We start from the raw sequence: 56,294 nt of genomic DNA, 5'->3' as shown, positions 1-56,294 counted from the left end.
TCCACTTATTATTATTATTATTATTATTGTTGTTGTTGTTGTTGTTGTTGTTGTTGTTTCGATTTCTATACCGCCCTTCTCCCAAAGGACTCAGGGCGGTTTACAGTCAAAGTAAAATCAATTAATACAAAGGAAAATTTAGAGTTGGTTGAAGAACTTAAAACCAATAAAACCCCTTATTAAAACCCCACTAGGCCAGTCCTGCATGGTGAAACAGAAATGTTTTCAGCTCGCGTCGAAAGGTCCGAAGATCAGGGAGTTGACGGATACCTGGTGGTAGCGTGTTCCAGAGGATTGGTGCCCCCACAGAGAAGGCCCTCCCCTGGGTGTCGCCAGCCGACATTGACTGGCCGACGGTACCCCAAGGAGAACCTCCCTATGGGAGCGCACTGGTCGATGGGAGATCGCCGGTAGCAGCAGGCGGTCCCGTAAGTAACCCGGTCCTATGCCATGGAGCACTTTAAAGGTGGTAACTAACATCTTGAATTGCACCCAAAAGACCACCGGAAGCCAGTGCAGCCTGCGCAGGAGAGGTGTTGTATGGGAGCAACGAGTCGCTCCCTCTATTACCCGCGCGGCCGCATTCTGAACTAATTGAAGTCTTCGGGTGTTCTTCAAGGGAAGCCCCATGTAGACAGCATTGCAGTAGTCCAGACGGGAAGTGACGAGGGCGTGAGTGACTGTGCCCAAGGAATCTCGGTGTAAGAAGGGACGCAACTGGCGTATTATTGACCTGTGTGTTCAACAAATGCACTAGGAAGAGCAGGGATGATTGGTCATTACGTGAGGCAGTTCTTTTAATATTTGTCCTGACTTCTGAAACTAATGGACAAGCTCCAATGTGGTTGTAACTTAAGGACTATCTGTACTCCACAGAGTATTTCCAGGTGTTGCTATTCCCTGGCAATGCTAATCAAGAACAGTTTGCTATTATCATTTGATCCTTCTGTGTCACCTTATATCCTTCCCCCAAACCTGGTCAAGGATTTAGCAAAATTTCAAAATTGCTTTAGGCTCCTGTTTAAAAATAATCACAGGAGGTTCAGAGTCAGACACATAGGACTGGTTGTGTCAAACAGAAAGGCAGCTCTTTCCTTTATCATTTCATACTTCTCTGTACTTACAACTGTTAGTTCAGCAACTCGATAGATGACTAAACTTAAAATCTATCCTTGATTATATTCATCTATTCCTACTTGTCCACATGTGAAAGAAAGTGATTATTTTTTCAACAATGATGTTGAATAGGACTGGAAACAAACTACAAGAATCATCACTTTCCTGAACCTGTCCTAGGGAACATAGGAAAGTCACTATTATGACATACTAGCCTCATTGCAATTAAAAGTATTCCACTTTTCTGCTGCATCATGAACTGAAGGTAAGCATTTAAATAAAGTCCTTCTATGCATCCACTTTTTCTACAGTGACTAACCAAATACATGTGGAAAGCCCACAGACAAGGTATTACCATCCAGCTATTTCTAGAAATTGTCATTTATAAAACAATACTATAGTATTGGTTTCATGATTTAGACTCACAGGGTTGGAAAGGAACTCTGTGGTCTTCTCCAACTTCCTGAATTTGAGCTGGGATCCTCGAATCACAGTCCTGTAATATTTCTTTCCAGAGATGGATCATGCTCAAACTCTAGGAAACTTTAACAACTGTCAGAGTATTCCTCATTTCAAGTTTGGATCGCCTTTGGTAAAGCTTCTGCTGCACCTGCTGGTTCCCGTCCTACCTTCTTAGAATAAAGCTACACCTTTCCCCCCACCCCCCAGGTGACAGCCCTTTAAATATTTGAGGAACTGCTCCCTGGTTTTCTCTCTAAGATTAAACATGCCCACTTTTAAACGGTTCTTATTGGATTTCATCTTCATCTTCTTCGGAATAACGCTAGTCCTCATTTAAAGCTTATAAAATGATAGCTATCATCTCCACATTTTACAGCGGAGGATTCCACAAGTTAATGACGAACTATACAAAACCCACCGGTAAAGCTGAGTTCTGTCTTGTTCTGCATTTACGCCTAAATTAAGCTCTGTGCTTTATTGGATCTTCAGACATTCTTTTCCTCATAATTTTTATAGCAGGAACAATTGCCGTTAAAGGACCGTTATTATTTCCCAGTTCTTCGTTGAAGTGCGACTGACCGCCTCAATTTCCTGACGGCGGGGGACTACAATTCCCAACGTGCATTTCGCTTCCCTCTTTGTGATGCTCCTCTTCCCCCCCCCCCCGCCGCCGCCGCTATCCTTTGAGGAAGGGGAAGAGCAGAAAAAACTAAGTCTCGCGAGAGTCTTGAGAGCAAAGGGGAAGGGTGGTGTTGCGTGTACAAGTTTGGGGTCTGACTGGGCCATCGCGCCACTTGGAAAAGACACCGAAAGTGAGCGGTACGCTTGTGGGCGGGCCAGCCCGGGGCGTTTTCTTCTGCGTCTGCGGCCCAGTTAGCGCTGAGTAACTCCTATGGCGGCTTCTGCGGCTGAAGAGAAGGCGGAGACCCCGAGCGACCTCTCCCCGAAAGAGGAAGGGGAACTAGAGGACGGAGAAATCAGCGACGACGACAATAACGATGCACCCCCTGAACCCAGCGGCAGAGACCGGAGCGGCGCCCGGGGCCCTTACGCCCGACGCAGGCCGCCTCCCGATCTGCGGAACAGCCTCTCGTCCTCCTCTCGCCGCTTCCCTCACTTGCGCCACCAGCCTCCCCCGGAACTCGGACACGTCCATGGGCACGGCGGAGGTGGCGGGTACCGGCTCAAGGAGCCTTTCCGTCCCCAGCCGCCTCCTTCCTCGTCGTGCTCGCGGCTGCCACCCGGTCCTCATCCCGATGCCGGCCCCAGACTCTCCTTCTGGGAACGCAGCCACAACGCGCTGGACCGGTTTCGTTTTCGAGGCAGGGCCTACCGGGGCGGAGGCCGCTGGGGCAGGAGCCGAGGTGGCAATTCCCCTGGAAAGCCCTCGGGAGGAGGTGGCGGATACAGCGGCAGCCAAGGCTGGAGGGAGCCTTCGCCTCGGAAATGTATCCTTGTCGTAACAGTTGCCTCTTTCTGCCGCTGCCGTTTTATCTCCAGAGGGAAGGGGTGCTGTGCATGAGGCGACTTAAATTTGCTATCTTGGTTCGTTTAAGTCTGATTATAGGGGTCGCTTAGCTGATACAAAGTGATAATTGGGGAGAAATCCTTCGGATGTCTCGGCTTGCTCAAGGTTGGGTGGAGACTACGGTGACGGCATCGTAAAGGGCCAAGAGCTGTTTTAGTCCGGAGGGTGATAAAAGGGCTGAATGCAGAGTTGTTGAGTTTTGCCAAAAATAATGGGAATTGTGCTCTCAACAGATCTCTAGAGGTCACCAGGTTGGGAAAGCTGTTTTAGAAACGGAGGAAATGTTGGTTGCAAACATGAATGCTTAAAAAGAATATTTGCAGAAGGGGGACATGCAGATGTTGACCTGCTTGGAAAGCTGCTGAAGAATTGAACATTGAGATTGGAAAGATTCACTGCTGTCAGTTGGGCTCAATTTGGTTATTGAGCTTTGAAACATTTAGAACTTAATTTCACATTTATGCGGATTATGAGCTATTCCGTTTTGGAAGAGTTCAGTGGGTGATCTTCATTCCATTAGTGCTAGGGAAGTCTTGTCAGATACTGTACATTAATCATTTTTTAAAAAAAATGTCAGTTGGCTGTGTTTTATTTCTAATATGATTAGGATGGTATTTAATGTGTTGTTTATAAATTTCAAGTGTTTGGGGGGAATAATTCAGGAAGATTTAGTATGCAACTTTGTATACTATATTGATATTAGTATAATGATTTCTAAACAGTCAAAAGGATTATATTGCAAGTTACATAGCTAAGCCTGGGTTACTAAGAACATATTGGGTATGTAACCTGCATTGACCCAATTAGGGTCAGATATTAACACAGAATAGATTTTTGCTGCTTTTGACTGGAGACTTATATCTTCCTTTTCCTTGAATGTGTATTTAATGAGTTTGAGCTGATGTTGAATATCATTGCCAAACATTGCTACAACCACTTATATCTTAAATATATACCACTTAAGTAATATTTTTGTTTGGATTGGTTTTAATTACGTAGAGCTATTCATGCTATCTAGGATGTAGTTTTGGACTGTATTTTTGCATTTCAAATATATAAAGATGCATGAAGATGCATTCAGAACTTTTGAGAGCTGTTCTTGACCTGCCATTAGGTATTGGGTTGATAATGTAATTTTTTTTTATTTGCATTGCACGTTGCCCTTTCAAATATTCAAAACATCTGACTTGTACTGTCTTGCTATAAGCAAGAGAGTACCATTTGTCTAGTGGTCTAGAGCTAGTTTGGTGGTGTGGTTAAGGGTTCAGGTTAAAAAGCATGAGACCATAAGTCTTAGCCATAAAAACTAGCTGCGTGTATTTCGACAAGTCACATTCTCAGCCTGACTCACCTCACAGGGTTGTTGTGAGGAGAGGAGGAGAAGGAGGAAGTTGTGTTGGCTATGTTCGACATATTGAGTTATTTTTAAAAATAATAAAAGCAGGATACAGATAGATAAAAACTTTAGCAATAAAAAGTACTTTAATATTAAGATAAATATTGAAGATCTTATACACTTTTAATCTTATCAAATAGCTAAGTTAGACTCTTGTAAGTTTAAAATTTCCAATTTTTATCAGTTCAATTATTCCTGTAAAAAATCATCTGGTTTATAGTTCTTCAGTCTTCTAACATAGTTTAAAATGCCTTGTAATTAAATATAAGGAAAATCACTGAAATGTGAGCCATTAAGAAGTATAAATAACATCAGAAATGAAAGTAAGTAGAAAATATCTATCAATATCAAAAACCTAAATTTGCCTTAGCAAAATTTGGATTATTGTGTTGTAGAATTATTTTGTAGCCTCATATCTTGACACTATGTCCAGTTGTACTTTTTAGATTTGATTACTTGACCAAATTCCAAGCAGACTTCAAGAAAATATCACTTGGGATGTATACTAAGGCTAGGCATATTTCAGATAAGAAATGATCAAGCTTGATTGTGGCATTATCTTCAGGGGATATATCTAAAGTGCCAGAGAAGAATCAGGTGGAATGACAAGCCACTCAAAATTTTACTGATGGTGAATAAATTCAGAAGTACAATATATGTTTTCTTTATTAAATTCTGAAAATATTTTAAAATATATAATGGTGTGAGCATGGAGTAAAATCTCTTAATGCCAAACATTGCATTTCAATATTTGCATATCTTCATTGTAATGATATCGATAAATGTATGCTAGATAAATTCTTTAATTAATGCATCAGCCAAAACATTTGGAAAGTCCCCATCTCGCAAGCAGAACTATTCTTCTAAAAATGATAATTCAGTTGAAGAGAGTTTTGAGGATCTTTTGTTGAAATACAAACAGATTCAACTAGAACTTGAATGTATTAATAAAGATGAGAAACTGGCTCTAAATAATAAAGAAGACAGTGCCCAACAAAGCAACAGTGAAGTGGCCAGTCCACAGGACCAAATAATTGAAAATGTCAGTATTACAAAAGATGCTGTAAATGAAGTGTCTCCTGAGGAGAATAAAGTATTAACTTTTCAGGCATTTGAACTGAAACCTCTTAGGCAAAAACTGCCCACACTAGCTGAGAGGAGCAAATTGAAAAAAGCAAAAGATGGAATAAAAGAACATTCACAGAAAAACGACCTGGATATCAATGAAGGTAATTTTTTTTAAAAAGTTGATTATATGTAACCTTTTTGAAATGAAATTTGATTCCTTCAGTTTTTAAAAATGTTTTCAATGAAAAGTTTTAAAATTTCCAATTTTTATCAGTTCAATTATTCCTGTAAAAAATCATCTGGTTTATAGTTCTTCAGTCTTCTAACATAGTTTAAAATGCCTTGTAATTAAATATAAGGAAAATCACTGAAATGTGAGCCATTAAGAAGTATAAATAACATCAGAAATGAAAGTAAGTAGAAAATATCTATCAATATCAAAAACCTAAATTTGCCTTAGCAAAATTTGGATTATTGTGTTGTAGAATTATTTTGTAGCCTCATATCTTGACACTATGTCCAGTTGTACTTTTTAGATTTGATTACTTGACCAAATTCCAAGCAGACTTCAAGAAAATATCACTTGGGATGTATACTAAGGCTAGGCATATTTCAGATAAGAAATGATCAAGCTTGATTGTGGCATTATCTTCAGGGGATATATCTAAAGTGCCAGAGAAGAATCAGGTGGAATGACAAGCCACTCAAAATTTTACTGATGGTGAATAAATTCAGAAGTACAATATATGTTTTCTTTATTAAATTCTGAAAATATTTTAAAATATATAATGGTGTGAGCATGGAGTAAAATCTCTTAATGCCAAACATTGCATTTCAATATTTGCATATCTTCATTGTAATGATATCGATAAATGTATGCTAGATAAATTCTTTAATTAATGCATCAGCCAAAACATTTGGAAAGTCCCCATCTCGCAAGCAGAACTATTCTTCTAAAAATGATAATTCAGTTGAAGAGAGTTTTGAGGATCTTTTGTTGAAATACAAACAGATTCAACTAGAACTTGAATGTATTAATAAAGATGAGAAACTGGCTCTAAATAATAAAGAAGACAGTGCCCAACAAAGCAACAGTGAAGTGGCCAGTCCACAGGACCAAATAATTGAAAATGTCAGTATTACAAAAGATGCTGTAAATGAAGTGTCTCCTGAGGAGAATAAAGTATTAACTTTTCAGGCATTTGAACTGAAACCTCTTAGGCAAAAACTGCCCACACTAGCTGAGAGGAGCAAATTGAAAAAAGCAAAAGATGGAATAAAAGAACATTCACAGAAAAACGACCTGGATATCAATGAAGGTAATTTTTTTTAAAAAGTTGATTATATGTAACCTTTTTGAAATGAAATTTGATTCCTTCAGTTTTTAAAAATGTTTTTCAATGAAAAAGTTTAAATTTTATTACCAGAAATAATGCTTAGAAGCTGAACTTTTTGATTTATTAAGATTATTTGCATTTTCTGGTTATTGGAATTAAGGAAGCTATCAATTTTTAAAAAGCCAATAGCTGAAGTAAAATATATTAAATAAGAGTCATAGAACTTAAAAATTAAAAGTTCCTTTGATATAGGCTGCATTCGCATAACAAACTAAGTATGGGTTATTTTAACTTTGATTTACTGAATTAAGCCAATTGGCTGGGTTTGCACATTTCAAGTCATAAAAACAATAGCAAAGGTTAAAATTAATTAGAGTTTTGTGTTACATGCATACCATGAAACTTTCTTTTTCCCCATTCCTGAACATCAATCAATATATACAGTCATTTATGTATTGATAGTATATATTGAAAGAGAATACAGCAGTTTTTTTCTGAATGTTCTATTGTGGCAGTAATCCATCTTTCTACTACTTTATCATTGGAAAGCCTGCAACCCAGATGAAGCTTTGTTTATCAGACATAGTTCTCTGTCATCTAGGCATAAATATTTTGAATATCATTACAGTTTTTAACCACAGTTAGTAGAATGAGGTTTAATTGGCCAAATTGAAAGAACAGGAAGTCCTTAAGTTAGGATGATCCATTTAATATCTATTCAAAGTTATGACAGTGCTCAGAAAAGCTACTTATGACCAGTTCTGGCATTTAGTACCATTGCAATGTCGCCTCAGTCATATGATCAAAATTCGGGTGCTTGACAATGGATATATATGACAGTTATGTAATTGCCATTTACAAGTTTCCCAGGGTCTTCCAACAAGCAAAGTCAATGTGGGAAATCAGATTTGCTTAGTGACTGGGGCAAAAAAAAATCTTAAAATCAAGGATAACTTCCTTCAATTTCCCCACGCCTATCTCTCTCTCCCTGCCCTATTGGCTGCCCTGGCTCATCACCCCTCTTGTCCCATACTCCACCCTTCATCGTGCCATCTTAACTCTTGAGGATGACACTTGCCGAATGCAGTAATTCTGGACAAATTGCTCTCTAGCCTTTTCTTGAAAACTACTTGAGATAGAAAAGCTTCAATTTCAGAAAGTAGGCTTTACTGTTGCTTAATAGCTCTCACAGTCAGGAAGTTCCTCAGTTCAAGTTCAGATATCTGTAAAGCTTTCACCAATGGTTCTTATCTTTCCTTTGGGTGCTAGAGAGAATAAATGTACTCATACTTTCCCGTGGCATCCCCTATCAGAAGACTACTAACATGTCTGCCCTTAACCTTCTCTTATTTAAGCTAAATGTATTGGATTCCTTTTTTCTTTGTAGGATTTATCTTCCAGTCCTCTTACCATGCCTTTTTCTACATTTTTAAATCAAAACTGTTTGAATGATACTGTCATTATAATTAGAAAAATAGGGTTCTCTTTTTTTCCCCCAACAGATGAAAAAGAACAAAAGCTTGACATTTCTGATGCTGCAGTAGAGAAGGTAAAACATTGCTTTCACCACTAAAATCAGGAGCTTTGGCAAAGCAGAGATTTGCAATACATCTTAATTTGAAACTAAGTGCAACTGAGTTTAATTGGGGTAATTCCTAATAAATGTTTCAAAATTCCAAGTTAGAAAAAAAATCTCTAACACTATATAACTTGTCTTAATGAGTTTATCTTGTCAATGAAAATGTTCTTGTCAACTTCAAAATGTGATTTTGCTGTCGCAACCATTGCCACTTTTCAGCTTGGCGCAAGAAATCCATGGGAACCAAGGTCACCTAACCAGATATTCAGCAAAGACTTAGACCGTTTCCATAACAATACCTGGCCATCTAATTGGACAGTGTGACCTGCAGTAATAGGGGAAGGGAGATTCTGTTTTTTAATTATGTGAAAACCACGGGAATTAGGAAGAGTTAGTTTTGCTTTCAGCCTGTGCTGATATGATGTACTCAGTAAAGTTTTGCATTCAGAGTTTGGAACGTCTCAAAAGTGCTTGCTTGGTTGGGTTTGTCAGTTGGAACCTGGACATTAAACCAACTCTCCCTAATCCCCGCAGTTTTCACATAATAAGCCACTTCAGCAAAAGGCAGGATGTCTGTCCAGTTAGATATTATAATTGGATGAAGGATTAAAGTGCTTATTTATTATTTTATTTCTATAATAGAAACTGTTGGATGAGGAACAAGAAGTATCAGAGTTACAGCTAAGACTACTGGCTCTTCAGTCTGCTAGTAAAAAGTGGCAGCAGAAAGAGCAGCAAGTAATGAAAGAAAGCAAAGAAAAACTAACAAAAGCAAAAACCGTACAGCAAAGAGGCAAAATCAGTACAAAATCTCATTCTGCCAAAAAGCCAAGTACCGCAGGTAAATAATTAACCTAGTAAATGGTGGTTTTCGTGAGATACATTCTTGGTAGATTTTCTATGGGTTTTTTGGGGGAAGAAAGTATAGTTAAGTAATTTTCTTTTAAAGCTAAGCAGGCTCTAAGAAAACAGCAGACAAAGGTATGGAAAAAATTACAGCAGCAGAAGGAACAAGAAAGACGTCAGAAGGAGGAAGAACAATGGAAACAGGATGAAGAGGAGGAAAGAAGAAAAAGGGAAGAGGAAATTAGAAAAATCCGTGATCTCTCAAATCAAGAAGAACAGTATAATAGGTTCATGAAGCTTGTTGGAGGAAAGATGAAGTCAAGAAGCAAGGTATTTACTAACATACATGCTACCTTTTCTAAGGAATATAAAACACAAATGGTTGTTTGTGATACCATGATACCATGTAAAATATTATTGTGTATCTTTTTAAAATATATACATTTGGAAACTTTTGTAAGTTACTTTTTGTAGGCCATGTTTCATTAATTAGCTCAGATTTCTATACCGTTAATGCTAAAATACTTTTGTTGATTCGTTTTCTAGAAATATGTATTGTGAGAGCTTCCAAAATTGTAAAAGAAAATTAGAAATAGGGAATATCATGTAATAGCCATGATAGACAGAAATTTATTTCTTACATTTTGAGATGTAAGTGATACAATTCATTTATTAGATTTATAACAATGCCCAATTCAAAATGATTCTGGAAAGCTTGCAAAATTAACAACAATGAAAAAAACCCAGCAATTAATAAAAGATTAATACAGAAGACTTCCAAATGGTGTATGAAAACGTCCATGTTTAAAGATTGTTGTTTTTTTGAATAAGGTCAGTGTGAGGTTCATGAATAATGGGGGAATGCTGATTCAGATTGATAACATTGTAAATAAGAAACATTTTAACTTTTAAGTTGGTATATTGCTTTGCAGTAAATAACATTATCAAAGCATTAAATTGATTACCAAAAATAGTGTTAATACTTTTATAAGTAACAGCATTTTCTTCTGAAGAAATACATCCTAAGTATATAACACATAGGGGTATTTCATATTTTTCAGTACTGTAAAGAATAGAAGCATTGACTGGGTGGAATTGAAAGCTAGGATCACCTCTTCCTAGATTTATTCTAAGTCTGCTTCTATTCAATGTATATATAGTGTTTTGGATCTTTGTGATCCAATCTTTGTTTAGAGGGACCAGTGCAGTTCACCCCAAGTTCATGTAACATTCTGCACATTTTATAAGCAATCTATCAATCCCATTATCCAGATCAATGAATAATATGGGCAGATCCTTGAAAAATTCCACTAGTTACTGCTCTCCAACTTAATATAAGGCCGTTAATGCTGTCAGTATGGTTAGCTACCCAGTTTTCAATCTACCAGATTTCACATTTAACAGCTTGTCATGAGAATGTCATGCAGAAACTTGTCAGAAAATGAGGTAAATTGTTACTGAAAATGAGATAGATTATGTCAAAGTATCCTCTTTGTTCACTAAGGTAGTTACTTTGTTAAAGAAGGAGACAATATGTATCTCACATGATAATTTGGCAAAGCTATGCTGATTTTTAACAATTATGACTTTGTCTTCAAGATACAAAAGGCCTTCTGTATTATCTACTCAAACAGTTTTTCAAGGCATTAGTGGGGCCATTATCCTGTTAAAAAAATAGAAGCAATGTGTACTTCTACAGAGGTACTTATTTGGACAGAAGGGCCACCTGCTTGTCCTACCAGTCTACTAGAAGTACTTTTGCCTGGAGAAGCAGTGATTGGCAGAGGCCAAGGGAGTGGATGAGATTATGCAGAAAGCTGCTTATTTCTAGGACATAAATTACAAGTAGTCCTCAATTTAGAACAAAATTATGCTCAGAAGTTTGATCATACACTGGGTTAATTATTACCTGGGTCACCATTTGACCTGACTCAATTTTATAACCACTTTTACAATGGCCATAAAGCAAGTCACCACGGTTCTTAAGAAAACCATGTGGTTATTAAGGGAATACAGCATATCCAGTGGATGTTACAAAAAATATTGCAGATCATAGTTACAAGCTCTTTGGCAAAGACCTGCCCTGCATGGTGCTGAATCAATCTCACAGGGAGCTCTTTTACTCTTAAAATCTAGCTGAGTCCTGCACATGAGGGGAAGGGAATGACTCCTGTGTTGACAGGCTAAACCAAAGATCTAAGCTTTGTTCATGTCACCCTGAGCAGGCAGCAGCTCTTTTACAATGAGTGGAAGGGAACTCCTTCCCAGGGCAGGTGAATGGGACTTGAATCTGTCCAAGCCTCATTCAGTCTGCCCAGGGAAAAAAGTGTCTTTCCATGCACGGAGCAAAAGAGCTGCCTGACAGAGGAGGGCAAGCAGCTCTTTCATTCTGTCTGTTTAACAATCGGAACTAGAAGAGCTGGGATTGCAGTTGTTGAACAAAGTGGTTGTGAGCATCTCATTTAATGACTGTTATGATTGTTAAGTGAGGACCATCTGTACAAAGTTATTTGGCAATCTAATTGCCTTCAGAAGTTTTGGTCTGGTATCTGTAATCCCTGGTTACCTGTCAATAAGTAAGCCTTGTGGGAGCTGTAAGTAAAAGTATGAGAAGAAAATCAATTTGCATAGCACCATTATAGCCTTTTTTCCTGAAAGCAATTTGTAGTAAAGCAGGCAGTTTTTTGTTAGTTTTATTAGCAGTCGAGAAGGCAAAACTATTTGATTATTTGAAATATATATATGGTTAATAAATATACTTTATCTAGTCTTCAGATAAAGATTTGAGAAGGTCCCTAGATAAGCAATCTACTGAGAGTGCAGGAGGAATTTATCAGTATGATAATTATGATGAAGTTGCTATGGACACAGAAAGTGAAACCAACTCACCTGGTAAGTGCTAATTTTTACAGATTATGCATTATTCCTAATAGTGTCATTTTTAATATTTGAATTCTAAATGTAATTGATTAGGGGGCCGGGGTGGATGTGGTCAGCATGACATCATTTGTGTTGGGGCGCCTGTAGCGGCCCAAGTACTCTGCCAGCAAAAACGGGCTCCTGGACCCCATTTTTGGCCACAATGGCCTCCTGCGGCCCTTTGAAAGTGAAAATGGAGCTTGGGGCCCTGCATGCAACACCCCCCCCACCCGACCTTCATCTTTGCTGGCAGAAGGCTGCAGGAGGCTATCACGGCCGAAAATAGAGCCTGGGACAACTGCGCGCGGCTCTCCTGAGCTCAGTTTTCGCTAATAGAGGCACTGCGGGCTGGTCTTTTGTTGTTTCCAGGCGGCCCCGCTGGCCAGATCTAAGCACCTTGTGGGCCAGATCTGGCCTGCCGGCCTTGAGTTTGATACACCTGTTGTAGACGATATATATTAAAATATATAATTATGCTATTCAGGATATTTATGGGCAGTTTTGTTGTGAAAATAGCTTCTTAGTTTGAATGATGTGTTCAGATACTATTTTGTCTGTGGCACTGCTTGTGTATGTATCTTTCTCTTTCAATCCCTCAGTTTTATTTTGTTTGTTTAAATCAGAAGTCTCCAACCTTGGTCCCTTTAAGACTTGTGGACTTCAACTCCCAGAGTCCCTCAGCCAGCTTTGCTGGCTGAGAGACTCTGGGAGTTGAAGTCCACAAGTCTTAAAGGGACCAAGATTGGAGACCCCTGGTTTAAATTATGCCCTAAACTATATTGTAGAGTTATTGTTCTTTTTTAAAAAATATTTTATTCAAATGTTCAAATGCAAACTTGCAAAAAACAAGAACTAAACAGGACAAAAAACAAAAAAGTGCATAAAAATACACATATATTGTCTCTTCCAGTTGAATACTGATAAATATATTACAACATTAGTTGTAATGTTGTACTACTTTACATTAGTAGTTTTCCCCCTTGCAAAATAGATCTATAATATATAAGCTTCCACAAATCTGTTTACCCAAACAATTGGATCATCTATCTACTATAAAAAGACACAGCTAACGGGTAACCCCACCAACAGAAACCCACTTCAGAACCCTCTGTTAACAATTAATTATTGTGTCTTACTAGCAGGAAGTCTGCAACGACTTCAATTTCATCCTTAACCACTATAGTCATTGTGTCATAGATCTCCGTTGTAGGTAACTCCATAGCATTTATTGATCAAAAAGTCCATAAATTTTCTTAAGTCCAATTCATCACTCCATTATGTTATCTCTGAATTTTTTTGATTCATAGGCCTTTCAGTTTTTTCCACCAAAGTCTGAAATTTTTCAGCAAAATTCCTTCTCCAACTCTGTCAACAGGAAATCAATTTCTAATCCATCCAATTACAAATCTAATTCTATTATTGCCTGCATAATGTCTGATTTAGGTTGATAAATAATTATTGTTTAACATCTACATGAAGCCGCTGGGTGAGATCATCAGTGGTTTCGGTGTGAAGTACCAGCTGTATGCGGATGACACCCAGCTGTACTTTTCTACACCGGAACACCCCAACGAAGCTCTCGAAGCGCTGTCCCGGTGCCTGGAGGCCGTACGGGTCTGGATGGGGAGAAATAGGCTCAAGCTCAATCCCTCCAAGACAGAGTGGCTGTGGATGCCGCATCCCGCACAGTCAGCTAACCGCTGCTGACCATCGGTGGCGAGTCATTGGCCCCGGCGGAAAGGGTCCGCAACTTAGGCGCCCTCCTGGATGAACGGCTGTCTTTAGAAGATCATTTGACGGCCGCTCCAGGAGAGCGTTCTACCAGGTTCGCCTGGTACGCCAGTTGCGCCTTTCTGGACCGGGATGCCCTATGCACGGTCACCACGCACTCGTGACGCCTCGCCTGGATTACTGCAATGCTCTCTACATGGGGCTCCCTTGAAGGGCATCCGAGGCTGCAGTTAGTCCAGAATGCGGCTGCGCTGGTGATAGCTGGAGCCCTCGTGGCTCCCGTGATAACACCCATCCTGCGCAGACTGCACTGGCTACCTGTGGCTTTCCGGGTGCGCTTCAAGGTGCTGGTGACCACCTTTAAAGCGCTCCATGGCATTGGGCCGGGTTACTTACGGGACCGCCTACTGCTACCAAATATCTCTCACCGACCCGTGCGCTCTCACAGAGAGGGTCTCTCAGGGTGCCGCCAGCGGCAATGTCGCCTGGCGACACCCAGGAAGGGCCTTCTGTGGGGCTCCCACCCTCTGGAATGAACTACCCCGGACTTCGCCAGCTGGACCTCCGGACCTTCCGCTGGCTTAAAACATATTTATTTAACTGTGCAGGACTGAGCTAGATTTTAAATTACTGGTTTTAAATTGGGTTTTATTCTATATTTTTAATTCTAAATTAACGGGCTTTTTAGAATAAGTTTTTTAATTGTTTTTATATTGTTTTTATATGTTTTTTAAATGCCTGTACACCACCCTGAGTCCTTCGGGAGATAGGGCGGTATATAAATTTGATCAATAAATAAATAAATAAATCAATAAAATAAATTGTTTTATTAAGCTTTTTATCCAAATTTTCAAAGAAAGCTTTGAAAACATTTTTTTCCAAAGGCTTCCAAGGAAGCTTTTAATGTTTTCATTTTTAATGAAAGCTTAAGACACATCTATTTATCTGCGCAGGACTGGACTAGAATTTTAAATTTTAAATTTGATTTTAATGGGGTTTTATTATTTTATTGTGGTTTTAATATTCGGCCGTATTTAATAAGTTTTTTAAATTGGGGTTTTAACTTGTACTTATATGTATGTTTTACTTGGCTGTAAACCGCCCTGAGTCCCCTGGGAGATAGGGCGGTATAAAAATATGATTAAATAAATAAATAAATAAATAATGTAGTCCAAAAAAACCCCTCTCAAAAACAGTGCTTTACAACAAGAAGCTGACTGCAAGAGAGATTAAGATATTTTTTCCCATAACAGAAAATGTGTAAGAGAGACAAAGTTTCTTGTCTATTTGAAGTAAAAAAAAAAAAGAACCAGAGAAATATTCAGAAATAAAATACAGTAAAACAGCAAAGTTCTTGTAAAAGCTGGTGAAATACAAAATCCTTACTATAACAGTCCAGTGTAAATCAAAGCACTTTCATTATGGGAAACCGAAATCTTCAGGCCATCAACTTCCATGAAATGAAAGTGAAAGTGATTCATTTCAAAACCACTAAGAAAAAATAAAAAATCACACAATCCAACAAGGGTAAAGGATAGTTCAGCATTCAAACAGATGTTTAACATTCAAAATGTAAGTCAAAAGCAAAACCAAATTCATAAAGTTATGTTAAAAGGAAAAATGTCCTTAAAAATCCAAACAGCTGATAGGGAAAGGTAGAGACCTGATTCTTTGGCTGTTCTTTTCATGAATTGCAACCAACCAGGTTTCTCTTCACAGGTGTAAGTAGTACGATCATTCAAAAGTCATCTGGGGTTTTCCTAGTTGCTACCATTCCAATCTAGGGAGCAAGTGCTGCCAAAGAGCCGGCTTTGGCAGCAAAATCAACTCTTCATCAGCAGGACAAAAGTAGTCCCAGCCCCCCATTTTTGGAAGATCTCCATTGTATTGTAATGTTATTGTGGAACAGATTTAAGATTCACTTTTAAAATTTATTTTTGCTTGGTTTGTACAGATAGATGGACAGACAGATAGTCTCTCTCCCTCCCCTTCCCCCCCCCCGCTTGGAAATGTAACTGAAGAATTACAGCATGAAGCTGAATAATGCACGTGTAAAAATAATTCTTAATTGAATTCTGGTATCTTTCATCTTTTTAATAATGAATGAAATAAGCTTGGAATTTAAATTGTGACATTTATTTTGGATAGTTACAATTTTCTTTCTTCCATCATGGCATGATTTAAAGTATATGACTAGAGTAAGTACTGTTAAGCAGCGATCCCCAACCTTTCAGGCTCTGTGGACCGATAGCAAAAGGAGAAGTGGGGATAGTTTCACACATGCCCACTGTTTATGCAATTGGAGCTTTGCACACTTGCCCTTCACTGGCGTAGTCTGGTACTGGGCCACAGACCGGGGGTTGGGGATCCCTGCTGTAAATGTATTTCCTTAAATAAATGGTAGTTTGTAGTAACAATAGTTTTTTCTGATACTTTCTAGCATCTTCTCCAGTACAGCCTCCTTATTTTGAATGTCCTGCTGGATATTTTCCTCCTGCTATTCAACAAATCTCACTGACCCTTACACCACAGATTTCAGTAAGTGATAATACAAGATGAAATTTTTGAAGTAGAAAAATCTGAGAATACATTTTTTATGCCTTCTATATGCAATTATGGAAGTTCTTTGTGTATCATTTTTTTGCATTGATATGTTTATTTTGGCCATCTTGAGAATTCTCTTTTAAAGTACTTATTGTAATAGGTGTTCTGAAACAGCTTTTCTGTTCTCTGTTTGAAAGCACTACTAATCATCAGTATTGTATAATAAAATATGTGCTAGAAAAGCTTGATAAAACTATGTAACTAATAATTGTTTGACTTTGGTTTTGTATCTGCATATGCTAAGTGATCAGCATTCCAATTTGCAACACTTCAAGATCACATTGCTAAAATTCTATAAGAAAATGGCAGACTTTTTGCAATATAATTCCCCTTCCCTTTCTTTATACATAAGATATTTTAGACCAACTACTTCAAGGACTCAAATTGTCTAATAGTTGAAACAAAACAAATTGAAAATCATAGCTACTATAAAATGGCTTTATGCTGAAGATTAGCTGCATTCCTTACTTTGGGAGTAATATATTTCAAAGTATAAAGGCCGATACAATTGAAAGAATCTTTCACTTAATGCAAGGGAAATACTTGGTCTACCTTGGAAACCATACAATACTTGGTCTACCTTGGAAACCATACAGATATTCTTGAGAATATCTGGGTACCAAACTGTGTAACCCTTAAAAGGGATCACCATTTTAATATGGAATCAGAAGCAAATAGTTAATCATTGCAGCCGCTACCCCAATATCAGTGTAAAGATTGTAGCTCTACTATCACTAATTAGTGGATAGGGCAACTATTGAATCTTCAAAGACAACTCTATCTAGATGTCTTAAAGCAATTCATCTGTGAGGTGACAAGAACATAGTACTGGAGAATCTTGAGTAGCAATAACATGTATTTTTTCTTTAAATTTGTTTTAGACTCTACCATCAATTAGCCAATTGTACATGGAGGGTATTTCAACTATCTCTCTGGACCCTCCACCACCTCTTCCTCCTCTTCCACCTGAAGAACCCGAACAACCCCCAAAACCTCCATTTGCAGATGAGGAGGAGGAGGAAGAAATGTTACTGCGGGAAGAGCTACTTAAATCTTTAGCTAACAAACGAGCTTTCAAACCAGAGGTATTTAATAGGTTTTTAATACTGCCACTAGATGGCAGCCCTAGTACATTTTATTTAGAATGTGTTTTGCTATTTTGTTTTGTTTGGGGAAAAGTAGGATGTATAGTAGAAATCAGATAAGATGATGAGTTATTTAGAATTTTAAAGATTCTTCTGCATTTCAGCTATTTACTAAGGATTTAAAATAACTGCTATAAACCCTAGTATAATCAAAGTGAAGCTTTAGATTCAGATTGGGTGTAAGAATGGATCTATGGATAAAGATTACCAGTAAAGGAGAATATTTGTACCTCAGTTGAAATGAGGTGCTTAGTGCTCTCTGAGCTTGGTTGTTTTCTTGTAGACTTCATTAGTCAAACTAATTACTTAGCTTGCGAGACTAGCTAGGAAGAAAAAAGTTTAGTCTACAGTAATGGCCAAAATTGTGGAAACCTTTTGGGAAAAGTGTATTTTCTAAAATTAGCTAGTAATATCACTTTTTTGGGGAGTAATACCATAAAATTATATATCAATGGAAATATAATTTAATCAAGAATGTAATGCAATAACTTTTATGAAGGATTTGCTATAGAATAGCAGTTACAGTATAAAGAAGAAAAGTGAAACACATAGAAAAAATGAGATATACAAAAATTATCACCATGTCAGTTAATAGTTGGGTAAATTTAGCATTAATTACAGCCTTACAATGTCTTCCCATGGAGTGAACCAAGTCTTTTAGTTTTGCAGCTGTTATAATGTGAAACCAAGATTGAATGATTGCTTCTATTAACTGGGTTTTATTGTTGGGTTGCTTCTGACTAACAAGTTTCTTTAGTCAGCTCCATAGACTAAAGAAACAAGTTTCTTTAGTCAGCTCCATAGATTTTCAATTGGGTTAAGGGTCTGGGCTATTCCCATGCCATTCCAGCAGTGGAATATGATTATCTTGAAACTCCAAAAAAAAGTGGTGTTATTAGCCATCAAACTTCAAAAATTACTGAGGGCGCTCCGGCCCCTCAGACTTTTCCCGTGTTCCGAGTGGTCAGTATCCCCAGGGCTTGGATCTTCGGCTGATGTTATGCAATGCAAGGTCCGTAGTGAACAAAGCCCCCCTGATTTATGATCTTATACGGGGGGGGGGGCTGCGGACCCTATGGGCATTTCAGAGACTTGGTTGGGCACTGAAGGGGGGGTTCCCCTTGTAGATATGTGCCCACCGGGTTTCTGAGCATTTCATCAGCCGAGGGCCCAAGGTAGGGGTGGAGGGGTGGCGGTTGTTATTAAGGAGAGTCTAGAGCCAAGGGAGGCCACTGTACCTCAGATAGCCGGTTGTGAATCCCTTTACGTGAAGTGGGGGCATAGGATGCAGGTGGGCTTGTTGATCACGTACCTGGCTCCTTGCTGCGTGACAACAGCCCTGCCCAAGCTGCTTTAGGTGATAGCCGGGATGGCAGTTGATATCCCTAGGCTCATGGTCATGGGGGACTTCAACTTGCCATCGGCCGGTGTGTCATCAACGGCAGCCCGGGGGTTCATGGTCTCCATGACGGCCATGGACCTGACCCAACTAGTTGACAGCCCCATCCACGTTGGGGGAAGCACACTGGATCTGATTTTTGTCTCTGGACAGTGGCTGAATGATCTCGAAGTAGGAGAATTAGTCATCGAACCTTTGTCATGGTCAGATCATTCTCTCCTTCGTCTGGACTTTCGGACCGCCACTCAACACCGCAGGGAGACGGGGCCAATGCGTTGGTTCCATCCCAGGCGACTGATGGACCCGGAGAAGTTCCTGATGGAGCTTGGGCCGCTCCCTGGTGATCTGGCCCACGGCTCGGCCGAGGAGCTTGTCGCGACCTTGGAACTGGCCGCGGTGGGTGCTTTGGACTGTGTCGTGCCTTTGCGGCCTCTGACCTGGTGTAGGTCTCAACCAGCTCCCTGGTTTTCCGAGGAGCTGAGGGAGATGAAACGCCAGAAAAGACGCCTAGAGAGTGTTTGGAGGGCCAGCCGTTCTGAAGCTGACCGAACACTAGTTAGGTCTTATATTCAGACCTACCTAGTGGCATTGAGGGAGGCCAAGCGGGCCTATGTTTCTACCCTCATTGCGTCGGCAGATAACCGCCCAGCCTCCCTGTTTAGGGTGACTCGCTCTCTCCTTCATCAGGAAGTATGCGATGATCCCTTACAGGGCTGTGCTGAGGATTTTAGTAAGTATCTGTACGATAAAATCGCTCAGCTCCGGGACGGTTTGGACCAAAATTGGGTAGTTTCAGGCGAGGTGACTGAGGCTAGTCTTGCTGAGACCATCTGGGAAGAGTTTGATCCTGTGGCTCCTGAGGACATGGACAGGTTGCTGAGACGGCTGAATGCCACCACATGTTGGTTGGTGCTGGCCACTCAGGAGGTTACACGAGGCTGGCTCCATGGAATTGTTAACGCTTCCTTGAGGGAGGGTGTTGTTCCCACCACCTTGAAAGAGGCGGTGGTGAGGCCCCTCCTCAAGAACCCCTCCCTGGACCCAGCTGTTTTGGGAAATTACCGTCCAGTCTCCAACCTTCGTTTTGTGGCGAAGGTTATTGAGAGTGTGGTGGCACATCAGTTACCCCAGTACTGGATGAATCTGTCTATCTAGACCCGTTCCAGTCCGGTTTCCGACCCGGCTACAGCACGGAGGCGGCTTTGGTCACGTTGGTGGATGACCTCTGCCCTGGCCCTCCTAGATCTCTCAGCGGCTTTTGATACCATTGACCATGGTATCCTGCTGTGACGGTTGGGGAATTTAGGAGTGGGAGGCACCGTTTTTCGGTGGTTCTCGTCCTATCTCTCCGACCGATCGCAGACGGTGTTGGCAGGGGGGCAGAGATCGACCACAAGGCGCCTCCTGTGTGGGATGCCACAGGGGTCAGTTCTCTCGCCTCTCCTGTTCAACATCTATATGAAACCACTGGGTGAGATCATCAGTGGTTTTGGGGTGAGTTATCAACTGTACGCTGATGACACCCAGCTGTACATTTCCACCCCTGACCACCCCAATGAAGCTTTCGAAGTGTTGTCTCGGTGTCTGGAGGCCGTGCGGGTCTGGATGGGGAGAAACAGGCTCGAGCTCAGCCCCTCCAAGACTGAGTGGCTGTGGATGCCGGTATCCCGATACAGTCAGCTGCAACCGCTGCTGACTGTTGGGGGCGAATCATTGGCCCCAATGGAGAGGGTGCGCAATCTAGGCGTTCTCCTGGATGGACGGTTGTCTTTCGAAGATCATTTGGTGACCGTCTCCAGGAGAGCTTTTTACCAGGTACGCCTGGTTTGCCAGTTGCGCCCCTTTCTAGACCCGGATTCCCTATGCACGGTCACTCATGCCCTCGTCACTTCTCGCCTGGACTACTGCAATGCTCTCTACATGGGGCTTCCCTTGAGGAGTACCCGGAGGCTCCAGTTGGTCCAGAATGCAGCTGCGCGGGTGATAGAGGGAGCCACTCGTGGCTTTCATATAACACCTCTCCTGCGCAAGCTGCACTGGCTGCCTGTGGTCTTCCGGGTGCACTTCAAGGTGCTGGTTATCACCTTTAAAGCGCTCCATGGCATAGGACCCGGATATCTTTGGGATCGCCTTCTGTTACCATATGCCTCCCACCGACCGGTGCGCTCCCATAGAGAGGGTCTCCTAGGGTGCTGTCAGCCAAACAATGTCGGCTGGTGACCCCCAGGGGGAGAGCCTTCTCTGTGGGGGCACCTACCCTCTGGAATGAGCTTCCCCCTGGACTCCGTCAGCTTCCTGACCTCCGGACCTTTCGCCACGAGCTGAATACCTATCTATTCTTCCAAGCAGGACTGGTATAAAATGGGTTTTTAAATTGAATTTTAAATGGGGATTTATACTATGTATTTTATAATTTTAAATTATTAGCCACATCGAATAAGTTTTTTAATTGAGTTTTATTGTATTGTACTGTATTGTATTTTATCTGGCTGTTAACCTCCCTGAATCCTTCGGGAGAAGGGCGGTATAAAAATTAAATAATAATAATAATAATAATAATAATAATAATAATAATAATAATAATAATAATAATTACTACTACTACTACTACTACTACTACTACTACTACTACTACTACTTTTCCCAAATTTTGGCCACTACTGTAGCATTGATGACTAATGCTAGTTTGGATAATGAAACAACCTGCAAGAAAACAACCAAATTCAGAGAGCACCAAGGCCCCCTTAAGGACTAACAAGAATGAAATTCAGCTAGTATTGTCCATCCTGGAAAGAGATATGTGAAGTGTGAGGATCGTTGTAGTTTGCAGATTTTACAATGTACTTATAACTTTTTAAGTGTTGTAATCTTTTTTTTTTTTTTTAGGAAAACTCGAATAATAACAGTCCATCTTCACCTTTTCCCAATAATTCTCATTCTGTGCCAAGAAGCAATCTTTCAGCAGTCAGTATTAATACTGTGTGTCAACCTCGTATAAAGAACACAAAAATTATTAGAGTACCAAGGCCCCCCCGAACAGTCATTGCGGTAATAAAAAAATTAAAAATTTCTTCATATTTTAAAGTGTTTTATAAATTGTCATATAAGGAAAGTGGCTAAAATTGAATATTTTGTTTTTTGTGTCTTCAATTGATAATATAAGGAGGCTGAGGAAATGCTGATTTCAGATTTGTACAGAAGGAATTAAAGTCAACATAAAGTCCGCTGTAAAAAAGCTAGTGGTTAATATGCTCTTCTCCTCTAACAAATTGAAATTCAGTGTAGATTTAAAAATCAAATAATACTAGATTTTGCTGGTATCTTCAGTCAAAATTGTTATATTCTTTGACTGGTAATTTTATTTCTGCAGCTTCCAAAGCACAAGTCAGTTGTTGTTACATTGAATGATTCAGATGACAGTGAATCAGATGCAGAACAACCTAACTCTACTAGTAATGAATTTGGAGGATTGGAATCTATGATCAAAGAAGCTAGAAGAACTGTGGAGGTAAATGGATGAGTGCCGCCATGTATGCCATACGTTTCTTTGAAGAAAACACATTTCTTACTCTGTGTGCCTGTCTTTCATTATAGGATAGTTTTTATTAAAAGAAATATTGTAAAATAGCTCTTCCTCTGAGCTTGTAAGTAGAGCAAGCAATTTCAAAATTGTCTTCTGGGGAAAAGTCACTATAAAGTTCTGGTTCTGCTTTCTGAAAAGCATTAAGCTTTAAAAACTATTTTAAAAGCCAGTATTGGCCCTTTTCATGTCCTTATATTTTTTTTCTATTTGCTTTCATGGTTCTGTGTTGTAGATTATGGTAGTTGGCTGGTTTTTATGATTCTTTAATGGGAATATGGAAATTCCTTGAAGAGGAAATAGAACATTCAGTTTCCTTCTGGTTCATGCCATATTTGGAGCAATTTTCAGAATTGTATCTTACAAACTTAAAGATCTCTGAGATGTTCTGGCAATTATCTGTTTGAAACAGACAGTTTTGGAATTGGACCATTCCTTAAAATGGCACATGCTGGAAAAAGATTTGGTAGGAGAGAATGAAGCATTCAAAGTTTTTCAGAACATACTTTTGGAAAGGAGCCCTGAAATATTATTGGACCTTCCTCAGTGTTAGTGCTACTTTGCTGTCCTCTTGTCTTCTAAATCCATATTCACAAGCATAAATGTTGGAAGTATAACTACTATAATTCCAAGGAAGTACAACTGAAGGGAAATACTGTATACAGACCTGAAAAAGCTATACCATATAAAAATGAATTCAAATTAACTTTTCTTTTGAACGTCAAATACTGTATTTTTGTTGCAGGCATCGAAACCCAAAGCACCTTTAAAGTCAGAAAAAGAAAATAATCCTGTACGAACTCCTGAGGCTTTACCAGAAGATAAAAAAATAGAGTATAGACTTCTAAAAGAAGAAATTGCCAGGTATATTTAATATACTGTATAATAATGTATGTCTGTAAAATAAATAAATAAATGCTGTAACAAATAAGAAAACAAATTATTGTTTAAAGTAACCGAGTTATTGCCCTTTTTTTTAAATCAAGTTTTTAATTTTTGTATAGTTTATACTTATCATGTGAATGGTGTGGTATCTGAGCATCATACAATTCAATACAAATAAACATATTCATAATTATTACATTCCAATTTTCTTCTTCCATATTATTAATACATTGCTTTACCACCCTTCCATTCTAAACTTTCTTTAACATTTCCCCCCCTTCATATTATTCAAAGACATGTTAATCTGTTTTATTATTCATATTCCATTATTTAACTCTTCCTCTCTCTCTCTCTCTCTCTCTCTCTATATATATATATATATATATATAAAGTTCCTTTCTTTCTTTCTTCCATTATTTAATATCACAATAGTTACTTCTAATATCAATCACAATCATTTAAAGCATTCAATATATTCCTATTCTATCTTTTTTCTAGTTTTCTCATTCAAACTCTAGTTTTCTTGTTCCATATAATTCTATTATTACACATAGCTATATCTACTTATCACATTACCTACACAATAGTCACATTTTACACACACTTGATAATTCAACCTCTCATTTCCAGTTAATAGTAAATTCTCATTTATAGTTTTTCCATAGGTACATATCTATTTATAGTAAAATGTTTATCCTAATATTTATTATATTACATACCAACTAATTATCCAGCCTATATCATTCTAATATTAATACAATTATTAAACTATGATCATAACATCTATAACTCTTTTTCTCCCCATAACCATTATCTCTTGTCCATATCCAATCCTTTAATCCTACCTTTTTTTTTTTTTGGACTTGTCTCCCATATTTTTCTCTTAGGTTTTTTATTCCATCTACCTGGAAGTTTATAGTCTGAATCCATAATTTAATATTTTCTCCTTTCCCTGCCCTTTCCCACTGTTTAATTTGAAAGCTTTCTGTTCTAAAACCTATCTTTTTCCCTTTTTCTCTTCCTGTTTCTCCCATTTCTTTTTTAAATCTTTTAAAGTGTATTCCCTCTGTTTTAGTTCCTCAATCCTTATTAATTTTAAACGTATGTCTTCCTCATTATCTTTTTTTTGCTGGTTTCTCAATTTTAATTCCCCTTGTATTCCAATTGTTAATTCCATTCTTTCCTTCTTGTCTCTTTTTTTTTTTTTTATAAAAAGTTTTATTTTTACAATCATATCAAATAATTCATCCAATGTACAGTTATATACAATTAGTCGGGCTTGCCCAGTCACCACCACCCTTTTTAACACTCTTCCCTCTTCTACCTTCTTTTACTTTCCAAACCTTCCTCTCCTTCTCTTATCTACATCCACCTCCTCCACCCTACACCTTCCTTCTCCTCTACTATCCCTCTTCCTTCCTCTTCTCCTCTTTCCTACCTCCTACTCTCTTTTCTCCCTCCCCACCGTTCTAAAATGGTAACTATGCAGACCCGACCCTACATTAATTATATTTCTTCAATAATCCCTGTACATTAACCATCACTCCATCTCTACCAAACCCCCAATTCCCTCCCCTTACCCCCACCCCCACCCCGACTTCCCAGAACAAAATGCAGGGTATCAAAACTAACAATCATAATCCAAAATAATTCCTAAATTATAATCTTTAGTCACACCACACTTAGTCACACTCTCAATTCCCTCTCCTTCAAAAATATATCTAATACAAAATATTTCCTAAATTTACTCATATGCTATTCGATATTTTTTTATCTGATACTTATTTTAAATATAATCAATCCACATTTTCCATTCTAAAATATATTTTTCTAGTATATAGTCTTTCAAGTAAGCGGAGATTTTGTCATCTCTGCCAGATTTGATACTTTGAGTGTCCATTCTTCGATTGTAGGTAATTCTTCTTTCTTCCAATACTGAGCAATCAAAAGTCTTGCGACTGTTATTAAGTTCAAAATCAATTTAGTCTCTATAGCTGTATAGTCCATAATTATTCCTAGTAGAAAGAACTGGAGTAAACTTAATCTTCTTTTTCAAAATATTCTGCATGATCCACCATACTTTAATCCAAAATACTTTAACTTTTTTACAAGTCCACCATATATGGTAATAAGTAGCATCTTCACAATCGCATCTCCAACATTTAGCAAGATCTAATATGTGTTTCTTGTAAACAGGTAATGTCATTTTTAAATTGTTTCAAATAATGAAATACTTTCCTTCTCTTCTGCGGTGAATTCAGGCCATTAACATTCCAAGATAATAGTTTAATTGCCATTATCGGCCGAAGGAAACTTTTGGAACACCAGCCGCAGATCACATTTTACTTTAGGCCTTGCTCCTCCCACTGTTTCCATTGTAGTAGTTGCCAGTTGTTGTTGTGCCTTCATCTCTTGTTCCTTGCGTTTAGCAGCAGCTCTTGTCAGCCTTTGTTCTTTTGAATCTAAACCCGTCGTAGGTATTTCCAACACTTGTAATAAATCTTCTTCCATCACAATCTGTTCTTGTACCTGCTTCACTTCTCTTCCTTCACTTCAGCCTCCTTCTTCTAGCTTCCAATGGGGGAAGACTTCCAACTTTTAATACCTCAACATAAAATTCTTTTGCTTTTCCAACCATATTGAAACGATGTACTTTCCCTGCATAATATACTATTATACCAGTTGGAATATCCCATCTATATTCAATCTGATGTTTTTTAAGTTCATTCACCAGGAAGGCAAATTCCTTCCTAGCCCTTAACATTTTGGTGGAATTTCCTTTAATATCAAAATATCTTGACCAGCAATCTGAATCTTCTCCCCTTATATGAAGCTTGCAAAATCTGATTTCTCACTATTCTGTTTGTAAAATAAATAACAACATCCCTTGGCAACTTTTTTGCCTTGCTATCCAAGAATTCACACGATATATTTTATCAATTTGATAAGCCACATCTGCTGGACGAGCTGCTAATATCTCAGCAAATACTTCAGAAAAATTTCCTTAAATTCTCTTCCTTATTTTCTTTCAAACCTCGAATTCTAAGAGCAAATTCCATATTTCTATATTGTATCAAAACTATTTCATCCTCTGTTTTTCCATTTTACTTTGAAATTCATCCATTTTATTTTCTAATTTTAAATTATGTTGCTTAATTTCTTCAACCTCCTCTTCCAATAAAATCACATTCGTTGCCAAACTTTGTACTGCCATTACAAATCCTTCTTTAACTTCTTTATTTCCCACTTGAATTTCTGATATCTGCTCTTTCATTTCAGACATCTCATCAGTTATTACTTTAAATTTTTCTTCTATAAAGCCTTTTAAGTTCTCTTGTAACGCCTCTAAATTCAATGTTCTAGTCTCTGCTGTATGAGCTGGAGAGGCACCAGCTGATAAAGTTCCAGAGCTCTTTGTTACAGTAGACTTTAATTGTTTGGCTGCCATCTTCTATAAAATTATTTATTTATTTATTTCCAACTTAATATTCACTTTAAATCTTCTTAACCTCTAGAAACACAGTCTTTTAAAGCAGTATTTAAAAAATCTCCCTAGATTCTATCAGCAGGCAGCAAAGAGTTAAAGCAGCAAGTAACATGCAAATTACCAACTGCAGAGGCACACGCTGAAAGTATCACTTTCGCTTTCCACTCGTTAACTTGTTAACAATTCGCCTCCATTTTCTTGCTGTTTTCAAGCTTGTTACAAAGTATCGGGAACCGGCTTGGCTACTTGCATAAAGTTCTCCCACTTTCGTTCTGTCCGGTATAATCCTTTATTGTCCAAAATAAATCTCGGCGTTTGGTCGTGGTGATTGGTTCCGCCAAAGCAGAAGAATCCTCGGATCTGGAGCACTTCGGGTTACTGGAGGGAACTTAACCCTTCAAACCCCTTTTTTCTCAGGGGCTTTAGGGAAATTCAACCTCTGCCCTCAGCTCACCCCTTCTCCTTCTCCCGAAGAGGGGGTTTTCCGAACCGCTGGGCAGCAGATTTAAGCTGTCCTAGCGATTCCACATAATCCAGAGGTTGGTGATCGTAAAGATCACCGCCATCACCTACGGTGCCAAACCGGAAGTCCTCTTTCCTTCTTGTCTCTTGTATACAGTTTTCCAGTCTTCTATCTATACGATCAAATATTTCCACCATATCCTTGTGTAGTTCCAATATAAGGTCCTTAATGCTTTGAATCATTGGCTCCGTTCCATTTAAATCTCCACAATCGTCAGTTCAGAAACCAAGCCTCCAAGTCAAGTTTTAATGCGTCATCAATGTTCAATCAAATCACTTAGTTACTTCAGGGATCCTCCGCTCCTCAAGTCATTTTTATATATCCAATAATATTCAGGGGTCTCCAAACGCAAAATCTTATTTAATATTCCAGTCTCCAATGGTTAAAGGGTAAATATGTATAGTTCAATAGTTATTTCCAGTTATTTCAATGTTTACTCCCAAATTGCAAAAATTCACTTTCGTCAGCAGATGGTGCTCTTTACATCACTCTGCTGCCTCTCAGCTTTTATTTTGACAAGTCTGATTTATTTATCTTGTTTGTTTTATCTTATAAATCCAAAACTTAAAGCAAATTATTTGAAGAAAAGGTGGGGTTATGGTTCTATCATCTTAATATACCTTCTTATATACCTTTTGTTTTGAGGATTCAATTTCCAGCTTAATTTTCTTTTTAAACAAATATTTACTTTTTAAATTTCCAATATGTTTTTTCACAATAATTGCATGCCAATGTAACAAATCATTCTAAAATATATTCCCCTTGAATTTTTTGCGGGGTCAAGCTTCAGCAATAAATCTTTTCTCACCCAGATGACACATCATTCACAGTTTCCTCCTGCACAAACGTATGGTTTCTGGTTATTCCCCGGCTTAATGGCAGCCATTTTGACTGCCGCAGCTCCTAGTCTTCGGATGAGGGAGTTTTCCGAGTCAGGGAGGCGAGATGCAGCTCCCTTCAACGTGTAAGGTGATCCCCCTTTGCTTCACCACCCCTCCAGGATGGCTATGGCTTCGAATGAAGCCTCTGACAGGGAGAGCTCAGAACGGGGCTGTGGACCTCACTTCCGAAGGCACCAGAAGTTCAACCAAAAGTCTCCGAGTTATTTCCCTTCTTGTTTGAGCAGATTCATTTGGTTATTTTAGCTTAGTTTAAGTTCTGCTAATTGGGTTTAACTTATTTTTCAGAGATTGTTCTATTTTCTCTGGGTTTTTTTCCTGATTTCTCAATTTCTGTAATTTGAAACATTTAAAAAATGGTTTTCAAATCTTTTTAGTCGGGAGAAGCAGCGCTTGATAATAGCTGAACCTTTGAAAGCAAGTTCATCTCCAGTAAACTCTGATGTTGAAATTGATGGAGTTGGTAGGATAGCCATGGTAACGAAGCAAGTTACAGATGCAGAGGCAAAACTCAAAAAGCACAAGTAAGTTTTTTCCTGTGATGCCATCTCTGTGGATTGTCGTTTTGTCGGAGAAAAGGGTTAATCTTTTATATTTTGATGGTTATTACACTGTTTGTTTGTATCCTGTCTTTATTGTTTTACAAATAACTCAATGCATCGAACCTATCCAACATACCTTCTTTTTCCTACTTTCCCCACAAACAACCACCCTGTGAGGTAAGTTGGGCTAAGAAAGAGTGACTGGCTCAAAGACACTTAGCTGGCTAAGGCAGGATTTGTACTTTACTCACAGTTCCATTTTCTACCCTGATGCCTTAACAAGTAGTCAAAACTGACTCTAAAATGTCCATCACCTGCCTTGACAGATAATTGCTCATGAGCAGATGGTTGTTTCTGGTTAATCTAAATACTTTCTTTTTAACTTACCTTGCAATTTGAGACTTTCATATATTTTTCATCCTAATTGGAGTTGTGGAGGTAAAGACTGGTAGGACTCACAGACAATCCCTAAGTTTTGACTTCGTATTCCAGCAAAAGGGTGGATGAAAAATCTTCCTAGGCCTTTTTATTCCTCTAAATTAAAAAGAGAACTCTGAATGTCTTCTGTGGAGGCTGGTCCAATGGGCAGCTATTAGGAAGTTGGAAGGTTCTTTCTTCCTTAATTCATTGGACCATCTGGCCTTGGCTGGTCTTTATACAAGACTTATTTAAGAGCAAGGAAAAAATTGGAAAAGAAAAATGAGATTTTATTAACAGAAATTGGTGTTGAAACCCCAGCTGATGAGATTTCTAATGAAAAGCAGGAAGAGCAGTGCAGCTGGAGTGAATGGTCTGATGGTCTACTCAGATGGAAATCTATATAAGATAATACTCTGTAAAATGCCATCTACATATGTTACTGCTAACCTAGTATATCTCTTTAATGAGAAAGGAGTTAAGTTTACTGCAACTTTTGGAAATAAGTTGTTTATATAGTTGCTATCAATGCATTGTCTGCTTGTGTGTTTTGTTATTTTTAAATTAGAAAATATGTGACTCGTTAACAATTTATGAGAAACTTAATATTCCAACTTCCAACAGCTGCTTTATAACAGAATAACTGTTGGAAAGGACCTTGAAGATCTATTTGTATTGCTATAATAATTTTAATTTTAAAAATGGCAATACGTTTTCATGCGGTACATTCATACATTCCACACACATTTTGGATATTTTATTTTAAGTACTGTTAGACACTAAATATGTTGACCTTTTATGATCAGTATTATTAATGTATTGATATAACAAGTGTTGAAAAGCTGATGAATTATGTAAACACATTGAAAGTTCTTTTCTATAACATAATTTCCTACTAAATAGGATATGATAAAGAGAGTTTCATTATGCTTCACATATATTTTTATAGTAATACTCCCTCCCCCCCTCAAAAAAAAAACACTAGCTCATTTGGTGGGAATTGTGAAACATATATAATAAATGTATGTTAAGTTCAGTGCTGTAAATTTGTATATCTTTTTACAATCAACTTTTGCTAACTTAGATACAAATTTTAGATTGCAATATTGATTCTGAAGTTGGATGGCCAATAAATTTAAATAAATAAAACCACTATTTGGATTGCAATATATTACTGTGCTATTTCTTTATAATTTTCAAAGATTTCCCTCCCTAATTTATTGTTTTATTAGTCTGTTGTTAAACATAGTCTGCTAATTGAAAGAAAAGATATCAAAATCATTAAAATATGTGGTAGACTTCAGCTGCTTTTGATGATGGTTCTGATAATATAGAGCTTTTATAGAGAATGTAACTGTTCTCTTTAGACTTCTCTTGATGAAGGATGAATCTGTGTTAAAACATCTTCTACAGCAAGAGGCAAAGAAGAAAGAATCTGTTCGTCTTGCTGAAAGCAAAATTGCTAAACTTAATGAACAGCTGCAAGCAACGGAAAAAGTACTAAATGCTAATAAGATATTTTTAAAAAAACTTCAAGAACAGGTAAGTATGTAAAAAGGGCCATGTAGTAGTATTCTAAAGAGTTGCTCATCTTACTAGATGTGTTTAAGAATCTTTAAAATTTAATTTAAAAAATTTGGTTGGAATATACAATTTATTGAAGAATGTTTAAATGCTTCAGATTCACAGAGTACAGCAACGAGTAACAGTTAAGAAAGCATTGGCATTAAAGTATGGAGAAGAACTTGCTCGAGCCAAAGCCCTGGCTAGCAAAGAAATCGGAAAACGAAAACTTGAACATAGTCATTTTGGAGTAAGTTTGTTCTTCAAATTTAAGAACTATTGTTCTCAAATAGTCATTACTGTTCTAGGCTGGAAGTCGGAAAACAAGATGAAACATGAATGAAAATTAATTTACAAATATAATTAGAAAACAAATTTTAGATGTAAGTGAAAAACTAAAAGGAATATTGCAATTTGAATATTGGCTAGTATGATCCCATGAACTCCTCAACTTTTCTGTAATTTTTAAGGAGGATTTGAGCTTACTTTGCAGTTAAGGCATAGCTCTATTATATGCCTTAAAATACACATGGCTACTACTATCCTTAGGACTGAGACAAGAACTGGGGGGTTGCATCTAGTATCAAAACATGTTCCACACCCAATAGAGCTCAATAATTAGCAGGAACAGAGCTGTTTGAGGCTCAGAATACAGCAGGTAGTGGAGGCCGTTCCTGCCCTAATAAATCGAAAGAAAAAGAAAGGAAGTTGTAGTAAGTCAATAAATGTTGGAGGTTTGAAGTAAGCAAAATGCTACTTTTTCCTCTCTCCTTTTTATCATCCCTCCAACATCTTCATAGCATAATGAAAGAAATGGAGACTTGGGTCTATGCTTGCTAGCCATTTGGTACATGTTCTGAAAACCTGACAGGCTCAAGCTAACTACAAAATCTTGCTCATATGACTGGGGTGAAGAAGCAGTCTGTGAGAAGCCAAATGAGCACTTGTAATCAGTAAGACTGTGGATCATTGTAAATATACTTATTGTAGAATGGTTGAGTTCAACTTTTGTAAATACGCCAAAACGTTGCACTTTTCTGCTGAACATATAAATGTTCCCTAAAAAATAATAATGATGAAGTTTGTCAAATGTTGTGTTTCAAATTTATCTTGCCCATAATTGAGTTCGTGAGAGAGAGAAATCTCTGCTTCTTTGCAGCCAAACAAAACATTGAAACTCGAGAAATCACCTTCATCAAGTCCAAAGAAGCATTCTGCAGAGTTGATTGCACAGGAGAAAAAAAGGCTGCAACAATTGCAACATGAGTATGCCCTGAAAATTCAGCAACTAAAAGAGGCCCATGCATACCAGAGTAAGGATCGGCTAACTATTGTCCCTTCTGTAGAAGAAGAATCTGAATTTGCACTACCTCAGCCTTCTCTTCATGATCTTACACAAGACAAACTGAGCTTGGATATTGAAGAGAATTGTTTTGATGATGAAATTTCATCCAATTGTAGTAGAGAACGAAGAAGGTCTTTCAGAGAATCAAATTCTTTTACTAAACCTAATTTTAAACATGTAGACACTCCCAAGCAAGAAGCTGCAAACAAACTTTCTAAAAAGACATTAGAACAACCAGAGCTTTTTTTGGGGCTGAATATTGATGAACTAAAAAATCTTTATGTGAAAGCTGATGGTTTGAAAGAAGTCTTGGAAAAAAATGCACCATTCATGATTTCTATTGAAGAAAATGCTTGTGGTCAAGTAAGTCATATATTAAATAATAGAAAATTGATGGCTTCAACTTATAGTTAATAATGCTTAGAATAGGAGTTAGGCTAGAATTCATTAGCTTGTCTTACTTGATTACTTTTGTTCTTGAAAAAGTAGGAAGATTCTAGTCTTAGTTCCAATGCATTACCTATTTAATTACTATGGTGTGAATCTTCATATAGTGTTTCAACATATACACACATATACTCTTTCCTAGGAAATAACAGTGGATATAGACCAATTCACAGCTCCAAATAAACAAACAGAAGGAAAGCCATATCCATTTGGACCATATCATAGTCCTCTTCTTGTTTTTAAATCTTACAGGTATGAACATGGAGTTGTTAAAGTTGTTTGCCACCAATGGGATACTGTAATAGGGTTGTTTTAGAACATACATGGGAATGTAATCAGAAAATGTCCTATTGTCAAAGTAGGAAGTTTTACTGAAACCCAGAGTGGAACTAAATACTGTTTTTCCAGGGGGGGGGGGGAATGGTCATTTCGAAGGTGGGAGTAAATCATGAGGATGTTGCAAATAACTGTGGGCCAGTTTCCAAATGTGCAAAATATAGTTATCTGATTGTGGGGTGGGGCAGCTGTTGGCATTTGGTATCCTATTGGGGAGCTCTGATGTAACTTCAAATAGTAGCTAAGCAGTTGATGGTCAGTGAAGGACTACCTCCATTTATTTAAAATACCTACTATTCTGAGGGTGGAAATAAGGTTTATAAGGATTGGTGCCCAAATGCACCTTCAAAAGTTGAGACATACAGAGATGCTGAGCTCCTTGTAAATGGTCTCTATTCTAAAATCAGTGGGAGATGGACATTTTAAACAGGGGATATATTTGCTCGGTATTTTTTTAAAAAGGTAGATAGCTGTCGAGTTAGCCAAAAGTAAGTAGTGTGATACACTTACCTAAATATCCCATACACTTACTCTGATCTTGCTCTGTATCTATTCTCATCCATTCACACAGTCACTAGTTTGACATTGTTTTTTCTATTCATTTTTCATATAATTCTAAATGTAGTAGTCTCTCTTTTCATATAAATATACTAAAATTTCTCTTCTTGCTTTTTTGCGGAATTTAGAGTTTAAAAAACCATCTTCAGTGACAACATGGGATTATACCGTTTAGATAAAAATATTACTGAATATCAATTTTGATAATGGTTGTAATCCCAGCTAATCTACTGTTAACAGGTTATGTGCATAAGAACAATTGATCTTCCTTTTGACTGAATAACGAACGATATTTTGGGTATCTGACTTTGATTACAGTTATCTTTGATCTGAATGCAATTTAGTAACTTTCCCATTTTTGCTTTAAAAAATTATTTGCTCGACGACAAGTATTTGATTTTATTTATGTATTTTTAGGTTTAGTCCTTATTTTAGAACAAAAGAAAAACTTTACCTCAGCTCAGTATCCTACAGCAATAAGATTGAACCCAAACAGTGTTTTTGCCGTTTTGATTTAACGGGCACATGCAATGACGACGATTGCCAATGGTGAGTTATTTTGTATCTTAAATTAAGTGATTTGTATTGCAGATTATTGCCTGTAGAGTTGAAATGAATTTGTCATTGTCAGACTGTCTGAGCAAAAACAGCATAAGCAGTTTTAAGAATCATTAAATATGGTGACATATTGTTTAAAAAATCATGCTTGTTTTCCTTATGTGCCTGTAAAATTAACTTGAAGAATTTACATTCATACTTAAAAGATCCCCCGTCTCTCTCTCTCTCTCTCTCCCTCCCTCCCTCCCTCTCTCTCTCTAAATCACACATATACATAGATGAGGTATATGTAAGATATACACATGACATACACGTATTCCATATTGGAGGTATTAAATGGATTAAGAGAAGATTCTCCTTCCCTCCCGCTGTATATTGCGCTTTCCTTAGCTAAATTTAATAGTAATATTTTTATTTCAATGTTTTATATTGCAGCTTTTAACTTATTAATGTAAGCTGCCTAGAGTTGCTTGATGGTGAGATGTATAGCATATAAATGTAATCAATCAATAAATGAAATATGATTTATATAAAGAGAATAAGAGAAGCAGCCCAAGATTTCAAATTTATCCACAATACAACTCTCCAAGCTTATAATGTTTAAACACTAACAAAGTTCTGTAGAAATGACTCTCATGTTCATATATGAATATGTTTGTATTTGAAACACCTTTTATAGAAAATTGATTAAGACATAAGAAGTCGTATAGACAAAAAGATTGTACAGGTAGTCCTTGACTTACCACCACAACAGATACCAGAATTTCTGTTGCTGATCAACCTGGTTGTTAAGTGAGTCGTGTCTAAGTTTACAGCTTTTTTGCCATGGTTGTTAAGCAAATCATTGCAGTTATTAAGTGAACCATGAGGTCATTAAGTGATCTGGCTTCTGCTCATTGATTTTGCTTGTTTGAAGCTGGCTAGGAAGGTCTCAAATAGCAATCACATCAACCCAGGGCACTGCAACCATAAATATATGCCAGTTGCCAAGCGCCTGAACTTTGATCACATGACCATGGGGATGCTGTAATGGTTGTAAGTGCAAGGATTGGTTGCAAGTCACTTTTTTCAGTGCTGTTATCACTAAATGAATGATTGTAAGTCGAGGATTACCTATTCTATATTTTTACTAAACGAAACTAAAAGTTATTTGGTTTGAGATGGAGCATGTTGGGAATCATTAGTGCTCATTTTATTGCAGAATTCATGTTTTATGTGTTGAAATCCATTTTGTTCACTGGCTTTATTTTTTGCTTATTAAGGTAGTCCATACAGCTGGATTGTCAAAAAAAACCCATCTGGCTAAAAAAATCCTATCAAAATGTCATTTTTAATGTTGAATGCCTCACAATAGATTAATACAGCTGAGTATTACAAAGGAGGGTTAAAAATGTCCTTTATGAGAAAAGGGCACCGTTTGATAGCAAATTGTTCTCAACTTCTGATAGCTAAAATAGTTTCACATGTTAATTAATGTTCACATATTGTGATCCTGTGTTCACAATTTTTTCTTCTTAGATTTTGTAAAAAGTATATTATTTACTTTTAGGCAACACATGAAAGACTGCACTCTTAGCAGGAGACAACTATTTGAGGATGTTATTTCATACAATTTAGGTTTGATAGGCTGTTCAGATAAAAGTACTGATGAGGAGATAAGTACCGCAACAGGTATGTGCATATTCGTATATCAATAAAGATTTTCAGTTCTGTTACTTGTTAAATTATTATTATTATTATTAATATTTATTGGATTTCTAAACCGCCCTTCTCCCGAAGGACTCAGGGCAGTGTACAGCCAGGATAAAACATAAAAAATGTACAACTAAAAACTAAATTTAAGATTATACAATTGGCCGACACGTTAAAATATTTAAAATCTAAAAACCCCAATTTAAAACGTAAATAAAATTTAAAATTTAAAATCTAGACAGTTTAAGAAAAAAAAAACCTTAAACCAGCCCCGCACGAATAAACACATGTGTTTTCAATTCGCGGCGGAAGGTCCGAAGGTCAGATATTTGGCGTAAACCAGGGGGAAGTTCATTCCAAAGAGTAGGAGCCCCCACAGAGAAGGATCTTCCCCTGGGGGCCGCCAGCCGACATTGTTTGGCAGACGGCACCCTGAGAAGTCCCTCTCTGTGTGAGCGTACGGGTCGGTGGGAGGCATGAGGTAGCAGCAGGCAGTCCCGTAAGTACCCAGGCCCCAAGCCATGGAGCGCTTTGAAGGTGGTAACCAGAATCTTGAAATGCATCCGAAAGGCAACAGGTAGCCAGTGCAGTCTGTGCAGGAGAGGTGTTACATGGGAGTTACGTGGAACTCCCTCTATCACCCGCGCAGCTGCATTCTGGACCAACTAAGCCTCCGAGTGCATCTCAAGGGGAGCCCCATGTAGAGACCATTGCAATAATCCAGGCAAGAGGTAACGAGAGCATGAGTGACTGTGCATAAAGCATCCCGATTGAGGAAGGGGCGCAACTGGCGAACCAGGCGAACCTGGTGAAAGGCTCTCCTGGAGACGGCTGTCAAATGATCTTCAAACGACAGCCGTGCATCCAGGAGAACACCCAAGTTGCGCACCCTTTCCCTTGGGGCCAATGACTCACCCCCCAACAGTCAGCTGCGGCTGCAGCTGACTGTATCGGGGTGCCGGCATCCACAGCCACTCCATCTTGGAGGGATTGAGCCTGAGCCTGTTCCTCCCCATCCAGACCCATACGGCCGCCAAACACCGGGACAGCACTTCGACAGCTTCGTTGGGGTGGCCCGGGGTGGAAAAGTACAGCTGAAGTGTCGTCAGCGTACAGCTGATATCTCACCCCGAAGCCACTGATGATCTCACCCAACGGCTTCATATAGATGTTGAACAAGAGGGGCGAGATAATTGACCCCTGCGGCACCCCACAAGTAAGGTGCCTCGCGGTCGACCTCTGCCCCCTGTCAACACCGTCTGCGACCGGTTAGAGAGACAGGAGGAGAACCACCGATAAACAGTGCCTCCCACTCCCAACCCCCCCAACCGGCGCAGCAGGATAAATCACGATAGTTTTTGCTTTACATGTAAAAGTTTTTGCTTTACATGTAAAACACAAATTGCTTTCTAATGCTTCCAGTTTACTTTGTAATTAGATAATAAGAAAATATAAAACAACCTTCTGTTATACAGTATTAGTTTTATGTAAGCTGCTGCTTTAGTAATGTGACTCACTGTGTTGAAGATTAAGTTTATAAAGGTTATGTTTGCATTTGTTTTCATTGTAATAAGTTTCACCATTTTGTGTGTGTGGATTTCTTCATAGGTGTGTGAATGTGTTCTTGTAAAAAATTGATTATAGTGTAAATCTTCAATATTGTCATCTTGTTTCAGAAAAATACATAGAAAAGCTGTTTGGGGTAAATAAAGATCGCATGGCGATGGATCAGATTGCTGTTCTTCTAGTTAGCAATATCAATGAAAGCAAGGGCCACAGTAAGTAACTTTTAACAATATCAATGGTTAAGTGTTTTAAGATGCATTTTGCATTTACTTGAGGAGTTTCTTTCCTTTCAAGAAAAACTTTCACTGTTTTTCAAAACTTTCTTCTTTCTCTTTTCACGAACAGCCCCTCCATTTACGACCTGGAAAGAAGAAAGGAAATGGAGGGTAAAGTACTTGAAAAAAACACCAGACAGTGATAGTAGCAATGAAGAGGAACTATCTTCTGGCCCCATTAAATATGGTAATAACCGAAAACAGCAATCAAAAAATTTTTTATAAAAATATTTATGCTTCACATAGTTTTTTTGGTTTATGCTTGAGGTAGTTCTTGACTTATGATTACAACTGAGCCCAAAATTTCTGTTGCTAAGTGAGATATTTGTTAAGTGAGTTTTGCCCCACTTTACAACATTTCTTGCAACAGTTGTTAAGTGAATCATTGCAGTTGCTAAGTTAGTAACCTGGTTTTTAAGTGAATCTGGCTTCCCCATTGACTTTGCTTGTCAAAAGGTCACAAAAGCTGATCACAGGACCCCAGGACATTGCAACCGTCATAAATATGAATTGATTGCCAGGCATCTGAATTTGGATCATGTGACCATGGGGATGCTGCAATGGTCATAAGTTACTTTTTTCAGTGGTGGTGTAACTTTGAATAGTCACTAAATGAACTATTGTAAGTCAAGAACTACCTGTAGTTGAAACTAGGAATAATTTCAATCCTGGATATTATGATAGTCATGGGCAAAACAATATTACTTTTATTTCTAGCTCCTCCAGTAGAAAACAAAATAAGTGTTCCTGCTCTGGATGCTGTTGTGACGCCAGATGATGTGAGGTATTTTACCAATGAGACTGATGACATTTCAAACTTGGAAGCAAGTGTACTTGAGAATCCTTCTAATGTTCAGCTTTGGCTCAAACTTGCTTATAAGTACCTGAATCAAAATGAAGGGTAGGTAATTCTTACTGTGCAGCTCAATCAGTTGCACTTTTGCTCAGTATCTTCTCACCTATGCTCCCTTAACGACTTGTCAGTCTTTTCCCTTGCTCAAAAGACAAGTAAGCTATTGTTTAAAAGCAATTGAAAAACAATTTGCTGTATTACTGTGTTATAAATCCAGTGTAAAGGTAATAAAACATTGGTATATTCTAAGATAAAGTCTATTTATTTTCAGCGCTTTGTAGTAGGAAGGCTTGTTTGCTATAAAAATGAATTGCACAATTCAGTGGTTTCAAAGGTTACATAGAAATTAAATATTTCTCTTTTGCTTTTTTAAAAATATTTGGATAAAATAGGAAAGATCTGTCTAAAATGATGATAATTGAGGAATCACTTACATGAGACTTAATTTTTTTCAGAAAATAACTGGCAAATACTCTAAGAACGTTAGCTGGCAGCAAATCTTAGTTGCAAATGCTGCAATGCAAGAAAGTTTATGTCATGATAAATCTGTTAATTTAAGCTACTATAACCTTTTCAACAACATACCAAAATGGCTGCGTCTCTACAAATTGTTAAAGTATTTTCTTATTTCCCATTTGTTTTTACAAAGATCATCTGCTGAATGCTTGGATTCAGCTTTAAATGTTTTGGCCCGAGCACTAGAAAATAACAAAGACAATTCTGAAATCTGGTGTCATTATCTCAAGCTGTTTTCAAAAAGAGGGCTTAAGGAAGAAGTGCAGGAAATGTGTGAGACAGCAGTGGAATATGCTCCTACTTATAAGATATGGTGGACAGTAAGTTATATTTTATTTATTTAAAACATTCATATATCCCTCCACATCTTATACCAAGATCTGAGTATCTCCCAGTCAAGAATTAAAACAACATAAAAACCACATGAAAATTATTAAAGCATAAGCATTAGAAATAAAAACTTGGCTGTCATGTCAAACTTCTAACATGCAGTTACCTCTCCTGTCCCAGTGCTTGGGGGAAAAGCCAGGTCTATGGTGCTTTTCAGAAGGCTAAGAGGGTAGAGACCTACCAAACTTCAGTGGAAGCATGTTCCATAGGGCAGGGGCTGCCACAGAAAAAGCATACTTTCTACTCATAGGTTCTCCTGCTTGAGCAGGGGGCTGGACTAGGAGACCTTCAAGGTCTCTTCCAGCTCCTTCTGTTCTACTCCAAAGTAGTAATATTCTGATAGGACAGGTATATGTCCTATCGCTTGGGGAAAAGCGATCCTGCAGATGTGCATGGAAAGTTACCATGGAATATTTTTGAAATATATTGATATAATTGACTGATACATGTTTAAGAACTCTTTAGTAAAAGTCTTTTAATAGTACAAAAATATTTCCCCATTTGCCGTTATTTATTAGATTTTTTTAAATATATGATATGAAAATTTGGAAGCTGAAGAATTATAGCAAACACTCTTATTAATAACCTGGTCCTGACACCTGATGGAAAAATCAAATGTTCTGAGTGTTTTGGAAGGCTAACAGGGTTAGGGCTTCCTGGATCTCAGAGAAGATGCTGTTTCATAGGGCATGTGCCATGACAGAGAACTCATGTTTCTGGGTCCCATTAAATGACACTGTATCGTGGAAGGACCTAGAGCATGCACACCCAGACACAGTTGGGGACAGAAAGTCTCAGAAATAACCTGAATAAATTTAAGAGCTTATCTTTGGAAATCTTTTGTAATTTTACTTCATAAAGCCAAAGTGATTCTTATGGTTAAGAGTGAATGTTTTCTCCCAACTATTGTTCAGTTTCTCAGTCTTGAAAACTCATATGATGGAAAGGATTATGTATGTGGAAGAATGTTACAATTCCTGATGAAAGCTCCAAAGAATGAGGAGAATGTGAATATTTGGTCCTTTCACTTGCTGGAGATGTTACTGTATAGAGTTCACTTAAGTCTCTTTACTGGAAAGTATCAAAACGCCGTTGCATTATTTCAGGTATTTGCTTATATTATAATGTTATAATTTTATCCAAATAATTGGAATTTATTGATAGTTTGACATATCTTGCAGAGGCTAGTGCCATGATGGCGAACTTATGGCATGCATGCCCAAAGTGGCATGTGGAGCCATGTTGCCTGGTATCGCGGCGTCGCCCATTCCTCTTCCGGGTTTCTGGTGTGCATGTACACGTGATGATCAGCTGGCCTTTTTGCATGAGGCGGTGCCAAAAACTGGAAGAGCTGGTCTTCTGTTTTCCTGCGTGAGCATGCGCACTGGCCAGCTGATTGTCATGCGTGCCAGAAACCCGGAAGAGTAACTGTCTGAAACAGGAAGTTCTGTAGTTGTAATTGTATACTGTAGTGTCTGTATTTTATTGTTGCCTGTACACCGCCCTGAGTCCTTCGGGAGAAGGGTGGTATAAAAATCAAATAAATAATAATAATAATAAATAATAGTTGAAACTGGAAGTTCATTTTCAGGTGCACACATACGCCCCGAGCAGCTCCACTTCCTGTTTGCGGCCCAGACACATGTCCTTTCCCGCACTCGGTGCCAAAAAGGTTTGCCATCACTGGGCTAGTGCATGCTCTGAATAAAAAAATAATAATAGAAAAAATGAGCAATGGGAACATTCTAATTTTTATCAAATAATGTGAAAAGAAAGAGGAATCCCTGTTTGTTCACCAGTCATTTTTGACAACTATTGTATAATGCACAAAAGTCACAAGAATGATGACTGGAAATCAAAGTACATTTAAAATCGACTCATCCTATGTATAAAATGCATAGCAGCTCTTTTTTGTCCCTTCTAGAAGATGAAATTACTTTCTGTTACTGTTGGCTTTATTCTTAATTGGTCTCTTTAAAATTATGTTAATAATTAATAGTTCAGAATGCAAGGCAGGATCAAAAAATCAGTATACAGAAATTCCAATTCTTATTCCTGTGGCTGTTGATTTTGTTTCATGAAGAAAATTACCCCTCCCTCCCTCTCTTTCTATCTAAGATAAGTAAGTCTCACAAGTCAGCTTTTGTTTAGATTTACATCTTGGTTGAAATGATGCCTTTTGATCTGGGCAATTCTTATCCTCTAAAAAGTCTAGATCTGAAAAAAGTGCTTTTAGAACAGGGGTATGAAGTTTATGGCCCCTGGGCTGGATGCATCACACACAGGCCACACCTGCCCCAGCTCCGCGAAAGAAAAAGGTCCTCAGCATCACATGACAGCAACTTGACACCCATGCTTTAGAAGATCCAGTTTCGAGGTTTAGGACTTGTAGAGCCATCTGCTCAAAGAGATTGAACCTTTAATCTCTTCAATGTGAAGGTTCAATCTCCTCCTTGATGAGACGTCCTCTGAGGGAGGCATGGCAAGTTTAAGATTATATTCTTTTCTGTTTCACAGAATGCTCTGAAGTCAGCAAGTGATAAGATCATAGTGCAACATCTGACTGTAAGTGACCGTTGCTTAGCTTGGCTTTCCTACATACATTTGATTGAATTTGGAAATCTTCCAGTTAAATTCTATGATCCTGCCAATAGCAACCCTTCAAAATTAATGAAAAAGGAGTCCTTTTTGATACCTTGGAAAACAATGGAAGATGTTAAAGCTAATCCTGATACTCTGTTAGCTTTATTTGAAGGTAATTGGTTTAATTCTTAAAGTAATATTTAATAGTATGTATACTGTAATTATGATACGGTGTGCTATTACTGATTATCAAGCATTGATTTTAGTCCTTTGTACATTAATTTAGAGTAAATATATCTATCTTAGTGAGGCTTCTTTCTAAATAGGCACAGATAATGTTAATATTGTTCTAGAAAGCCATCACTGCAAACTGCCCCTTCGCTAGAAACGTCTCAATGCAACTGGAGATCACCCCTGTAATCTTACTCAATTGGTTCATAAACATCAATTTTATAAAACTAGTGTTGAAGATTGTACTAAAGTTGAGTGTAGTAAATAATGTGGATGCAATTACATATATGTATTGAGTGACAAAATTTTATATTTCTTAAGTGTGTAATTTTTTTTTTGTTTCTGAATTATTTTAGATGCCATCCAATCATGTACTAGTGAGGATGCTTCCACTGAGAAAAGAATTTTTTGTCTTCCTTTGTACAGAAATATGATTGTTTTGCAGCAGCTGTTAGAAAGGTTTGTTATTATTGAAAAATTTACTTTTTTTGTATGATCCTTCCATTATATTCTAGGACCAGCTGTTTCTATCCTAATATTACTTATATTAGAAGACTAAAAAGAGTTTTATTATATATACTGCCCATCTCATAAAATGTGTCTCTGGGTGGCACAAAATTAAAAAAACATTAAAAAACAATATAAAAACAGTTCAACCATTAAAAAATATTACAATTTTTAAGAGGCAATGAGAGTGTGACAGATACAGCAGTAAAGCCACCTCAGCAACTCACCAAGGGCTCAGCTCTCAAGCCCGATGACATTGTAAAAAATGAACAGGGATGAACCAAACCTATGGGCACTATGGCAGAAATGGTCTGCCTCCAGGGTCCTGCTGAATGTAATTAGCAGACGGGTTATAGAGCATCTGCAATTCTTCTGTTGGATCTCTTCCCATCCCAATTACATCTGGGACAGACAGATGTAATTGGGATGGGAAGATGCAGACTCTCAAATAACCTGGCCCAATGTGATGAAATGTAGTGAGAAATTGGATCCCCAGGGTGCATTCCAGGGGAGTAGCCGGCAACTCAGCCCAGAGATCATGTCTGAGAAAAAAAGGGTAAAGGACAGCCATTCCCTAATAGTTCACAGAATATATTGTAGCTGCAGATAGTAGTGTCCTCAGTCTGCCAAGATTTTATCTGTAGAGGTGAAACTATAAAGAATTCAGTTTGGAAGAATTACTACATGTGATTGTAAGTTCTGGGCCTGATACCCATGCCAGGGAAGACTTTAAAGGTAAAAACCAGCATCTTGAATTGGACCTGAAGCAAACTGGCAACCAGTGCACTGAAACAGCAGAAATATAATGTCTGCCATTCCAACAAATACACTTAATTTCCCATACTACTGTATTCTGTACCAACTAAAACTTTTGGATACTCTTCAAGGGCATAGCCCCAGAAATGGATGGTCCCAACACCCGAAGTCACTCAGTCTTGCCAGGCTTCAGCTGAAGCCTATCGTTACCACTCCAGATCCCTTCAGCTTCCAGACACCAGGATAAGACAGCAACAGCATTACTTAATTCACCAGGTGCAGAAATACATAATTGGGTATCATTAACATACATATGATACCTCACCCCATGGCAGTGAATGAGCTCACCCAATGGCTTCACGTAGCTCTTGAATAGTAGCAGCCGAGACCTGTTCCCCTACAGGATCGATCCTAAAGAAAGTAGGCAAACCAGCACAATATAATGCTTCATGCCCCATCCACAGAGCTGATTGTGAAAGAGAAATGGTTGATGGTATCAAACAGAGCAATAGTGGTTGCATCAGAATGGGGCAATAACCTCCTCAACCAGCTTCCATAAAAAGTGAATGTTAGGTACTGAATGAGCAATGGCTTATTGAAGAGGTGAACCAAGACCTCCTGAAGATGTGAAGGAACAAGTCCCTCCTTTTATCCCATTCACACAACCTGCTCCCTCACTAAAGTCCTTAAACAAGACAGGGGAATGGTCTGAAGAGCAGGTGTCCAAGCTCACAGCCATAAGGACCGCAAGGAGCCATAAGCTACCATGTTCATGTTTCTGTTGACAAATTTGAATCAAGTTCAGCTCCTGCTGACTTTGGGTGTGGCTAAAAGATTTTCTTGGCAGCATTATGCAGCACAAGGGGCTTGACATTGCTTTCTGGGAAATTTCAATTCTGCAGTTCTTAGAGTTTCCTGTATAATAATAATCAGACACAACTCTTCTTAGTGTTTTTAGATAGGCCAGGGAATATTAGCTGAGTGCTGCCGTAAGAGAGGAGTGGTTTTTTAAAAAAATTGAATGGCTTTTGTATTTCATTCTTTTAATATTTTAAATAATCTATGAAGATGTTCATGGAAAACTTCACTGATTTCATTCAAGGTGGGAAGCTGCTATTGAACTGAGTAAATCACTTCTGAAATTAAATCCTTTTGACTGTCATCTTTTGAAGACTCTAGTTGATTTGTATTTGAGAACAGGAGAGATTGAAAGAGCTTGCGACGTGTGGCTTTCGGCATTTGAGAAGAATCCTCAGAATGCCCAGGTTTTTTACTTTATGTGCAATTTTTTCATGATGCAGGTAAAACAACTTGTTTCATTATTTGTTAGAGTATTTCCAATGCAAAATGACAACTTTATCATGAGATGTAGTGGAGATTGCTGTAGAATAGGGTAAAAATATGTCTTATCCAAATCAGTTGTTTACATGTTAGAAGATTGAGATACGAATCTGAATGTTCTGGTTTATTGGGTAGATGACGTAGAACTTGATGACAAAGGTATGCTGGTGACAACATACTAGATGGATTTTTCATACCTTTGTTTTATACCTGAAAGGGATTTTTGTATTCTTTTTATATATAAATTACAAAATGTTAATTTGGTCTTGTTTTGTTGCTTCTGAGTAATCTCTCTGACTATTCAGGTGCCCTCTTTTTCTGCTTTTATATAATTACTAATGTTTTACTTTTAATATTTCCATATGACAGCTCATTTAATTGATTTAGTTTCAAAAATCATTGAAATGTTTTTACATAATTGTACTGGATTTCTATGATGTAAGCTAACATCAGATTTAATTCTTTTATGACAGAATAGATCAGATAGTATTCCTGCACTATTGCAAGCCTTTGTTGCTGCATTTTTTGAGTATGTTCCTCAAGAAAACCATCCTGTAGATTTATTACGGTAAGCCTGGCTGCTGTTTTATTCTACATTGAATTACCCTCATTTTCGATGTAGAAATTGTAGCATACGTGTATTTGTAGAAATTATAGCCATACATTGTCAAGTTCCAATCCAATAAGCATATTTTCAGGAAAATCAATTATTTCCATTTGTCTACTATTTAATGAAAGGATTTCGCATATTTAGTTTGTGCTTCATGCATTTAGGTTCTCATTCCACTAGACAACAATTTTGTTACTAATAAATTTTGTTTTCAGGCTTGTGTCAATATTATATCCACTATTTTATTTCTGCACACAGATCACTGTTCATACATTATTATAATTATGATATTATATTGGGCTTTGGTTTTTGTTAGATTAAATTCAACTCACTGTTACTAAAAGCAGTGCTGAAATTACTCAGTTACTCAGAGAAGCTATTCTTTTTCTCTGTTGAAAATTCTGGCTGAGCTAATCAAGTTAATTAGATGAACTGAAGAAAATAATGATGCAGATGTTAAAATGAATTTCTCCCACTTCTTAACTTCTGAAATAACCCCTAGCAGCTGCCACCTTTTAGGTTTTGTAAGTCCTTTCATCAGTGTATTAGTACTTATAATTCCTCTTATTAATTAAAATTCTGTGCAACATCTAGATACAATATTGTCCTAGTAGTATGGATGGGAAAATTTTGCACCTGCTGTAATTTGCAGTCACGCGTTTGTTGCAGAAACTAATTTGATTCCTACTAAATAGCTAACCTAGCATTTGGACTTTGATTTTTGCTATATGTTTATAAAGTTTGTTATATAATATTAGTTCTATATAGTAAACATACTAAAAGCAGATTTTTGTTGTAGGTATTTTTTGAATTTTCCAATGCCAATTGAATTTACACCACCCTTGTATAAGGGAAATTTTATGGAAGACATTTTAAACCAGCAGATTCCTTACCTGTGGCAGATATACTGGTGAGATTTTTGTTGAAAATTTGTTCGTATTGTGCCTTTGTGTAGTGCCCTTCTGCATTTCAGTTTACAAGTTAGTGTTAGGAGGTAAGGATGGAAAAATTTGGAAAGATGGGAATGTCTTAGGGTTTGTTTTTTTCTAGAATCCTAAATTCTACCTAATGAAAAGAAGGAGTACATACTTTTTAATAAAAAAATTCAGAATTCAAGTATTTATTTTGGGTATTCAAAGAGAACAAAACTCAAAATCTTCCACATCAATGTCTGTGTGAGGTATAAAAAAGTCAACATGATGGTGTGACCAACTGATTAAAGCACCACCCCATTTCCTCCACCACATTTAAAAATAAAAGCTGCCTTGCTTACAATAAGCCTTTTTTTCTTCATTTCAGTAGTTTAAGCAAAAGGGAAGGAATGTAAGAATGTATATTCTGGAAATTGTAACTTGTGAATACTTTTTCCCACATGAATGTTCTTCATATTGGCTTATTTCCCTATTGAATGCAACTTCTTTATTTTGACAGTAGCATTTGTTTTGAAAGTATTAATCAAAATATAAAATTTGTCTCTTGGTTTTGAATTTAATCATTTATGTGTAAGACTGGTATGCTTGTCTATTGTATGCTGTCTGCTGACTTTTAAAAATTAAAATACAGGTTTGGTTTATATACATAAGAATGAATTTACTATTCCTTTGCCATCATAGCTCTAGGCAAAGAAATCAAATTTGATTTTTCATTAATCCTGTTTTATTATTTCAAAATTCTAATCAATGCCTAAAATTTTGTTTCGGAGTTCAGATTGTATTAAAACAGAATCTTTTATATAAAAAGTACTTGTAAACAGCGAAATAAAGGCAAGTGGAATTTTTGTTCTGCTATGCAGTGTTTTGAGAGGAGAAGAAAATGAGCTCAAAACTTTGAGTTCTTTACAAATCTGTGCACATAAACTAAACCATTTTAGTGTTGTGTGCAAACTAAAGCATATTTTTGGTTCTAAATGTCAGCTTCCTCCATTGTCCTTTTCTTTTAGCAAAAAGAGTATGTGTTTGGTTACAAAAATGGTTCTTTTTATATAGTTTATATCAATCTCTTCATGGAAGTTCTATAGAAGCAACAGATGCATTTGAGGCAGCACTGGGAGCAGTCATGCAAGAGGAAATAGTTCAGCAGATTTGGATGGAGTAAGTATAAATGATGAAACATTACTTGACTATTTATTTAGCTAGCATATTTATTTATATATCAAATTTCTATATTGTCCATTATACGTGCATGCCTCTGGGTAGTTTATAGATAAAAAAATAAGTGATACTAAAGCTATAGTTAGAAACAAGTTAAAAACCAGATTAAAACAAAATTAAAAGGGACAGTATCAAAGTGAAAAGGAAGAGGAAATGTCTTCAGCTCACAGTCACCCCCACATTGCATGGTACTCTTGGACCCCCAGGCCAGTTGGCAGAGCCAGGTCTTTTAACGCTCTTCCAAAAGGCCAGGAAGGTGGGGATCTGTGTTGCCTCTTGTTTCAAACCCAAGAATCAGATGAACAACAATTACTTGAGCTTATAAAACCACTGTGTAAACACTCCCTGAGATCCCCAAAGCTGTGAAAAATCTATGTTTTAAGGATATTTAATAGCACATTCAGAAGTATTCAAATATGAGTTTTACTTGTATTTTCCAGTTACCTTGTTTTCATGAATGACAAAATTGTCAAATCCAACAATCAAGTTCAAGAATTCAAGCTTTTTACTGATCTTGTGAACAGATGTCTTGTTACAGTCCCAACACGTTACTCTATTCCATTTAGCACTGCTGATTACTGGACCAACTATGAATTTCATAACAAGGTACAATATTTCAAAAACCACAGTAAAGCAAACCTAATATAAGCAACATTACAAGCAAAGTTTTGAGACCCTCAATTAGCCAAAATGTTATAACGACCCATCAGAGCTTGGGAGAGGGCAGGAGAAATTTTGATGTTGAAATCAACACTTTCAGGTGGAATGGAGGAAGAAATGTAATGATCCTTGGTGCTTTCTGAGCTTGGTTGTTTTCTTGCAGACATATCATTACTCAACTAGGTAACATCATCAGTGCTGACATTTACCTGACCTTAATGAAATGTTTGCAAGAAAACAATCAAACTTACAGAGTACCAAGGGCCCTTCATTTCAACCCTGAGATATAAATATTGTCCTCTATCAAAACTTAATGGTATTATGATAATTTCAGGTTACTTGCATTGAGAGAGTTATCATGGCTGTTTTTTCATTGTGTCTGTGGTTCAACATAAGTTAATCAGAATCTCGCAATATTAATTAGAAAAGTTTGCCTGATCTACTTTATTTTCTTTTTATCACTGCTATAATAGTACATCCAAGAGTTCCTTAGACATTTGCTTGGTCTTTTTGTTCTTTTATATTATTCTTTCCATTTTCTGCTAGGTATTATTTTTCTGCTTTGTATTTTTATTTTATCTTCCCCTTTTTATTCCTCTTCACTGATTTCCATGTACTGATGACCCAGAAGACACCAATTAATAGGTGCACCAAATATGGTAGTAAGCTGCTGACTATCTAAGGAAATTACTTGCCTCCATTCTGCTTGGAGGAAAGGAAAGAACCTTACAAAGCAAATCATAGTTGGTCTTCAAGACTAAGAATACTTTTGTGTGGTCAGGTATTGAAGGTTGTCCACACCACCATATCCTCATCACTTCAGACTGTGCCCAGAAAAAGGTTAATGCCATCTGGGTCCTTGGGGTCTGAAGCCAATAGCAAAGGCATCAGTTCTGTTTCAGAGCTCAACTGGACTATCATCACATATGGCTTACTCCCCCTTTATCAAAAGCCAGCAGTTGCAGAGTTCTTGCCATTAAAATCTGCAAATAATACAACAATCAACATAATCATCCCCAGGTTTTGCAGCAACACCATATAGCTTCCAATGATGTTTCTTCTGATTCTCTCACTATTTGGGCCCAGGAAGGTGTATTGTTTACTGCTTTGAATTATTTTTAAAAATAATAAAAGCAGGATTAAAAATAAACAAACCCCCACTAGAGTTGCTTATGCATGCCAATCTGAAATTAGATGGCATGCTTCTCCTTCCTGTGAAACAAGTAGGTAACAGTGATGTATGATGGACTATCCCAAAATAGTCTTATTTTGATAGGTGTTGGTCAGTCCAACTTAACTCTGAATTCAAAAGTATGCATGCTATTTTCTCACTTATTAAACTAGAGGACAGGGTTTTAAAAAATAAATAAATGGGAGCCTCTAATGTTTTCAAAATTAACCTTTCAGGTAATTTCCTTCTATCTGAGTTGTATTCCAAAGACTCAGCATTCCAAAGCTTTGGAACGGTTTTGTTCTACCATGCCTTCGAATCCTGGACTTGCATTCAAGTAAGACATATTACTGGGAACATCTAAAAGTTTATATATGTGCTTCTTTTTATTCTTTTAAATCCTGTGGAATGTAATTAGGTAAATGAGCTGTGTGAATAGTAACTGTCTGAAAACGGACTAGACTGAATTTGATGTGAGAGATGAAGCTGGTGATAAAAAAATTGATTCTGAAAAGGGCTGGATCAGACTGGGGGCTAGGAAAAAAACTAGTGTAGTCCTGTAGGAGAAGCATCTGGGCAATATATATATATATATATATATATATATGTATATATCTGTGTGTATATGTGTGTATATATATGTGGGTGTGCCTATGTGTGTATATATGTGTGTGTGTGTGTGTGTGTGTGTGTGTGTGTGTGTGTGTGTATATATATATATATATATATATATATATATATATATATATATATATATATATATATATATATATATATATATATATATATAGGTCTTTGGTTGTTCGGGTTTTCTCCCTGTAAAATTGGAAGTGTCTTGGCGACGTTTCGAAGTCTCATTCGTCATCTTCAGGCTTCAGCTTCGTGCTTCTGGGAGCAATGTGTGATCGCAGCTGTTTCTTCCTTTTAACTGCTAGAGGGGGTTTGAACTGATTGGGTGGGGGCTTGGCTGGGCTCTGATTGGGTGGGGGGTTTTCTGTGCTCTGATTGGATGGGGGTGTGTCCTATGTTGGTGGGGGCTTGGTTGTGCTCAGTCTAGTCTGTGCTGCAGGGGGATTTGAGCTGGTGAGCTGCATAGCTGTTGTTTGGCTTTGTGGTCTTGCTACATCTTCATAGTGGGTGTCAGTCTGCTGCATGAATGGATTGGAGGGGTTTGAAATGGCTAATGTTGCAGCTGCGGTCTGGCTTCTGGTCCAGAAGAAACAGCTGCGATCACACATTGCTCCCAGAAGCACGAAGCTGAAGCCTGAAGATGACGAATGAGACTTCGTCGAAACGTCGCCAAGACACTTCCAATTTTACACGGGAGAAAACCCGAACAACCAAAGACCTATATACAAACACCCGTGAAAACCTCAGAAAACATATATATATATATATAATATATATATATATTATTATATTATATTATATTATTTACATTTATATCCCGCCCTTCTCCGAAGACTCAGGGCGGCTTACAGTGTGTAAGGCTCATTCTATTTGTATATTTACAAAGTCAACTTTATTGCCCCCCCAACAATCTGGGTCCTCATTTTACCTACCTTATAAACGATGGAAGGCTGAGTCAACCTTGGGCCTGGTGGGACTAGAACCTGTAATAATTGCAGGCAGCTGTGTTTTAATAACAGGCTATCTTACAGCCTGAACCACTCAAGGACCTTTACACAAATATTTGTGATTCTTCCATTCTGAGCCCACCTCTTTTTCCTCCTTCCCAGTCATCCAATCTTGTGTACTGAGCCAATATACAGTTGCAGCTTAGAAAGTTTGTTGAATGGTGAAAATGATCTTCTTAGCATCCTAGTTCTCTAAACATAAATATGGTTCTCAAACTATAAATATTATCCAGAAAGTCTATAAGAGAATATTGGGCACAATAATAGTTTAGTGCTAAACTAGAATAGAATAGAATAGAATTTTTTTTATTGGCCAAGTGTGATTGGACACAGAACAAACTGTTAATGTTAATGTGTTTTTCCCGTGGCTTTTGGACTTACTGTACAACCTAGAGGAGCACTTTGGTGGAACTTGATTTCATTTAAAAATCACACAATTGAAAGCCTATGGAGATTCTCAGTCATCCAGGTCATGGTTGTCTCAAAGCTGCTTTTTCCAAGAGGCAACTGGACTTACTTGTTTTTCTTTGAAGATGTTTCGCTTCTCATCCAAAAAGCTGCTTCAGCTCTGAAGAGCTGAAAGTCCAGTTACCTTTTAGAAAAAGCACATTTGGGACACAGAATTGAAAGTTTGTTCAGGCAGTAAAAGAAGCAAATGACATACATTGGATTCAGAAACTGACATTAATCTAGGAAATGAATGCAAGAAGATGGCTCAAGAGATGGTTTCATTAGCATTAAGCCAGCATTTAATACTTAGTAGATTTCAGTCTTTTGAGTAGGTCTGCCTGTTGTCTATTAGTTAACTAATTAGTATTAGTAATTAATACCAATTAATAACTAATAAATAAGAGTCTTAATAAACTTTTCATAGAAATATTCATTTGTTGTGCTGTAATTACTAATATTAAAAACAGTCGTCCCAGAGATACATTGGGACATCTAAGTAATTATCTGTCTGACCAGGTCAGTTTTTTTCATCCCAGTCTTTTCATTTCATCACTTCTCTCTTCATACCAAATTTTCTGTTCAGTTTTCAGAGTTTATTCAACTAGCAGAGTCCCAATCCCCTTAATATCAGTAATTTCTTTTGAAAGAAAAGAAATAAAAAGTATATAAATATATGTTTTAGTAACATGTTTTCTGGTGTAATTTAGCCTGGTTGTTTTCACTGAAGTTATCCTGACAGTGTCAAGCAATAACAGTGGTTTACCTATAGATCAGTTACTGAAGGAGGTTACAAACTCCCCTTCACTGAAAGTGTTTAAGCAAGGACTGGTCAATCGCCTATTGAGTGATTAAGATTTCTGCCCTGGACTCAATTACTTAATACATATCAATTTGAACCCTCAACTTAAATTTGCAATGAATTTTCTTTTTCTGGAGTTTAAAAAAAGTTTTATTTAACATGTTGATTTAGCTATTATTACATTTTCTCATATGCTTCTTTGTAATTACAGGTTGCTTCAGCAGTATTGGGAAGAAAACAATATTCAAATTTTGAAACTGCAAGCCAAGATGTTTACATATAATATGCCAACATGCCTGGCCATCTGGAAAATGTAATTCAACAGTCATACACCTGTTAAGATAGATACTGTTGTAGTTTTCTTTGTTTAAAAAGGTTTGCTTCATAAAACTGAAATAGTCTTCAAAATAGTTTCTACTAGGAAGGTTTTCCATTGTAGTCCAATTCATATTCTTTGGTTTAGAAATGTACACGATATTAAAGCGAGGACCTTGCTTCCCCATACAAAAAAAATTCAGAAGTAAGTATATTTTGTGTATATAAGTAAGGAAAAAAATTCTTTCCTTGTTGCTACTTTGGAGTGTTGTACTATTCAAATTATTGACTTCTGTTTCCTCCTCCTTTCTACCCTCCCCTTTATATATCATAATAGCACTATCCAGTGATGATGAACTGATCATTGTCTGCAGTGTTTGTACATAATGGGAACAACTGAAATGTCTTGCTCATGTAAGATTGTTTATAAAATGGATCTTTTTTGTCTCTTCACTATAGATTGTCATCATTGGGAATTAGTCTATTACTTTCCAGGATTTTATAGTTTCATTCCATATCCAGTGTTCTTCCCTTAAAGATATTCAGTATTCAGTAAAAATAAATCATTTTTATTTCTTCCCTTCAGAGCCATTGCTGCTGAATGCTTTTTAAAGGGACAAAGAGAGGTATGTAAGGAAAATATACTAAATAGAAATAATTTGGGAATAATTGTTCCAAGGTTCTTAATTTGTCTCATCTATTACTTACATTCTATTAATAAAGAAGCAGCAGCAATGCTGTTAGGAATAAAAGCAGTGGTAGTTTATTTTGTAGAAAAAAAACCTAGTAATGCTTTTCAGTATTCAGATATTGTACTATTGGATAAAATTTTACATAACATCAAGCCATGAATTCTGGTTTTACAAAATATGAATTAATTTGCTCTTCTTTCATATTACAGATAAATAAATCAAGAAGTGAAATAGTTTGATCTGATGTCCAATCTTAATAGTCAGGACCCTTAGGCCAGTCACAGTATGTTTTATTAATAACATTTTTATTAATAATTTTTTTCTTACATTAATTACATACATTAATTATGTTTCTTAATTAATTATATAGTCTTGTCCTCAGTCCACAGTTCAGACATCAGGTGAAACTATCCTCTTCCTGGTTTACTTGCTTGAAAGAAGAAAGGGAAGCAGGAGCAGATAGGCTAGATGTGCATATGTGTACCTAAAATACATTCCAGCAGAATTTTTTTTATTCTTTGTTGCAAACAATCCATTATGTTCATTTGAAAGAGCAAAAAAAAAAGGCATGTGGCTCAGTTTCTTCCAAGTAACAATATAATTGCACCACTTTAGTAGCCTTGTGTCCTTTCACATGATAATTGGGTTGATTTAAATTCAGTTCCCTTTGACCTTGTGACATCTCATTTACAATATAATTCTACCTATACCTCCTTAGTGAGTTTTATTCCCAGATTAACAGTTATAAGGATTTCATGCACAAATTTTTATTTTTAAAACAAAACAATACAAAGTTATATTCTAAGAACGAAAATAAGGTTTTGGTATTAATTCAAATATGTAGGATTTAGTGTGTGTGTGTGTTTTAATGAGGTTACTAGTATATATGAGAGTTAGTGTTATAAACTGATTAAGATAGTTTGATGTAGAAATAAATGAGAAAGAATTGTTATTGAGTGATAACATCAAATTGTTTTTTGTCTCTCCTTTACAGGTCCATCACTTATATCAGAGAGCCTTTCAGAAGTTACCTCTTTGTGCAACCCTGTGGAAAGATGTAATGTTTTCTCCTTATGTTTCAGTTTAAGGTTTCATTTCAATTTTCTGCATATCCCATGTCCATTGATGTGGTGATATTCAAGCTCTGGCTAAATCTCATGTCTGCTTCCCCATCTCTTACAGCAGTTCCTATTTGAAGCATCAGAAGGAGGTAAAACTGATAACCTGAGAAAACTAGTTTCCAAGTGCCAAGAGGTTGGAATCAGCCTAGATGAGCTTTTAAATTTAAACACTTACAGAACAGAAAGCACGAATCACTGAACGCTGGGTGCAGTCAGTACTAAGTCCTCTCAAATGCCAAAATCATTTTGAATGATTCTCCAGGCTGATCTCTGGCTTTAGGCTTGTGTAAAGCAGATGAGCCGTGCTGAGCAGATCAAGTCTCTTTGGCTTGCTTTCCTTGAACCTGGAAACATTAACATGGCGCCTCCTTGGATAAATGATGCCCTCTATGGCCTGCTTCTGGGCCCTGCCAGACTCTCATAACATCATGTACGTAAGTATAGCTCATCCCAATGACAGACATAAAATGTATTAATTTTTTAAAAACCTCCTTTTCATTTTCTTTTGTGCTATTACTGATTTCACTTGACACTCACACTGATGCCTGAGAGAGCTATGTTTGGAGTTAATAACGAGGGCCCTGTTTACATGAAAAACGACCAGTCTGTTTTGTTTTGCTTTTTATTTCCCTGTCCTTGTTTCCCAGTCTCCTTTTTTGTTTCTGAGATTTGTTTTGATTGCAGGATTTAAACAAAAACACCCGTTCTTAAGCAAAGTACCTGCCATGGCCACAAGTATGATTTTTGTACTTGGAGGCTATGAGGGTAGCTTAATCCCTTTCTGCATTTTGGACTTGTGGCAGAGACTAAAACTTGAAGAGTACAGTTTCTATTATAAATACCAGTGCATCAGAACCTCAAGAGTGATCAATTCTATTATGTGCAATTTTTGTAAAGAAATTTTAATTTATAATAAAAGTTTAACAGTTAATAATATTGAACTGATTTGTATTAAGATACTACACTGTAGTATTACTGTTTATACAAAGGTATTTTGAATATACGTTTTTAAAAATCTGTTGTCTTTGTTGTCTTTTACTAGATATTACAAATGTGGTTTCTGTTTCCATTCTTTTTTTTAAACAGCACACAACAGCTTACAATTTTTTAAGAGCACCAAGCCATAAAGAGTAGTAGTAGTAGTAGTAGTAATAGCAGCAGCAGCGATAAATTGGAAAGTTAAAGTAGATAGTGATAAAGCTAAAATAGTAAAGTTATTACTAGTAGTAATAGTAGTAGCTCAGGGTATTAGACACTTGCCTAGTATTTTTTTTTAATCCAGACTGAAAATAAATGCCAGAGAAAGTATCTCATAAGAAGCAATCAAAATGTTTGCATCCTAGAATCACACTACATTGTCTTGCATGGGTTTTAATTACCATATTTTTCACTCCATAAGATGTTCCTGACCATAAGATGCACCTAGGTTTAGAGGAGGAAAACAAGGAAAAAAAATACCTCCCTCTGCCTCCATTCATCTGGCTAGCTTCCTTGCAGCAAACAGCCTGTCTCCTCCGTGTCTGCTGCCTCCGCCAGGGAATGCTGGAGCCTTTGGCTCCAAGCAGCTGATTGGCGGCTGGATCAGCGTCCTGGAATACCACTGATAAGCTGTTCCAGGAGGTGGGGATTGCTGTCACCACTCACCACTGTTGCCCTTATTCGCTCCATAAGACACACAGACATTTCCACCCACTTTTGGAAGGAAAAAA

The 56,294-nt window shown here is 37.3% G+C and overlaps 1 protein-coding gene across 1 annotated transcript; it reads left to right on the top strand.

Annotated features, from left to right (window-relative positions):
- The first annotated feature begins 2,015 nt into the window (after window positions 1–2,015).
- On the top strand, window positions 2,016–55,391 carry ZFC3H1 (zinc finger C3H1-type containing). The gene is made up of 35 exons (XM_058189876.1): window positions 2,016–3,026; window positions 5,321–5,731; window positions 8,410–8,456; window positions 9,129–9,327; window positions 9,436–9,662; window positions 12,101–12,224; window positions 16,423–16,520; window positions 17,468–17,671; window positions 22,017–22,178; window positions 22,501–22,638; window positions 23,456–23,574; window positions 28,882–29,028; window positions 30,831–31,005; window positions 31,145–31,276; window positions 32,186–32,734; window positions 32,961–33,070; window positions 34,130–34,261; window positions 35,820–35,941; window positions 37,639–37,740; window positions 37,874–37,990; window positions 38,521–38,704; window positions 39,306–39,492; window positions 40,477–40,668; window positions 42,080–42,317; window positions 42,733–42,835; window positions 44,742–44,940; window positions 45,454–45,548; window positions 46,390–46,500; window positions 47,576–47,680; window positions 48,181–48,346; window positions 49,808–49,908; window positions 52,669–52,770; window positions 53,359–53,398; window positions 54,459–54,521; window positions 54,647–55,391. The coding sequence occupies exons 1-35, from the start codon at window positions 2,471–2,473 to the stop codon at window positions 54,782–54,784; spliced, it is 5,895 nt and encodes a 1,964-aa protein (XP_058045859.1). The 5' UTR covers window positions 2,016–2,470; the 3' UTR covers window positions 54,785–55,391.
- The last annotated feature ends 903 nt before the right edge of the window (window positions 55,392–56,294 follow it).

The sequence above is a fragment of the Ahaetulla prasina genome, chromosome 7, assembly GCF_028640845.1.
Source record: "Ahaetulla prasina isolate Xishuangbanna chromosome 7, ASM2864084v1, whole genome shotgun sequence".
Classification (NCBI taxonomy): domain Eukaryota; kingdom Metazoa; phylum Chordata; class Lepidosauria; order Squamata; family Colubridae; genus Ahaetulla; species Ahaetulla prasina.
Note: the sequence above shows the minus strand (reverse complement) of the source record. Positions and strands in the feature narration are given on the sequence as shown.

Bases quoted from the DNA above. Each gene is read 5' to 3' on its own strand.
- ZFC3H1 (XM_058189876.1), top strand. From the start codon at position 2,471: ATGGCGGCTTCTGCGGCTGAAGAGAAGGCGGAGACCCCGAGCGACCTC. The intron at 49,909-52,668 runs GTAAGACATATT...TTGTAATTACAG, and splicing joins AATCCTGGACTTGCATTCAA to GTTGCTTCAGCAGTATTGGG. The intron at 52,771-53,358 runs GTAATTCAACAG...TCTTCCCTTCAG, and splicing joins TGCCTGGCCATCTGGAAAAT to AGCCATTGCTGCTGAATGCT.